General features: G+C 33.8%; 5 protein-coding genes, 1 long non-coding RNA gene and 1 other non-coding gene across 14 annotated transcripts; 4 read left to right on the top strand and 3 right to left on the bottom strand.

Moving 5' to 3' along the window:
* Positions 1-8,546: 8,546 nt before the first annotated feature.
* LOC132303958 (F-box/FBD/LRR-repeat protein At4g26340-like) lies at positions 8,547-13,040 on the bottom strand. 2 transcript variants are annotated; one of them, XM_059801412.1, is made up of 6 exons: positions 12,919-13,040; positions 12,694-12,819; positions 11,159-11,243; positions 10,035-10,929; positions 9,781-9,927; positions 8,547-9,033 (listed from the first exon to the last, which is right to left on the bottom strand). In XM_059801412.1, exons 3-6 carry the CDS (start codon positions 11,224-11,226, stop codon positions 8,734-8,736), a joined length of 1,410 nt encoding a protein of 469 aa, XP_059657395.1. In that variant the 5' UTR covers positions 11,227-11,243; positions 12,694-12,819; positions 12,919-13,040; the 3' UTR covers positions 8,547-8,733. The 2 variants fall into 2 exon arrangements, with proteins under 2 accessions (XP_059657395.1, XP_059657396.1); XM_059801413.1 differs by lacking the exons at positions 12,694-12,819; positions 12,919-13,040 and adding an exon at positions 11,911-12,028.
* Positions 13,041-14,755: 1,715 nt separating this feature from the next.
* Positions 14,756-21,721, bottom strand: LOC132303959 (probable inactive purple acid phosphatase 27). The gene is made up of 12 exons (XM_059801414.1): positions 21,379-21,721; positions 19,901-19,992; positions 19,595-19,664; positions 19,360-19,482; positions 19,077-19,169; positions 18,586-18,715; positions 18,407-18,488; positions 18,186-18,318; positions 16,865-17,070; positions 16,641-16,766; positions 15,568-15,877; positions 14,756-15,241 (listed from the first exon to the last, which is right to left on the bottom strand). The coding sequence occupies exons 1-12, from the start codon at positions 21,583-21,585 to the stop codon at positions 14,936-14,938; spliced, it is 1,878 nt and encodes a 625-aa protein (XP_059657397.1). The 5' UTR covers positions 21,586-21,721; the 3' UTR covers positions 14,756-14,935.
* Positions 21,722-23,283: 1,562 nt separating this feature from the next.
* On the top strand, positions 23,284-27,879 carry LOC132303960 (uncharacterized). The gene is made up of 2 exons (XR_009481458.1): positions 23,284-24,121; positions 27,311-27,879. It is a non-coding gene; the product is annotated as an uncharacterized LOC132303960 (long non-coding RNA).
* Positions 27,880-29,368: 1,489 nt separating this feature from the next.
* On the top strand, positions 29,369-41,597 carry LOC132303962 (uncharacterized). Of its 7 annotated transcripts, XM_059801418.1 has the most exons (15): positions 29,374-29,461; positions 29,905-29,974; positions 30,159-30,249; positions 32,215-32,510; positions 33,219-33,347; positions 33,925-34,017; positions 34,169-34,248; positions 35,501-35,614; positions 37,043-37,116; positions 37,541-37,617; positions 38,801-38,884; positions 38,961-39,053; positions 39,161-39,268; positions 39,371-39,445; positions 41,035-41,597. In XM_059801418.1, exons 4-15 carry the CDS (start codon positions 32,217-32,219, stop codon positions 41,491-41,493), a joined length of 1,680 nt encoding a protein of 559 aa, XP_059657401.1. In that variant the 5' UTR covers positions 29,374-29,461; positions 29,905-29,974; positions 30,159-30,249; positions 32,215-32,216; the 3' UTR covers positions 41,494-41,597. The 7 variants fall into 7 exon arrangements, with proteins under 7 accessions (XP_059657400.1, XP_059657401.1, XP_059657402.1 ...); XM_059801419.1 differs by lacking the exon at positions 29,905-29,974 and having other exon boundaries at positions 30,156-30,249; XM_059801416.1 differs by lacking the exon at positions 29,905-29,974.
* LOC132305994 (small nucleolar RNA snoR118) lies at positions 40,292-40,378 on the top strand. Its single transcript, XR_009481791.1, has one exon. It is a non-coding gene; the product is annotated as a small nucleolar RNA snoR118 (small nucleolar RNA).
* A 775-nt stretch (positions 41,598-42,372) lies between the features above and the next one.
* Positions 42,373-46,998, top strand: LOC132303963 (uncharacterized). The gene is made up of 5 exons (XM_059801423.1): positions 42,373-42,715; positions 44,407-44,655; positions 45,751-45,829; positions 46,239-46,317; positions 46,518-46,998. Exons 1-5 carry the CDS (start codon positions 42,440-42,442, stop codon positions 46,618-46,620), a joined length of 786 nt encoding a protein of 261 aa, XP_059657406.1. The 5' UTR covers positions 42,373-42,439; the 3' UTR covers positions 46,621-46,998.
* Positions 46,999-50,903: 3,905 nt separating this feature from the next.
* On the bottom strand, positions 50,904-52,564 carry LOC132303964 (F-box protein At1g67340-like). The gene is made up of 3 exons (XM_059801424.1): positions 52,205-52,564; positions 51,928-52,090; positions 50,904-51,836 (listed from the first exon to the last, which is right to left on the bottom strand). Exons 1-3 carry the CDS (start codon positions 52,348-52,350, stop codon positions 51,093-51,095), a joined length of 1,053 nt encoding a protein of 350 aa, XP_059657407.1. The 5' UTR covers positions 52,351-52,564; the 3' UTR covers positions 50,904-51,092.
* Positions 52,565-72,089: the final 19,525 nt, after the last annotated feature.

A 72,089-nucleotide genomic window follows, 5' to 3' on the forward strand; every position in this document is an offset into this window, starting at 1 on the left:
GTTAGTTACTTTAGGTCCATGGCAAAAACCCAAATGATGGTTTTACCGGTCACTTGGTAACTTGTATTCCTTATGATATTCTACAGGTTCACCTCTATGATATTTCTGCTCATAGAAGGCCAGTTATGTCATTTGATTTTCGCGAGACCCCAATTAAAGCAGTCACTGAAGATCTAGATGGTAACGATGGTTATACAATATTTCTAGGAAATGGATCAGGTGACCTTGCTTCTGTTGATGTACGAATAGGTATTAACAGTTTCGTGTACACATAATTTCAAGAACTTGATTTTCTATGTATTTTTTCTGTATGTACATGTGGGTCATAGTCTGCCATATTGAAATGGTTACCATTGATGTTTTTGCATTTCGGATTCATGTTTGTAATTGGTCCAAGTTAACCTTGTAATTATTGCTTAAGTGAGTAGTTGAATTTTTTGACATTAAGAATTTTGGTGGTGATTTAGCTCTTTATTCTTCAACTGGAACCAAACTTGCGCTGGACAGGCCAGGATTAGCCCATTTGGGCCAAAACCCGTGCAGTCTAGCCATTGCTCAATTTGTGTTCTATCTTGTCAAGGAGTTAAGTATCCATTAAATCATTAATATGTAGTTTTTAGTTTGTAGATGGTGGAGCAGGGGAGAGAAAAGTGAAGAAGAATAGAAGAAGAAATTTGGGAGAGAGCTCTTAATCAATGATCAATTATCTCAATCAGTCATGAAAATGTAATAATCCTATGTTTAAATCATATATATGGGTAACCAAGCTAAACCCTAATTGTACGCTACCAAAAAGATATAAGCCTCCTTATTGAGCGAACCTGGGCTTGGGGTTCTAGTCTGCAAAGCCCATCTTTCCAGTTCGTTTGTAGCCCCAAGTCCGACTGACTGTCGGTCCGACAGGCCTGGGTATTCAAAAAAGAAAAAGGGAAAAAAAGGAGACCACTGCCTTCGGGAGATTGAGTAAATTGGTCCAAATGAGACATGGTGGGAGACTTCTGCCTACTGCACCGGGTGAATGTTGTTCCCTTTAAAGGAATGAAATCTACAAAATCTTGCATGGCACTCACAATTTCTTTCCCCCTAAATTAGCACTAATGATATTTTAATACAATAGCCTTTAACAAGGATTCTTAATAATGTTGAAGTATCCCCATACATCGAGGCTTCTCCCATCACTTTTTTTACTTCCATAAGATCATCCCAAAGCTCTCCCATCCTCGACCGGTCCATATACAACCATGAAGGACCAAATGAACATCCTTTGAGTTTGTAATTTGTAATATGATTGGAAACAAATAGAACTTCTCCATTCATCAGTTTTCTGATCCACTCTATTGTCCCCACAAATAAAGAGTACCCAATGTTGATAACTTGATATTAATCAAGAGCAACCTGTTCAACATACCTTGATCCCAAATGATTTTCTCACCTCCATAGATATCACTTCCATCTTGATCTCCTGAATGCAAACAACATCTCTCTCTGTTCATTTAGTATTGAATTAATAAATACACCTTGCTTTTAGAATTTGAAATATTATTGCTTCATGGTAGAAGCAGGTTTCTCTTGGGTTTCCATAAATTTTATAAGCAAACTGTTTGAAGAAGCCTGCTGGAAAACAGGTTTGATATAAATTGCATAATGGTAAGCTTCGCCTTTGTTGTAAGTTACTAATTGAGAAATAAAGTTTCAGATGATGATTTCAAATCTCAAAAGTGATCGTACTGTTGGGCGTATATGATATTATTTCAATAACTGATATTGAAGTGTGATCTGGAATGAAACATATTGTTATTTCTATTATTATTTGGTTCAAAGTTTTTGATGATGAAGTGTTGCCATAGCTGTGGATTGTGCATAACAGAACCTCCCCATTGTTAACAGAAGTAGTTGGGTGGGTTGTGCTCCATCCATGTTTTTTCTGGTTATTTATAGTTGATTTGTCCCCAAATACTTCCAATACATCCTCAAATACCTTATCAATAAAGTAACTCATTCGTAGGTTTGTCAACTTGTCTGGGGTGATTAATATTGTCTTCACCATGTGAATTTGCACGTACACATATGCATTATGCCTAGAACCCAACCTGTAAGGTAGAACTTCTAAGCTGATCATATTGTGTCTATTATGATTTTTTTGCTTTTAAAGACTTTTTTGTGTTCTTTGCTGTATCTGCTCTTTTTTTTTTTTCTTTTTTTTTTTAAAATTCCCCCGTATATGAGAAACACTGTGTATCTCATCCATTCACTTTGTCCCAATTAGGATTGGGACCTGCGACTTCTTGAGAATTGGAAGTGGAGGAGATACCGCTGAAGCTATTGCTTGGAGGTTACATCTGCTTTACTTTTCAATAATATTTCTTTGTTTTTATTAATTTAAATATATTTTACTTCATGCATGATGTGTAAGGTATTATTGGATTGTATTAACTATGTTTTTTTAAAATCAACATACACTATTGCAATCAAATGCCCTTGCAGTTGTACTCAGTCGGTTATTTGTATTTCACTTGCTATTGCTGGGGTTGTGCTTACCGCTCTATGCAAACTTTCATTTTATGGTTTAGACTCCAATATTACACATCCATAGAGGTTCCTTCACATAGGTACTGACGATCACCATTAACACATGATAAATGCCATGACCTTTATGTTTTGGTTTCTTTTTGGAAGTAAAACTACTTTATCTTGAACCTTCTTGTTTAAACTTCTGAGCTTTACATAAGCAACTGCATTTGCAGTCACACTGTGATGGTGTGATACCCCCTAATTTTGGAACACGGATTGATCAACTCCGCGCACAAAATCAAGGGATATCAAAACAATTTAAGTATTTAACAAGCACAGAATACAAAGATGAATAATAAAGAATAAATAAACCGCTGAAGAAAACTAATAAATAAATATTACTTAATGATTCTCCAATAATTACAATTCGGAAATCCCATAACTCAAGGACCCCTTAAAACATTATCCAATAATTCAATACTATTTAAAAGTATACAAGATGAATAGACGAATGACAGTTTCCCAGCTGCGGATCCTCAACCTCGAGACTGGAACCTCTAATAACCTGAAAAATAAATCGTGGGTTAAACCCTACGAGCAAGTTCACTCTACCAGGCCTCTGAAAACCAATAAGCAGATCATCTCTGATCAAAACCAAACCTAATAAAGTTTTAACTTTAATAAAGCACGATATACATGTCTATATATAATTATATATACTATACTAATCACATCCATTATTAGGTTTATTAAATTTCCATACCTATTAAATAATTATTAAAATAATATTCATACCTAGACCAATCTACCATTTCATTTTATAAAAACTCCTTTGACCTTAATCCCATCCTAGTCAGTTGTTTAATCATTTAAACAACAAATTATAATAAAAGAAATACTCTATTTAATCCCAACCCGATAATGATTTTAATTGTTTAAATCACATATCCAAAATCCAAGTTTTGACAAATCATCCACGTCTTCCCCAATATTATTTTATTAATGTAAAATAATACACTAACCAGTAAGTACTAAACTATTCTCATTTAAGAATATCTAACCCTAATCCAATCCATACATACAACAACCATAGATGATATTTTAATCATCTAACACATAATAACGTAATTATGCTTTGGCAAATCAACCATGCCGTTACAAATATTTTTATTTATATATTGGCAATTCAACCATGCCTCCATAAGTATATTTATTTATACATTGGCAATTCAACCATGCCTCCGTGTATGTATATTTATACATTGGCAATTCAACCATGCCTCCACAGGTATATTTATTCATACATTTAATTAGCAATTCATCCATGCTTTCCATATATGTATTCTATTCATACAAATATTTAGGTAATATATTTAATCATTTGACAATTCATCCATGCTCACACTTTAACTATGAATTAACTTTAAAATTAACAATACGCTAAATCATACATAGCCATCACATGCATATTATACGCATATCATTAATTTAACAACCAGCCTATTAAGATATGCCAAATAAGAATGATAATATTAATCATCTTAAATGATTTATATATATATATACCTACACATATGTTATTTAATGTATATATGTGTTTAACACCTTCTTTAATAATCCTTGATTATTTAAAATCAATATACATACATACATATATATATATATATATATATATATATATATATATATATATTCATCCTTCCATACAACTCATAGACAAATTAAACTATATATACCCATATATAAATAATTATATATATATATATATATATATACACTTCCTTCCATAACAAATTATTAATTTATTATATTTACACAAATTAGTGCAACTAAATATGTCAGAAATAGTTTCCTTTAAATACTCCATATTGGTTTAAATAGTTTTCCGACACTTTCTCACTAAAACATAAATATCTCCTAGTAGGATGGGAATCTGATAATGAAATTGGTACCATTGGAAAGAAGACGAAAAATCATTGAATTTGAGCTCAAGAATGACCCAATTTCGATTTAAAATGATTAAGTTATGACCGTTTTAATTTCTAGTGTAGAATTAGGCCAACATAGTTTCCCACGCGCGCCCACGTGCTTACTATGCACTTGCACGCGCTGGATTCAAGCCTCCTTGTGTGCTGGTATTGGCTAAGCTCTTTCAGCTACCGTGAGCTCACCACACTGAATCCATCACTTCCTTTATGCCGCATCCAATGGTCATAAATGAGTGCGCAAATGAACACGCTCACACTAGATTATTTTCTATTAACTATAATAGATCTAAGGTCCAAATCAGCGAGTGCACCATCTTCTCATGGTCTGCAATACACAAAATAATCCCATAGTTGACCAGACCACTTCTATGGTCCAGATACACATGCGCACCAAAGTTTTATGCGCCGCGATGCACCATATCAATTCACATAAGTTTAATTAATCAAATGGCCCTAATTGGCGTATACACCCTATTATCCTACACCGCGCCGCACTGGATTAGTTACCTAGTATATATATATATATATATATATATATATATATAATTATTTTCCTAACAAATAATAGGAAAATAAATCCTAATAAATTCCTAAAAATATCAGAAAAATTCCAGAAAATTACAGAACAATTCTAGAAAATTAAGAAACCATAATTAACTCTCTTGGGTCACAAATCCACCTATAGATTGATTTTAAAATATACATAACACCTATATATATCAATTAAAATCCAATAATCTAAAAATCAAATATAATAGTTTATACTTTTCAATTATTCCGACCTAACCATAATTTTTAAACAAATAAATTTAATTAAAGCCTTGATACTCAAGGTGAAATCCTTATGAGTTCTAAGAGGAAAGTTAGAGAAAACTCGCCTGAAGGTTTCGAAACGAAACCGACGCTTTAAGCTTTAATTATCTCTTCCAATTCCGACGTCCTCCTTTTCAGATCCGACCTCCTCCTTATCAGCCCTTCTTCTTCCTCTCTCTCTGTCTGTTTTATTTTTCTAACGTGTAAAACCTTTAACCCTAAAGCCTTATGTGTATTTTTATACACCTTAAATTCCAAATCCTATTCCAACTAGTATTATGAATTAAAATAATAATCTTTAAATAATTTATATCTATAAACATATATATATATAAATATATATTCCTTCCATAATTAACTCATTAATTAATTAAATCATATATACTTATAAATATCAATAAATATATATCTATATATATATCTTTCCATAACAATTATTAATTAATTATATTTATATATAATTATATATATATATATATATATATATATGTATATATATATATAATTGATACAAAAGTGATCATTTAAATAATTAAATAACCACGGACCTTCATTAATTAACCCAATAAGGTTTCATACAAGCCTAAGACCACATCTTTTGGTCCAACTTTCCTTAAGCCCAATCCAATTAATTTAAATAAATAAGATAATTAATTAAATACAGAAATTAAAATAACTAATTACATGAAGCACAAAAACAAACAAGAATTTACAACTAAGTCATATAATACCAATAAAATCAACACACCAATAATTCAATCAATAATCAACCACACAAACAATCAATCATCATACATAATCACGAAATATAATTTAATTAAAATAAGATAATTAATCTAGCACTCAATAAAATAAAATAAATTATTAAAAAATAAAATAAAATAATTAATCCTAATTAATAAATCTTTTAAAATTATCGGGTATTACAGATGGCCAAAGTATTTGAAGACGTGCTTTCCAACTGCTAACGTTATATTGCAGTGTGCTTTTAATCGGGGAAATACAGCAATAAGGACCCTTCACTTGTAGGATCACGCGAATGGATCCGTGTCATTGCATTAAAAGCTTTGTTTTAGACAAACTGCTAGGTGTAAGTATACTATTCTCCTCTAAAACGTGTCATTCATAACTCTAATAGCCGATTGCATATGGATTAAAAGTGTGAGATTATATAGAATAAAGTGTTTTTAAAAAAAAAAAAAAAAATCTGCTATATAAAAAATATGCAAAAATACACTCACTTTTTATAAAGTATATATAAATCCATGTATTTTAAAATTTTATAGCAAATTACCTCCTCAATTTTGACCAAATGTTTTTATAAAAATACCAAAATAGCTTTTAAGGGAATTTTAGGTATTTCTTTTTTTCTAATAAATAAAAATTTTGGGTTTTTTTAATAATTATTTTTAAAATGCCCTTGTTTTATTATTTATTGTTATTATTTTTGTATTAGGGCATTTTAGGTATTTCAGTATTCAAATTGAAGAATTGTCCTTATTTGTTCAATTTGAAAAATGTAAGAATTTTTTTACACGATTGGAGTATTTGCACATTATGTTTGTTTGTTTTTTTTTTTTGATAGTTATAGAACCAACATTCAAATATAAAATGTTGCTAAAGCTAAATTTGATCAGCAAAAATGGCTATTGCAGTTTCAAATCGAACAATGGATGCTCTCGAATTCTTGAGGAAGTTGATGAAGAAACTTCAAAGTTGTTGGCGTTGTGAACAAGTGACCGAGGACAATAAATCCCGATTTGGAGTATAACAAATTGACAGACATCGTATGAAAAAAAAAAAAAAAAAAACTGTTTGCATTTTTCTTCTTATAACAACATAAATTAAAGTTTAATTTTGTTAGGCACTTTGTTTTTTATAAATAAAAAAAATAGAACAGGGTATAACATGACTTAAAAAATAAACCATTCACTTGTCGTCACTTTAAGAATCTTCTTTTTGATTTCTCCCGACCCTACAGGTTTTCGCCTAGCCCTGCCCCTAATGGAGCTGATTTTGGTAGCCCCTAAATGAGTTTGTGGCAAGTAAGGTAAAATAATTGAAAATCCAAAGCGGGATTGGGATTGGGGTTGGGCGGGAGCGAATTTAGTAATGAACTGACCCGATCTCGCTCTAATTATATATGTACTTTTAATATATATATATATATATATATATATATATATATATATATATATATATTACTTACTTTGCTCGAAGTGTCAGTTAATATAGTAATATTCCTTACTATTTAGTAATTTAAAATTTGGTCTGGCTTATTTATCAACCCAATTTGTGTACATTGAGTAGGGTTTTTTTTTTTTTTTTTTTTTTTTTGAAAATGACATAACCCGTTTCACAATTAAAAAGAGTATGCGGAGTGGAATCCGTACTTTGTCAATCGGAATAGAGACTAAGATAGTATACCAATTACAAACCCATTCCGGTTAGGAACATAATTGGTATGACGAATTTTCTAATGTGTGAAATAGAGTTTAACCAATTTCGCCCCTTTAAAATTTATATATATTTACTTTGCTCGAATTAATATATTAATATTTACTATCATTTAGTAATTTAAAAGTTACTAAACGCAATTAAACGAAGCATGCGGTGTGGAGTCGGTACTTTGTCTATCAGAATAAAAACGGAAACGGTTTAACGAATCCACCTCGGAGTAAGAACAAAGTTGGTATCACATATTTTCTAACCAACGGGTGAAGTATAGTATAACCAACCACACCCCTTTGCCATCCCTAACAAAGGATTTATTCGGCTTAGTGATGGACCATTTTGAGTTGACAATGTCCCCCCACTTTTTGAGCCAAAAATGTCCTTTGTTTATGTAATTTATATATATATATACACACAAACGTGTTTATTTTTTATTTAGTTTATATAATTTATACATATATATATATAATGATATACATGTGTTTATTTTTTAGTACGTCCTTATAAATATTAGTGTGAATAAACATTTATTGTACGATGCACTCGATAGTTTTGTCCTATAATGTAATGGAGAATGGATGTTTCTCATTTCCAGTCTCTTGTTTATGTTATTCAACATTATATTGGGTATTAAATTTAAGAGATTCAATGTCTTTTCTTACTCACACCCTATAAAGAAAAGACTCCGGGGTTATACAATTAACAAAGAAGCCACTAAACGAAAACTGAAAAAAGTAAAAAGTAAATTAATAAAATTCTGATATTGTAGTAAAAATAAAATAAATGAAAAATCTCTCAAATTATTTCCCACCCAAGGTTCAATTATCCAACATATAATACCAAATACACTTACCAAGGGAAGGATGTGCAAGCCATAGCTTATACAGGCAGGATGTAGGAGAAATAGCTTATACAAGCATACAATTAAAGAACTACCAAAGCTGCTCTAGCTTATACAAACATATAATTAAAGAATTACCAAAGTTGCTCCAGCGGGAAGTTTGGTGCCAAGCTTCTTGGCGCGTTTTCTTGCTACCCTTCTCTCCTTGGTCTCCATGAACTCCCATGGAGTTCCGATTAGAAGTGGTTGGCGAGAATCAAAAGTAATCTTCTCAAGATTGATAGCACTCTTAATCAAATACATTGCAAGTTCAACATCACTTGTAAGCCCAACAAAACCAATTATTTCTACCACCTTAAGGTACTGATGGGGCCGAGATGTAAACATGCTATGTTTTAATTTCCGACTGCTCTCGCACCATTCCAGCTGTAACAAGGAGGAATGAAGTCACATGGTGGGCAGATGATTATTAGCATACAAAACCAAATTACCAAGTATCAAATCATAATTGTTAAAAGTTAAAAACATGACATTGCTAGAATCAATGGAATAGCCACCACGAGCTCCAACAAGGCTATTATACATATGACTGAAGACCATTACCATAAAAAACCAAATTACTAAGTATCAAATCTTAACTGTAAGTTAGAATCACAAAATTGCCAGACTTAATGGAATAACCACCACTGGCGAAATCGACCGCGTTAGACATAAGAAAACATTGCGTTAGAACGGAATTCACACTATTCTTGAGAGCAATTAAGACCGAATCTAACCGAATAAGGTTATAGACCTCAAGAGGTCCTACTCCGGGAGGAGTTCTAGAACACCATCATGAAAATAAAGCAATCTAAGAACATGCAACATATTAAAAGACCATGTATAACTCCAAGGCAGTAAATATTAAACCAACACGGGAACAACAGAATGATAAACATTCAGTCATAAAATACTTGAACAAGAGAATAGAGTATGCTAAGCTAAACACTTGTAAGAGCATTTTTCCTATTATTGGTTGTAATTTTGCAATAGCTATAAAGAAGCAATTAATTGGAAAATTGAAATCTTTTAAGTTGAAGTCCAAATGAATCAAAATTTCCATTTTAAAATTCAATCACAAAAGCAATAAACCTCACAGATTAGAAATGTGGGTTGTGAAGTAGAAGTTATTACCTGGAACACAAATTTAGACAAGAAAGGACATGCCTCTATCAGGGGAGCAAAAGCAACAAGGTCTACACCATCAACAGTGCCCGTTATCAACTCCAGTCGCTTAAGTCTATTTAATACAGGAAATTTAGCATCTTCTTCAAGACCAAACTACATAAAGCAAAGAAAAAGTAAATTAGCACAGCTAAGCAAAAAGTAAAAAGAATAAAATAAAAACGAAGGGGAAGAGATCAAATGAATCAGTTAAACTTCCTAACCTCCATAAATCTTGGCATCTGCAACGTAAGGCTTTCTAGCCGCGAAAGATAGCTTGAAATCTCCAAAAACTTATTTATTAGAAAATCACAATAATAACCCCCGATAAACAAATCAATAGGTGGCTGGACATTCTTAAATGGCAGGCTTATTTTTGGCCCGTAGTACCTAAATGACATGAGATTCATAGCAAAAATCTCAATACTTTCCACATTGCAACATTTAATTATCTCCAAACGCTTCAAGTTGAGTGAGAGATCAGGAACTTTCAAATTTACAAGACTATAAGATTTTTTCACAAACAATTGTTCCAATAATGGACAGTTAGTTAAGAAGTACTCGAGAACTTGTCCATTTACATTGACGTCTGTCAGCAGAAGATTAGTCAAGAAGTTGCAGCTAGTAAACCCAAGAGACAATGAATGTAGGTGATTTGTAATACCATATGCGTCAGGAAAATTGTAATTCTTCTCATGATCTCTACTACCTGCGGCACCTTCTGACAGGTCTATCTCAAGCCTTCTAACTCTTTTTTCCATTGCAAAGTTAACCCAATTGTCAATATCAAGTCTACAAGTTTCATCAAGATCAAATTGAACCCTGAATTCATCTATAGTTGGCGCGTTGTGCGATTTCAAGACTTGATTAACCCAACTCAAATACAATGGCCTTTCTACTTCAACTTCCTTTTCTTCGAGTTTAAGTCCATATATTATATGTAAGGAATCAAAGTTCAAACCAGTAATGTAAGTCCACGTGTGCCTCCATCTCTTTGATAGCAGACTTGTTCTTCCAGCTTCTTTCATTGTCAATAGTGACAAGATTGAAACGAGTATAACATCGGGAAGTCCACTAATGCGATCATCCAAACACAACCCTCTTTTATCATCCTTCTCACTATTCCAATTAAAGATTAAAAATTAATATTAATAATAATAATATTAAAAAAAAAAAAAAAACTAAGAGAAAATATCATCCAAAAACAACCCTCCTTTATCATCCTTCTCACTATTCCAATTAAAGATTAAAATTTAATATTAATAATAATAATATTAAAAAAAAAAAACTATGAGAAAATATAAAAGAGGCACAGAAATTCATACATAAGTTAAAAAAACGATGGTACCTCGCGTTTTGAGCACAACATATTGAGGTGGTTTTCTCTATGGGATTTGAACTTACTGTTTTCTGCATAATTCAACAAATAAAATCTGCAGAATAGCCACAGGAGAAGATGAACTGATTAGAGATATAAAACCCAAACAAGAGAGCAATTTTTTTTTGTTGTGTATAAACAAACAAGACCAATTTTTGCAATGGAGAGGAAAAGAGAACAATTTTATATAGATTGTGCAAGAGAAGAGGGTTAAATTGGGTCTGCACCAACTTGGAAAGTAATGTTAAATTGGGTCTGCACCATCTTGGAAAGAAAGAATACTACGTTTCCTGTGTCTTATTAGGATTAAGGCAACTTGATACCGTTTAACCTTTTTCAAAGAATAGGTAATAACAATAATATTTGGCCCGGCCCGGTCCAATTTTATTGTACCAGTTTGGAAGTAATAATAATACGTTTCCGTGTCTTACTAGGAGTAAGGCAACTTGATACCTATTAACTTTTTCAAAAAAATAAAATAAAAATAATAATAATATTTGGCATGGCCGGTCCAATTTTTTTTGGAGTCCAAGTCGGACTCACCGGTTTTGCTTTTGCTGTAGGGCATATTTGAAAAAAAATAATAATAATATTTGAGTAATGCTTGGGTCCCGCCTTATCAGGACAAAAATTGTCCTCCAAGCTGACTTGGCCCAATAAGAATTTGCCACATCTCCATTCCATTAAAAAATATAAACATGGGTTATACCCATTTAACTGACCCGTTTTGTTTCTCTCTCCTTGTTTCTCTCTCCTCCCATGTGTGTGTTTCCTTTTCTTCGTCACAGATCAGTCTCGCCGCTGCCGGATCTGTCTCACAGCCGCCATCTCCAACTGCCGGATCTGTCTCGCCGGCTCTCTGCTATCATTATCTGTCATCCTTCTTGTCTCCGCCGGATCGTCGCCGCCGGATCTGGTCTCACCGGCTCTTCTTCGCTGTCCTCTCCACCGCGATCTCCCTTTTCTACCCCAAAACCTAAATCAACTGAATCGCCGTCGGCAACGAAATCATGGCCACCGCAGACAAGGGCCTCATCGCCCACCTCGTCCCGGCGATGAAATCTCTCCACTACGCCCTCAAACTCACCGGAATAACTGGAACCTTTTGAAAGGCAGAACGCGTTCTACAATTCCTGGAGCCCCGCGGAGAGAAACGTGATTTACTCATCGACACATACCACCGGTTTACCCAATTGCCCGGCGGAGAGGAACGTGATTTACCCAATTGCCGGAATCTGACACACACCGCCGGAATCTTCAATCACTCACTGTCACCGCCGGTTTGTATACTTCCCTATTGTCCCCAATTTCATCAATGTTTTTTTTTTTTTTTCAAAACCAATGTAAAAATAAATCAAACAATTTTACTTTCCTCAATTTTCTGGGCAACCAAACCGAAGGTATGGTATCAGAAAACAGTAAGAACAAAACAGAACAATTAATATATATATATATATATATATATATATATATATATATATAAACGTGACAGACTAGGAAAAGACCTTTTTAAGCGCTAATCTTTGCAATTTGGGAAGTTCCTCAAGCAAGCGAGCCTTGGTTCTACGTATCTCAGCATTAATGGCGACAACTGTTGCCCTGTTTTTCTCTGTTGCCACAGCGTCCGATCTCTACACACAGAAAGAAACACAGTTGCATATTATATATAGAGAGAGAAAAGAACTCTAGCTCTAGAGCATATGAGTCTGGAGAGAGAGAGGAGGGGGTACCTGGAGGGCTTGATTGAGGTCGGCCTCGACGGCGGCAAAAAGACGGGAAAAAGCATCGTCGCCGGAATGTTGAGGTTGTTGTGTTTATCGATGTCGTACTTGTCGTATTTGTTGCATATTGCGTCAACTGTAGTTACAAAACGGGTCAGTTAAATGGGTATAATCATGTTTTATATTTATTAATGGAATGAAGACGTGGCAAATTCTTATTGGGCCAAATCAGCTTGGAGGACAATTCTTGTCCTGATAAGGCAGGACCCAAGTATTACTCATAATATTCACCGGAAATTTCAAATGATCGTCGTGAGTCTTTTCATCCAGCCACCCGCTGGAACTCTTCGTCGGAACTGGAACGTTCATTCCACCGGCCAAAAGGTAAAATCATTCGTGCTCACTACGGCTAAGCGCACGTTTCGTCCTCGCCGTTCAGACCTTGTTATTTGCAATCATCTTCGCTTCTCGCCGGATCTCCTGCGAGTATATCTAACTCGCGCAGAACGCGCCCACGCGCTCCTTCTTCAGCAATGTATTTCCGGTGCTGTTAACCCCTCGCAGATCATCACCGCTGCTCCCCTGCCGCGACGCCATACCTTATTGGTCGTTGCACATCGTCAGCCTTTGTTGGGTCAGACAAACGCTGTGTGAAACCGGCTCTTGAGAGAGACGGGATTTTTTTTATTTTATGGGTCAGTTATCATTGTTTCACATCATTGACTAGATCTAAATCTAGCTTAGACGTTTTATTCTCTTTAGAGTTTCAAAAGTATTATTATGATGACATATTTGGTTCAAATTTTTAAAAGAATCTCCCCATAATTTGAAAAAAAATAATAATAATATTCACTAAGGGTCATGATAGTCAGGCAGAAACCTCTAACCTATTTGATAGAAAGGTAATATTAAATATTCACATGAGTTAATATAAAAGTGAAAAGAATAAAAATATTAATTCATTATTATTGCGGTGTCTTTGGTTACTGTATCAAACTTAAGGGGATGTCTTTGTTCCAAAATAGATTAAGTTTCATTTCTTTGTCCTTATCCCCAAACCTCTGGAGATATCTATATACTTTATCCTAAATTTTATAAAAATAAAAAATAACAAACATCTAGTTTTATCAGATTAATGATTTTATTCTATGGATAAAATGAGTAAAAATTATTATATATATATATATATATATAGATATATATATTTGACGTTTCCATGCTGTTCACAAGTGATGGACTTAGTCAAAATGGTTAGCCTTTTTCTGCAGGCCTGTTCTACCTCTCATGCTCAAAGCTGGTTTGCTAACATGAGGTATATAATGTATGTTGCTGTCACTTGTATTTTTTTTTGTCGAGATTTGTCGTATCATCATCTTTGTATTGTGTGGTAGCACGTCCATACTTTCTGATTTACCGCTACTAAAACGAGCGATTTTGGAGCTTTTTAACAGGACAGAGTGGAGGTAAAAACTAAGAGGGGAAAGGAATTCATGTTGATATTACATAATAATAATAATTATTATTAATTTTTTCGGAATATTGCATAATTATTTAGAAATTCTTATGTGCTAAGGTTGTGTGAACTTATGAGTTGTGATCGATTTGGAAAATCATATTAATATTGGCTTGGACAATTGTTTTGGATTGGGCTTTGATCCAAAGTTTCATGCCATACTCAACCAACCCAACCCTTCAAATTTTTATTTATTTATTTTATTATTATTACTTTAAATGCACATGGACCCACAGTAGCGTCCCTAGCAACACTACAACCCTCAACCTCCCACCTCTCATACATTACACTAAACTACATTACCTACACAGAACAAAATGAGGGAAAAAAAAATTGACAAAAATCATATGCTTTGTATTTAGGACAAAGACTACGTACATGTTGTGATAAAGACACCAACGATGAGATATTGATGTACACAACTATAAAGCAGCATAGTTCACATACATTGTATTGACCATAGACAATCATACTTTATAGAGGACAATCTTCAAAAGAATTGTAAGATTTAGATCACGTAGCCAAAGTGGTAGGTGAACAACCATCAGGTACACAGGCCAAGACATCTCTGTAGTCCCTTGAGATAGTGAAGGAGTCATAAACCTTCCCATCACTGCTCTTCTTGTACTCAAAGAGAAGAGATGAGTGATTGAATGCTGTCAATTTGACAAAACCATAGTCATAATCTCTATATAGACTCCACAGTGTCTGCACTGGGCTGAACTCTGATAAGTGACTTCCTCCTCCGCCGACAACGACGTGGATTGTCCCGTTGACAGTGCCAGAGTAATGAGATCTTTCTGTGTTCACACATTGATTCTGCACCACAACCCACAAAGAATCAGTGATCAGAATGAATGGCCAAGTAGTGTGATCTCACATACAAGCTTGTCCTAGGGTGGTTGAACTAGTGAAGTTTATGTTTAGTACTACAGTATTTGGTAGAGGGTTGGCCTTGTCACAATAATAATGTTGCTTTATTGTGACCTGGAGGTTATACGTTCTAAACCAAAAATAGTCTCTCCATACTAAGAAGACTGCGTATATCTGACCCTCCCTAGACCCCACAACGGGCCTTTTTTTTTTTATTTTTTATGTGATGAAGTAGAATTTAGTAGACTACAAATCTTCCAATTTTTTCTAACCTGGTAAATTGGGCATGTTCTTTCATAGTTGTGGACATGACCGAAAAATGCAATGTCCACCTTGTACTTCTGCCAGAGCTTTTGCAAACTCTCTCTTCCCATGGGCTCCTCAAACGAGCCTTGCAAGGCATAATAGAAATCCGAGGAATACCCGAGGACACGGTGAGCAGCAAAGATCAACCAAGGCTGTTTTTGTCTGTCCACTGATGCGAGGCAGCTTTCGATGAATCTGTACTGCTCGGAACCCTCTCTCCAGTCATGCTCAGTGTCGGCTATGCAGAAGTGGAACATCCCATAATCCGTCGAATACCTGTAGAGAGGACAGTAAACATGCCCTCAGAGGAAATTCTGGATATATAAAAAATAATAATGTAACATAATGTGGATATTAATTCCATGAATCGGCCAAAAGGAAACACTGGGCATGACATGATCTATACACCATATACCTCATGAAACTTGAAATTACTCACCTGAATATTAATAGAACTTTAATTGTATAATTCAAAAAACTTCAAACCAAGCTCAAAAAATATTAAATCAATCTCATCTCACATGGAAAACCATTCCCAGTACTTGGTCTGCCTACACGTACCGGGAAGGAAAGTAAGCACTAGCTGCTCTCAGGCTCAAAGTCGTATCCTCATATGCTTGTTAACCGTGCTTTTACCATTGCGCCAAACAATGGTCTTTCATATTCACACATGAGAATTAAATTTCAGTTGTATAATTCGGAAACTTCAAACCAAACTCAGTTTTTAAATGTGTATCTAATCATTGAAAAGGCCATTCCTAGTGTTGGTCCTGCCTAACATAGGGTACTAGGAGTTGGACAAGCTCGATCCCACACCGTCACACTTGGAGCTTTTACCATTGCACCAAGCAGCCTTTAGTCTTCACACTTCCATTTCAATGACCAGGAAACTCACTGGTTTTATTGCTCGTACCTTTCTTATTTCATTGAATCAAAAAGTCACATTAAATTCTATTGTACAATCTTCGACAGTAAATTCACCCTCTTGGTGACCAACATGCAATGATATAATAATTCCACAGAAATTAATCGTACTTACCAAAACTTGGCTCTGTTCTCAGCAGGGACATAAAACATGGTCTCAGCTAGCACACCACATTCACCACCTGCATCATTAGTGTTATAAAAAGACCCTGTCCCGGGAGTGTCACGTTCATGGTTCCCACTAAAGTAAGAAATTGAATCATGGAAGTTTTAGTAAGTTAGATGCATATATAACTGAATATATGTGGCAGCAAGCACATAGCATATTAGCATGGCAACCTTGCAATCATATATGGCACAGTTGATGCAATCGGCTCCACTTGTGATGTGAACTGGTCCCACTGTGAGAGGTATCCATTTGCATATGTGATATCTCCTATATGGAAAACTATGTCGATGTTATCCAAGTCCCGGATCAGTTGATCTGTGGTGTTTAGTGAGCCAGGTTGATAGTTATTGTATTCGTTTGAACCATCACGCTCTGCCTGAAACATGTGAAAAAGATCATGCAACTCGTAAGTAGTAAAAAGAAATACATATCTACTCCGCTATAGATGAAAAAAAAACCCGTGTTTCATGAACTCTTCTATATTGCCCAACACATATGTCAACCTGACATGGCATGAGTGATCGGTACAGAATATGAGTTTGAGACATTAACTCAAATCCGTGACCTTAATTCTCTACATGCGATGATGGAAGAAGAAAAGGCTCATTTTGATAACAAAAAAGGCTTTCCTATTCTTGAAATGTAATCCTCCTTTCAACCACATCCCTTTTTTAATTAAATTTTCATTTTGTGTGTGTGTGTGGAACAATAAAATCAGATGTTATATTATTATAGAAACATGTAATGTAGTTATATCTGCATGATGCATATATGAACTCATGCTTAACTTTGGGACATATTTGAAGCCAAGTAACCCCAAGTCCTAAAATTTGGGATTTAGGGAGGTCCGATGCCTAGACATACCCACGCAATACACTTATCCGAGTCCATATAATAACAAAAGGTGTTTATAGTAGTTTCAAGGGGAGTGAAATAGAGTGGATTGACACTTGACACTGTCCACTCAACATTTTTGAAAAAGCTGGTAACTAAAGATATCACTGAACATAAGAGAACAGACATTTCGATAACAAGGAAAACTATAAAAAAGAAGATAATCAAAGTACAACAGCTTTGATGATTAATTTAATAAAAAATGGTAATAGTCCAATCAGTAATGGTCACAATAAAAAAAAGATAAAAAGAAAAATGAAATCTACAGAGAACATTTAGGTAAACTTGAACCATTCTCACATAAATAAACTATAGTTCTTTCTAATAGACAACCGATTACCCACAAAAGTTTAATCTTTTACAGAAGGTGTAATTTAAATATTTGCATCAACATGGCCCCTCAAGAGTCAACGGACTCTCAGACCTGAATGGGCCAAGCATCTGCATGTCTTATAATTTCGAATCTAGGACCTTCTGGCTTTGATGCTATGTTAGGCATCCATTTTACCCAAATGAGAAGATTGTTAGAGAGGGTGTTTTTGAAATATTTATATCACCAACACTTGCTCTATATATATCTCCTTTTGGTGGTAATACCTTTCCCATGTCGCCAAATATCACAACACGCTGCAATGAGTCTTGCCCTGGATATGGTGATGATCTGAAAGAATATATCTTGCTCCAGATATAGGTTCCATTAAACAACTTATGACCAAGCTTGTATGTGTACCTGAACAAATAATCATTAACAGCCCTCAGAATATACATTGTTTCTCCTAACATTGTTATAATATGAAATTGATTCATATAATGCGTACACTGAATTTGGCCACAAATCTTTTAAGAAGCTTGTGTGTATAAAACCAGGATCTCGCCAACCAACTGTTCGTGCAGGCTCACCTGCACATTAATAGAACAACTTTGTCATAGTCATGAATAAAAGCTCACGAGAGAGAAAAATCGCAGTGATGTCATTAATGGAGGGGATTGACCATACCACACATGCTATTTCGATGAAATGTCAATGTTCCGGCAGGTGAGTAACTTTGGTACTCTCCCTTGAGGCCCCATTGAACAAGAGGAACCGCTTCAATAATGTTGTAGCCACTTGTCCATGTTATTGTCATCTGCGTAAATACAATACAATGTCAACAAAAAAAACTACATTGAAGTAAATAAGAAGATCAAATCATTTGGAAAGCGTTAAATTCATGGCAAATGCAGGAATAATATCATCAAAAGGAAACCATCGGCAGTATCTCAATCATACAGATGGATATCATATCCTTAGGTTTTTACTGAAATTCATGACACAAAAGGTAATAGTAAAAAAATTGAAACTTATGCCGATCTGACAGTAAACTGTCACCTAATTAAGCACTTCCTTGAACTTGAATTAATTTAGTAGTCCATTTCATGTAGATAGATGAATGTGACTAAAGTCAGGCTTCAAAAATCACAAGTTTAAGAAAATAAAAAGAAGCTTACTTCATTCCAAGACTTCCCTTGTGAAAGGCGCGGATAAAGGGGCGCCTTAGGATTTGCAAAGCTTATAATATTTGAAATGGCGACCAATTTTGGCTGCAATATACAGGAATGTTATAGATGAGGACTAAAATATGCTCATTAAAAAGAAGAAGTAGAAATAGAATATAAAAAAAAAAAAAAAAAAACATAACTGTACAATATCAACTGATAAAAATACTGAAAAACACATATAACATGTTGATGGAGCAAAATTGCAGTAGAAAGAGAATAGACATGACCACACATTTGATAACCCTCCTGCAAACAATGCGAATGAGATGTCTGCCCGCTGATTGATTAATAGGAACTTCAAAGATGCATTGCCGGTCTTTGTATAATCAGGATTGGAGTCATTGGCATACTTGTACTGAAAATAATGGAATTTGTTAGAGAAGTTAAACGAGTCTGATGGTTTTTTTATTTGGTTTTCATACCAGAAAATGGAATTAAATTTAGAATACAACAATGCATAGACACACCTTTATTGGGGCCGAGCATATATAGGGAGCTACTTGTCTTGGTTCGTCCTCAGGTGGACACGTTGATGAGCTGCCATAACAAAATGGTTCTTTTAAAATCTCTCTGCTATAAAATACGGAAAATCATAAATCCTTAAATGTGATCATCAAAAACAATGTGCGTGTTTTTGGTCATGGAATTACTACATTGAGAGAAAATTATATATTGCATGTGATGATGTGAATATCTAATTCTTAGTGCAGTCACACTCCAAGTAGAATTAGTTCAACAATCAATTTCGGAAGAGGCACTGAGGTGGACATTACTTGAATTTTCCAGGAGAAAAAACCCCAACCCAATCATCATCGGAACGATCAGTGTGTCTGAGCTCCACAGTTATCCACTGAGCATCTTCTCCCTACATATTGATTCAAACATAAGTCCTGAATTCAGTGTCTTCTCAGCCACTTAAGATTTGCAAGAGCAGATTCTTGGAGCAGTATACACATAGAACACTGTGGTATGGGATTTATATCCACGAATACACGAAACAGTGACTAAATTTGTCGAAAATCGAAATATCTGCTGCAATAAGTTCCAACTTTGTTTATGTATTATGCAAAATTGATTCCATTTCAATGCTCAAACTTTGGATCTTATTACATATCTGAAATCTGTTTCGAGCTCGTGAACAGAATGTTTGAAGATTGGTTATCAGCATTTCATTTGGGTCATAACCATTACATTTAATAATAATGCAAAATAATTAGACATCCATCAATTGGATGTTAAAGATCATTAGTGCTAAAAATCATGGCGCTGCTTTGATAAATAAATTTGAGGGGTGTGACTTTTTTTATAAGAATTGAAAACTTAACCCTAGATTTCAATAAACTGCATGAACATATATAAGAGCCACATGTGGACTTCAAATAATAAAGTGAAATCAGTCACTTAAGGCTTGTTTGGTTTAGTTTGCTAAAAACAATTAACAAGAAATCGACAATATCATAAAATTGTTCTCATAAAACTTAAATTATACAAGCCCTTAAAATCTACACAAAGAAGGGTTTCAATTAAATAATAGATTCTAAAATTGATACAGACATTACAAAACATCTAAAATTGAGTCATAAAATCAAGGGTTTCTTTCAAATTTTAGATTTATTATGTTTTTTTTTCTGACATCTTGATTCAAGGGATACAGCTGTAAAGTGTAATCTATATATAAAACATGATTGGGAGTCAGAGTCTTCCAAAAATTAAAAATAAAAACAAAAAATCAGCATTTGATTGATATATGTACAGAGTTACATGATTACATCATAACATTCTAAAGATGTAGATTAACTATTGTAAATAAATTGTTTATATATAATACACACACAAGATCAATAAACAACTCACATACAGAGAACTAATAAAAGGAAGGGACCGCTTGCACAGTTACAAAATACTAAGAAAAATAGGTGACAATGTCCCATCACTTTGTAAATGTACTTAGAAATTTAATGTGTTTGATTAATATATAGTCATCAGTCGAACAACTCCGACTGATTTTATGTGAGCGGGGCTGACATCATGATTTTTTCGTCATGTTCTAGTGATGTTAACTCTAATCTTCACCATGTCCTCGCGATGTTAACCCTCACTCGAATAAAACAGTCTATTGTGTGTGGGGGCTGACATCGTCATCTCTATCTCCATCAGTGATGTCCTCTTGATTTTAACCCTCACTCACAGCAATAGACTATATATCATTTTCCTGTGGAGAAACGATACAAAGTGAGTAACAAAGTGTTACCTTTATGCCAAGGAGGAGAGGATAGGCTGTGATAGAAGCCGAATCGCGGGGCGCGTAAACGGCCCTGTGAATTGCAATCTTGGACAGTGGTTGCTCGCCGCCACCTCCGCCGTGCCATTGAGCTGCGTTGGCGGTGACCCAATTCACGTGGTACTGCAACAACAGCGAGATGAGCAAGAATTTCAGGTATGGCAAGTTTTTGGCCATCTCTGAAATTCTAACAATGTCTGTGGCCAAACCCAATCCTTGAACACAAACAACACTATTCGACTTTGAACCATCGTGATTCGTGTGCGTGATTTGCTGCCGACCACGGCCGTCTTCTCTCTCTATCTACTCTCCTTCTCTCTCTAGACTTCGGTTATACTGAGACAATACTTGTCCTGGTTGATGTTAAAGCCGGGGCCCGGCCACTTAAAACAATTGGTTGATAGAAACGTATGGATTAGGACAGTCCTACATTCTTGATTTCTTACATTTGGACTGATTCTGATGTATGATGCTGGCAGTGTCATTTATATAATATGAAATACTTTTTTTTTTTTCGGAAGGTTATATAATATGAAATACTTGCATAAATACTATCTATCACCCATTGAACTTATAGAGTTGTGATAATCATATCATAAATTTGTAGTGAATTGTGTAACTAAATAGTTATTCATGCTAAAATACAATTAGGTGGGATGATCAAACTTTTTTATTTATTGTATGAAAAATTAAAAATAATAAATTTAGCAATTCATGCAAGTAGTCAATGCAAAAATTATTTTTCAAAAGAAGTTCTTTTCATTTATTAAAGTATGCTAATCTTATTAGCATTAGTGTATGAATAAATTTGGCAACCATTAAAAACATTTAAACAAAACTTTTTAAAATAAAAATATTTTTAAGTAGTAGAGTAACAATTTCAAACATCAACGCGCTCTAATTATCTAACAAAAAATTGCAGTTATTCACTTCGGATATGGCCCAACAGTTTAGTCATTAGACTTTAGAGCTTAGTAAGCCTAAGGTCTGGGGTTCGAATCCCGCTGGGTGTTTTTTATGGTTAGCCTCCGTTATCCCTGCAGTGACTTACCCCGGTCCGGGTGGGGAGGTGCCCTTCTGGGTCTTCGGGATTAGTCGTGTTGTTGAGGGGCCCTAAGGGTTCGTGCCATTACTGACACCCCGGGTTAACTAAAAAAAAAAAAATTGCAGTTAGTAAAACGCGTATTAGGTGTTTAGTGATACATTATAATGAATACTTTTCATATTTAAATTAATTTTTAATTTATTTTGTAATAATATTTTTTAAAACATTTTCATATTTGATAATTACAACTTTATTAATAGATGAGTGTAATTATCTTTTTAAAAAATAAAAAACACATAATTGATTAAAAAAAATTATCTAACATATTCAACATTTACCCAATTTCAAAAACTCAAAATTGTAACTACATTCAAACACTTTAAAAAATAAAAAACACTTCAAAATGGTAGAGAAACAATTTGGGACTCAAAATCTTAGGTGTATTATAAAAACCTTCATGCACCAAGCCCGAGACAAAGGTTACGAAGGTAAAAAGGGCACTTCATTCTACTGAAGAAAAAAGATGTTCTAGGGCTATTCATTTCAGATCTCCATAAACCCTATAATCACACTTTGTTGGCTAGGGGTGTACAAAAAAATCGAAACCATGGAATCGAAACCGGAACTGTTGGATCCAGAACCGTTTTTCACGATTCTCACTGTTCCGGCTCCGAGTTTAGGAACCGTATACATATGGTTCCCGTTCCAACTTGTGGAACCGGTAAGAACCGAACCTATGTGTGTATATATATATATTATAATATATAATTATATATATATTATATAAAATTAACCGTGTATATATATATAGCTAATTTTTTTTAGTTTTTTGCCCTAATTTGAGCCTCAGCCTCCCCAATCGCCTCCAATCTCCATCTCTATTCTCTCGACTCTGAACTTGCCCCCTCTCTCTCTCTCTACAACTGTAAGTCTGTAAACTACAAAATCTAGTGGTTTGAGAGATGATACTGATAGATCAGCTCTTGGGTGCGAGGCTCCTTCAGTTGATGAGGTGGAAGATTCAAGATTATGCAGCAGAGATGAAAAGCTGGGATTAGTAATTTAGTACAGATGTCCCAAGCTCATCTCTTTCCGATGTCGAAACCTAACCCGTCTGAAGCTCTGTGCTTGCCGAGAGTTAACCGACGCCGGCATGTTGGTCAATTGAGGACATCATTATCCGACGCTCCTGATCTCCCCGACTACATCTCCAACCTTCCCGACGAGTGCTTAGCTTGCATATTCCAGTCGCTTGGCTCCGGTAATCGGAAACGATGCTCTCTCGTCTGTTGCCGGTGGTTTCAGATCGAGGGACAGAGCCGTCACCGTCTCTCTCTCAACGCCCAAGCCGATCTGCTCTCGGTGGTTCCGTTTCTGTTTTCGAGGTTCGATGCGGTGACTAAACTCTCTCTGAAATGCGATCGCAGATCTGCGAGCATCGGCGACTAAGCTCTCAAGCTCATCTCTTTCCGATGCCGAAACGTAACGGTCCTAACCCGTCTGAAGCTCCGTGCTTGCCTGAGAGTTAACGGTTCCATGGGAACCGAACCGGAACCGTACCATTTCTCCGGTTCGGTTCCGGTTCGGTTCCATGCTATACGGTTCCGGTTCCAGTTCCAGCCGGAACCGTGTGCACCCCTATTGTTGGCGACTCCGCCATCAAACACAGTACGCCCTTCCCCTCGCCATTTTATTTCATACAAGTTCGTCTCTATATCTATTTTATATATTTACATGAGTTTTTATGTCTATCAGTATATCTATGTTTATATATGTGAGTGCGTGGAAAATTTTAAGCATGCTCTCTCCATTGATTGCCCGATGATGGAAAATCTCAACAATTTAATGGTTTCTGTCCATCAATAGCCTTTACCACCACTATCGCCGCCACCACCACCACCACTACCACCTCCGGGGATGTAAGTGTAATTTATTCTTTATTTATTTATTTATTTATTTTCATGGTGGTGTGTAAAGGCTTTTGATGAATGACGTTAGCTTCAAAGCTGTGAGATCTGAGGGCTCTTTCACCAGCTATTTCAATTTTAGATTGTTCGCAAAAATGGAAGATCTACATAGAATAAATGTTCTATTAGTTGAATAGATTATGTGCTATATTATTGATATGTAGTGTGAATGCAGCCTATAAAGCTCTATCTGACCCTTTTTAAACTATAATAATTCTTTATAATTCGGGTGTGAATGTGAATTTGTAGTGAAGTGTTGATTTTGTAACTTTCAAATATATGCATTCGAAAGGTGGACGGAAGACTTTTAAGTGTTTTTTCTGGAGACATATATGCATTTGAAATGCATTGGTGTTAGGAATCATTGGTTTTCTTTCATTTGTCATTTGACGTTTTTAATTGTCCTTAAAATTTAGCATTAGGTTTGAATTATTCAAAATTTCTCTCAAATTACAAGTTGTAATTTTTTTTAAGTATTAATGTTTATTAGACCCTTTTTGGCCTCATAGAAATTGTGTAGTATTGAGTGGTGGATGTATTTCATATTCGCCTTTGTATGTGTGACTTAGGATAGTTTTTTGTCAGTCTTGAATATTTTGTTCTTTTTTGCCTTTTGCTTGTCTGCAAATTCTTGCACATTCCTTCATTGTGTTTGAAGATTCTTCCTTCATCTTCATGTTCCAATTAGTTCAATATTGAGTACTATCTTTGTCCCATATTAGTAGTTGTAACAAGGGTCACTTGTTCCACATCGGATCCAGATGGCAGATGGGAAAGTGATTGGGTATAAATGGGTGCGTATGAAGCACCACCCAACGGCTTGAATTTTTGGGTAAATGGGCAAGCGCCCACCGGTTATAGTAGTCCACTATTCCATTTTTAGATGTCTCAAATTAGTTGTCCTCTTATAAAAGTCAAAGCAAATAAATGTCATATTTCCATTATTGCCCTTTATATTTTTAAAAAAATTCAAACTTGGTAATATATATATATATATAAACTGAGAAAGGACAAATTGGTAATTTTAAAAGGGAACTATGCCCTTAAAAAACTTCAAAAACTAAATATGGAGTGCATTTACATAAAGCTAGTTTTTCTCTCTGATATCCTCTTTATCAGTTCTTTTTTAGGTTTGTAAACTGTCAATACCCAATCTATGAGTTCATTTACATCAACACTTAATCTCAGTATTCTCTGTGGGAAAAAGATGTATAGCACATGCCATCTCTTGGTTGCCCAATGATGGAAAATCTTATAATATTGAATGGTTTCATGGTTTTCATTCATCACTAGCCTTACCACACTACCATCACCTCCTCCTCCCCCTTTTATGATGCACACATTCAGTGCGTGTTTTTGTGTAAATTACATTGACATCTATTTTTCCTAGTTGGTACTCACACACACACACACGTCTTTATTGAGACTTGAACCCCTAACTTTCCTTTGGAAAGTAAGAAGCTGAAACTGTTAGGCCACCGGCCCGTTGGGTACACTGACCTCCCTTTAATTTACATATTTATTAGTATATTTATTTATGTTGGTGGGCAAGGCTTTTGATGAATGCCATTAGATTTAAACCATTGATGATTTGAAGCTATGAGATCTGAGGGCTCTAAAATCATTTCATTTCTATTGTGATTCCAACATCTAGACTTAAAGCCCAAATGGTGGTGCTACTTTTTGTGCTAGGTGGAAAAAAAAAAAGATGAAGGAGGAATCAGCTAGTGTAGATGGATCTTGTAGTTATTGGGTCTCTGTGCTAATTACGGTACAACTTGGTCTGAGCTACCGAAACCCATTGTTTGACTGTGAATATGTTCATACTTTCCTGATTTTTAACATTTAACAATTTTTATTTTTTCTACTTGTCTTTATGTTTGTGGTAATTCATGTACCATTGAACTTACCTGGCAGTGTGGATGGGGTTTGTGCAATTGAACTGGTCTATCCTAATGGTACTTCTAAGGACTCGATAAGACTATAACTCTACATGTGTATATAATGAAACAAGACATGTATTTGAATATTTCCCTTCAATTCCACAATATTGTATTAGTTGTTAGATATGAATAGTTGAAGGAAATTCTCTGATGAGAAAATGAATAATGGGCGTGTGACTTTACGTATTGATTTATCTTCGCAAATTATGATTTGTCTTTGCAGATTATTCTGTGTCAAATTTGAGTCATAACAAAATATGTCTTTGTTCCAACCACCGCTGATGCTCCATGCTTTGCATATAAAATGAATGTGTGGTCTTTTCATGATGCATTGGCATGTTTGATTGTGTAAGGTTGTGTTTTTTGTTTTTGTTTTATTTTCTGTTTTTGCCTAGTTATGATCGTTATTGACGTGAAATTTTGCCCTTTGCTTTTTGGATGTTGTCCTTTCTTTGAGCAAGAGCTCTTGCTTTGTGTTGAGATTCATCTAATAATTGCTTTGCAATTTATGATTGAAAAGTTTAGTCTTCTTTGATGTGCCCTATGATGGAAAACTCATATTGTGGAGCGGTTGCTTTGATTTTCATTAGGAGCCTCTCCATCGTTATCATTGCCACAACCGTCGTCACCACCACCACCACCACCACCACCACCACCATTTTTATTATTATTATTATTATTTTATTTTATTTTATTTTGGCGGGGAGAGGCTTTTAATGAAAGCCATAAGACTTCAACTGTCAATGAATCGTAATAGCTATGAGATCTGAGGGCTTATGTGGTGTTATTCATTTACTATTTCTTTTTGTGGTTTTTAATTCCTCTTTCTGATTTCAATGGTCGTGGGTTTTCCTAACAATTCATGTTTGTCACAAGCCTTCAAGTATCACTGTCATCTCATTATCATCATAATTTACTTATAATGTATGTTTTGTTGATTTATGAAGGTTAATGGTATGTTTGGTTGGAGGGAAGGATGGATTAGAGGGTAGCACGAAGGGAAGGGAAGGGAAGGGAAGGGAAGGGAAGGATGGGTGGATAAAGAATGTTGACATTCGTGTTTGATTGAAGAGGAGGAGGAGGAAGGGAAGGATAGGATGGGTGGATAAAGAATGTTGACATTCGTGTTTGATTGAGGAGGAGGAGGAGGAGGAGGGAGGAGGAGGGATGTTTAATGGTATTGTCGCACTGTACAAACTTTGGCAGCTTCATATAAAGCTTTGTATAGTGGACAGTGTGTAGCTTTGTCGAACACTAATATAAGTTTTGACTTGATAATTTAGATTTTAAATTTAATAAAAAAAAAAACAAAAATGACGAGGACAAAGCTTTATAAATGCTGTTGAACCTGTAGCAGGATACTAAAAAATAAATAAAATTCTATTCTCTAGTTTTTTTGGAAGTCTTTTATTTAATTTGTGGATTTAGCACTTGGTTTGGTAAATTAAGAAGTGTAAATGAATATACATATATATATGAACACCCGACCACCCCATTAAATGGAGGGCTTATACAAGTTGGGCTATTGCCCATTTGGATTCTCATCAAGATATTATGGACCTAAGTAAATGTTGATTACCAAGGGCCTTTTTCAGGTTTGAGTCTCTAAAAAAGTTAATGCGAGTTTCTTGCTAATAATAAAAAAATAAATAAATTAGATGTTGATTTATTCTTGTGGAGTTGGCACTGTTAGAATGTGAAACCATGACGCAAGACATCGGACTGTGAAACCAGGAAATGTTCGAAGCCACGCAACAAAGAATGCCATGCAACATTTATATTATATAACATAAGGGTGCACAAAAGAACCGGAATTGTGGAACCGGAATCGTGAGAATCGGAATTGTTTTTTTTGGTTCTCAAGGTTTTGGTTCCGATCCCGGTTCTTAATTTCGGAACTGTGAGTATATGATTTCGGTTTCAGCCCATGAGAACTGGTAAGAACCGGAAACGTATATATATATATATATATATATATATATATATAATTAATTAATTAATTAATTAATTAAGCATTCTAAACTAAAGCCTACAAGCAGCCACATGAATACTGACTAATCAACAAATCTGAAACCAACACGCCCCCCCCCCCCCCCCCCCCAACCCCCTCTCTCTCCCTCTGCAACTGCAATTTACAAAATCTACAAGAATCAGTGTTCTCTCTCTTTGCAACTGCAATTTACAAAATCTACAAGAATCAACACGAATCAGTGTTCTCTCTCTCTCTCTCCAACTGCAATTTACAAAATCTACAAGAATCAGTGTTGATTTGGTGGCCCAATAAAGCCCGTGATTGGCTTCCTTCTTGATAATTGCTCACGTTGTTAATGAAAGAGTGCTTAAGGGTGATGAATTGATTGGGATGAATGTTGGTGCAGAACTCCCTGAATTATTGCTTTAAATTGTTGAACACTAATAACAAGTACTAGTAACATAAAACCACACGAATCTGATTGTTCAAAAAATCAAAACCCATACCATCGCTGATGTTCTTGTTCGTGTTCTCAAGCTTCAGCCGCATGGTCAACGGTTCTCATGGAACTGAACCGGAACCGAACCGTTCGGTTCCCGTTCGGTTTTAATCTATTCAGTTCCGGTTCCATTTCCGGCCGGAACCGTGAGAACCAGAACTGTGTGCACCCCTAATATAACATTGGTTCAGGAATGATTGTTCAAAAACTAAAAATAAAAGTACTTTAAAACTGTAACACTTTTCCTGGGTAAAACTGGTACCCTTTTCATATATGCTCCGAAAAAAAAAAAAAAAAAAGGTCCAAAGAGAACAAGAAATAATAGAGAGAGATGAGAAATAACCGAACACCACTAGAGAGATGCATACAAAGGAGAATCTTCAATCGTTTTCAAAATTTCTATGTGACTTAAATCCAGGGCCGGCCTTGGCCCAAGGCTACCAAGGCTACTTGGGCCTCCGATTTTAGAGGGCCTCAAAATTTTGAGGCCCATAGGGGATGGAGGAAAAAAAAAGGAAAAACAAATAGTTAGGGCAAGTCTCAAATTTTAGACGACACAATCTGCTTCGACACTCCGCAGGACGCAGCCTCCGCTATCGCCTCAGGTTCAGGTGACACCGTGACAAGGTATGTTCATCCTCTCTCTCTCCTCTCTCCTTTTGCATGAATCGATCTTTTTTTCTTTTTTTTTTTCCTCTCCCTAAGTCCACTCCAGTCCCACAACAGCAGCAACCATACCCCTTTTCCTCATAATTTTTTGCATTTTCACATTCAATCCTACGAAAATTAAGTATCCCTTCTAGTGGGTTGAGGATTAATTTTTTCGATCTCTAAATTATGCTCATACTTAAAAGTGCCAAATTAAGGGTTTTTTTATTTTTATTTTTATTTTTATATGAAGATACATACCACCATTATTGATGTTATTTGAAGTTGGCTCAGCTAGAATTTCAGTTAATAATACTGTCAAAGGCTCAAAGCACATGCCATCAGAATGTACACACACATGGAAATCAAGAGCAGGCTTTAACAAAACAAAAGTTAATGGGTTTTTCTATTAATTTGCACAGGTCTTCTGTAGCAATGATCAATCAATCACTGCTACTAAAGTTGATTCCTCATCCTGAAATCAAGAAAGGGGTAATTGGCTCCCAAAAAAAAACACACAAAACACACACAAAGCTCCACTGAAAACTCCAGCCAGGAGATCATTCGACCAAACTGCTTGATTTTACATTTTTTTTTATATTATATTTATTGTATGAACGGCTTTGATTCTCCATCTGTTTTATGTTAATTGTGATATTCTTTCACATGCTAGCAGGACACTCTTCTTAGGATCTCGTGAGGTTATTTGCTTTGAACTTGAATCAAATCATTGCATATTGAGGACACTCTTCTTAGGATCTCGTGAGGTTATTTGCCTAGAACATTTACTTTGATATAAAGTTGAATTTTGATTTTTGTGACTAAGTTGTGTTGAATATTTCCTTTTAATTTTTTTGACGTAAACTGGATCGTGCCCTTTTTAAAGCACCAAGACCGGATTTTCTTTTGCGTGTTTTCAACATTAATATATTTTATGTTCTTATCATCTCATATTAATGAAAATTCTGCATTCTTATACATTTTTTGTGCCGTTGATTTCTTGTTATTAATTACCTGTCTTATGCACACTGCACATGCGCATAATTATTTATTGATGGTGATAGATTTATAATTATTAGTTAGTTGTCTTATGCAAACTGCACAGGTGCACAATTATTTATTGGTGGTGATAAAATTTTTTAGTTTTTAGTTAGTTGTCTTAAGCACACTGCACAGACCCACAATTATTTATTGGTGGTGATAGAATTATAGTTTTTAGTTGGTTGTCTTATGCATATTGTACAGGCGCACAATTATTTGTTGGTGGTGATAAATTTGTAGTTATTAGTTAGTTGTCTTATGCACAATGCACAGACGCATAATTATATTAGCTATAAAATTTGAAGACATCGTGTGAAAATTCCGCACTTTTATAATTTTTTTGCGTGTGTGAAACTTTTTTTTTTATTTTTATAAGTAATAATTGAATAAAAAAGGCGTTCAAGACGGGAACACATCCCTTATACAAAAGTAGAACCGGGGTTTAAGGCCCCAAAGAAGCCAAAAAAATAATTAAATCATCGGGAGAGGAACAGGACTTCCTCTTCACATAACTGAAAAGAGAGCGGATGATGTGAAGTTTCAGAATCGCCGTGGACGATTCTTCCCCTTCGAACATTCTACTATTCTTCTCCTTTCATATGCACCACCAAAAACAATGTGGTACAACTCTCCAAGAATCGCGAACAACACTATTCACACGGCATCCTCTCGAAATACGAATCAAATCCTTAGGATAATGAGGCATAACCCAATGCATACCAAACAGACAAAAGATAAGATTCCAACAATCCCTTGCCATAGGACAATGCATGAGAATATGAGCAACTAACTCACCATCTTGTTTTGCGCGTGTGAAACTTTAGGGCCTCACATGAAAGTTCGCCTAGGGCCTTTCAAAATATTTGAAATCTCAGGGCCGACCCTGCATATGTGGCGAGGATAGCGTAAATCCTCACTAGTGAGGACCTAAGTACTGTCGTTATTTATTTATTTATTTTTTGATTTTCACACAACCCATATTTTTTTATAATGAATAAATTTCAATCAAGGTTTTAAGTTTTAATGCTTTGAAAAATAATACCTCACTCTCGCTCCTCTTTCGCCACCTAACATCCGCCGCGACCAGCTGTGGAGCTGCAGCTACCACCAAGTTCACTCTCTCTCTTCTAACTTCCCTTTCCGACCATACACCGTTGTACAGGAGCCGGATGCTCCCACAATCCGCTCACCGTCATGCATCACTTTCTCAACTCGAAATCCTAATCGTCAGATCAGGTAATTTTGCATAATTTTTCATTTGGCTTAGGGATTCGTTTAGTTTCTGTCGTAAATGATGTATTAATTTATTTTCCATTCTTAATCTCTAGTGTTTTTCTTTCTGTATGTCATTATTGTTTGTTTTCTTGTTCTCTCTGTTAGTCTGTGAAATACTGAAGCAGTGCATTGAGGTTTTATGCTATTTTTTAGGGTTTTGTGATGTTTGCTTTTTTAATTTAGTAAAATTTTCATGCTTTTGATTGGGACTTTGTTCTTTGCCATTTGTTTCCCTAATTTTGAATGGGAATATGGTAAAAAGTTTCCTAATTAAGTTTCTTTTGCTCTCTGTATATTAATTTTGTTTTACTAAAGCTAAATATATAAGCTTTATTGGCAAAATTTTCCATTGAAACAATGGAGGAATTAAATTTTGGGGAAAACATAATGGGAAGTTAGTTTTGTGGCAACAATAGGGATGTCAATTACTGTAGAAAAACCTGAGGAAGGAGATCGACTGGTAGAAGAAGAAGTTGAAGATGAAGAAGAAGAGGAGGAGCTTTCATGGTCGTCAGACTCTGAAGTCGGGGATGCTTTGGACTATTTAGATGCGAAGGACGACACTAATACTGTAGATGGAGCTTTTACGCTCCATGCAAGGCGTCCCAATGCTCATGGAGGGCTTCATTCTCGTCCTAATACGTCTTCACTCCAACCTCTCTCGAACAGGAATCAGAAGTACTCCAACCACATCAGAGCTTCTCCTTTAGAGGTATACTTATATTTGCTTTTACTTTATTTTAGTCTGCTCTCTGTTTTTGTTTGTTTGCTGTTGAAATTTAAGAGTAAACAAAATGGATCCAATATATTGAATCTTCAAGTTCTTATTACTTTTTACCTGATAAAATAGAAACATCCTTGTAGTTGGGCTTTGAGTGTCTGGCCTTGTGGTGGGTTTTAATGTTTTAGTAATGGTCTTGCTACTGGGAAAAAGAATGTTATTGAACCTTTTTTTCCCCTTCTCTTAGAAACCCAATGGTAGGTGTGAACACTGAATTTTCATAAACTTAATACCGAGCCTCTCTCCGAGTTCCTTGGTGAACTTTGTTTTTCAAGGTAGTTATGCTTATTTAGTCAGGCAATGTAAAATGCCATCGAGGATACATATTGGAAACATTGGATTCTGATATTTAGTTGAATATGTTATATCCTTTTTTTATTTTGGTGTAGAAAATGTATATGGAAATGGTAAATTTGGCTTTGTGAAATTTTAGTGAGACAAGAGTGTAGAGACATGCTTTAAAATGTCTATTATGATGTCTATTCTTCTATTACTTCCTGTGGTTATTTTAATTTTTGTTAGTTGATAATGTTGTTCCCAGGATGATGGACACAAGTATGAAATAGATTTGGGCGGTGTCATTAATGCATGCATGTTCTTCTATGTTTTATTTCTTCTTACAATTTGTTGATTGTGCAGGAATGGGAGGGAAGATTCAATGTTGGCATGTCAAACTCCGTGACAACTGCAATTCGTGGAAGTGTTCGAGAAATGGCCATTGGTAAAACTAAAACAACTGAAAAGGCAGATCGTGCTACTGTTGAGCAGGTGAATTGTAGTAAACATTAACTCCTTGTTTTTAATTTCATTATATCCTGTTATCTCAATATGCATTTTCTTAAAAAATTAATACCATTTTTTTATTTTATTTTATTTTATTTTATTTTATTTTTTGTGGATGTGTATATAATTATTAGTTGTATCTTGCTTACACTAATTTTGTTTATCAGTTTTATCCAATTTTTTTGTGACAAAAGTGATATTTTGTGATGCATCTATTGTAATTTCATTTTATAAATGTTTTATTTGTATTTTGGATTCATGATGAGTTACTCTTTATGTAATCCAGACTTCTAGGTAAAACTTTTGATTAACCTTTTCGTGTAAAGATTTGGCATATGGTTAAATTTCGGGATCAGATCCTTTGCATGCATTTGCGTGTCTTCGCACCTACATGGGTTGCACACATGCCTTTTATGTGGAGCACAGTTTATTGTTCACGCACATACTCTTAGGATCATCTAACTATTTGCTTTTGAAATCTCTATGAATCCTATGACATCACTGCATCCCACATCCAAGGACCTCTTGATTTTGCATTGAAAAATCTTGTCTTGATTTTCAGGCAATTGATCCTAGGACTCGCATGGTTTTATTCAAAATGCTGAATCGGGGTGTATTTCATGATATCAATGGCTGCATTTCAACTGGGAAAGAAGTATGTAACTACCTTCAAGCTGTTATTTTTCTTGAATCACCATATTTAATATTCAATACCTTGACAGTAATTTAGGGAATTTTTCATTCATGGGTGACCTTTCCTTTGGTTTTCATTAATATTATTATTATTATTATTATTTTTGGAACAGGCAAATGTTTATCATGCTACAAAGTCTGATGGGCAGGAACTGGCGATCAAAGTGTACAAAACTTCTGTACTTGTATTCAAGTATGTTGAGTGACCCTTTATCTTGTTGCAATGACTGGATGGAATCATAGTCTATGCATCATAATTTCTGGAGAAAATTATGTTGGTTGTGCCAATGTCTAATAGTCATCTTCATTTAGATTTAACTACTCACAATATATTGCTGTAATACCAAGAATGAGGTATGGATTAGATGTAAGTGTTAGCATATATGATACCACGATTTATGGTACCATAAATCGTGGTATCATATATGCTAACAGTAAGCATGTAATCTATATTAATGCATCCATACCTTTTGGAACTAAAATGCTTGTATTCCCAATAACAAATAATTATCTTCCCTTAAACATCTGATTGCTCACAATTAACTTGTTGTAATGCCAAGAACAAGTTAATACTGATTAACTTGTTTTCACTGGGGGTCTAAGGCGGCCACATTAACTTATTCAAAGGTCGAGCTGGCCCTCTAGTCATCTAGTCACAATATTCTAATTCTTACTTCTGTATATAACTAGGGTGGAAGCAATCAGAGTACAAAGACTACAAATTGACTTTGTATCAATGTATTTCCTGTCAGAAAACCCAACAATGTCAAATAATAGACCCGTGACTGGAGCTCTTTCAACGATATTTCACAATGCGACACATGACCTCCCAATGCTTTTATATAGGGTTGTGCATAAACTGACTAACAACTTCAATAGCAAAGCAGATGTCATTTTGTGACAGTAAAGAATTTAAGCTTTTCCACTATACCTCCTGTATCATCAAATTACTGACCTTTATCTATGTCAAAATTTTCATTTGAATATGTTGTGTCAACAGGCTTAATCCTCATGAGGCCTATCTCCCTTAAGAGATTAGCAGCATGGTTCATTTGAGAAAGAGAAATTCTTCCTTGGACCTTGCTACCTCGATACCCTAGAAATATATCAGTTTGCCAAGAGATTAGTGGCATGGTTCATTTGAGTTGATGTATAAGTTTTTTTGTCAGTTGTCTTCCAATCCCTTTTAGGGCGGGCTCCTTTAAAAGGAAAGTAGATGCATACTGATCGATTACAATGGTCATCACTGCTAAATATCATTGTCATGTGTATTTATATGTCTATCTTATGCACTGTTGTTTTCAAACTTATGCTTCTTAAATGCCATATCCTTTTGTATTATTATTGTTGTTCAAAACTCTAGTTTGCACCTGAGTTCCATTTTTAAGGAAGTATATAATACCAATGCCTGATGTTATTTATCTTTTGTTGCTAACAACTTTCAGGGATAGAGATCGGTATGTACAAGGTGATTACCGTTTCAGATATGGATACTGCAAGCACAATCCCAGGAAGATGGTTAAAACATGGGCTGAGAAAGAAATGAGGAATCTTATGAGGTAAGAAAACTTATGTTCATTTTTAAATTCATGTTTCCTTGTTACCTTTGATGACAAGAAAATTTTATTGGACCATGACTGCGCTGGTGAAAAATTAATCTTTTTTTTTTTTTTTTCTACGCGAATGGAATTTCAAAGTTTTTGTAAAATTTCCAATTGTGTCGATAAGGAACTTATTGTTTCTTAATCATATTGTAAACCATTTTCCTTCACCCCCACCCACACGTGGCAACAGGGTGGGTTTGGGATGGGTTTTCGAGAACCCTACCCGCCCCGTTTATCAATCCCGAATACCATCCCCGTTCTGAACCCTGGACGAGTTTTTCCTCTAAATCCCATCCCCGCACAAAATTGAAACTCAAACCGTGTCTCCGCCCTGTCCCGACCTGCCTCCTTTGTTCTAATTTGAAATTTTGGAAGAAATAGTGAGGGTAATGCATCAGGTTTGAAACAAACCCTAGAATATACTGATGTATATGTATGAACTATATGATCGTTGATTAAAGTAATAGCCTTGAAAAAAAATTTAGATGCAACATACAGTATGAGAGAAACTCATATCAGGATGCAACTGAAGGACGAGAAAGTGTGTGTTGTTTTGTGTGTGTGTGTGTGTGTGTGTGGGGGGGGGGGGGGGGGGGGGGGGGGTGGGGGGTAGTTCTGCTTATATATAAATTGGGCCTTCTCACTCTGTCTCTATGTGAAGGGCTGTTTCCTTCTTTTTTTCGTCACTTGATGCTTGCTTCTTCTTTTTTTCGCCACTTGATGCTTGCTATTAACTAACTATTTTGTAGACCTTTTGACTGTAATAACTAAAATCAAGAGGTTTATGTAATGGGCGGATTTTAATATTTTTGTTACGGTAAGTTCATGGAACTAATGTTAAAAGAATCCAGATTGTAGTGGCTACATGATGAATAATCAGACTTGTGGACTGTCATTCTAAGTTTTGTCAGACACTTAGTTGGTGAAGTGAGTATTTGAGATAACAAATTATATGATTTAATTTATAATTTGTGAACATGGCAGGTGTAATGCTCTAGCATCGAATGTGTTAGATATGGTAGATGCCATATGACATATGATGGTCTTTTCTTGGGCTTGTGTTTCATCTTGATTGCTTCTCCTAGTGGTGGTACTAAAGGAGCTCTTTTTATTTATTTTTTAAATAATAATAAAAAATAAACTGTAATTTAGTTATTTGTAGTGATTTGAGTCATTGTAGAGAAGAGAAATTACAGAGGTTTTAAACTTTTAGTAGATATTTCCCAATTATGAGAGGGTTGCAAATTTTGAAACTTTACTTATATTGAAGAATATCAATTTTATGTTCTTGCAAAAAAAAAAAAAAGAAAGTATATATATACATTTATATGAACTATGAAGATTTTGCTATAATTTGATTAATGATATGGTGGTGAACTGCAGGCTAAAGACTGCAGGAATCAGGTGCCCAACTCCTCTTATTTTGAGGCTTCACGTTTTGGTCATGGAGTTCATAGGTATTATATTTTCATACTCATATTGCCATTTAGATGTATAGGCTTTATGTTGTCATTTTGGAAAACATCAATGAGATATAGGCCCCAGTTATTATTCTATATAATGGTTGGGATTGGGATCCAATAGGAAGTTCTCAGTCAAGTTCAGGATGATTGAACCGTACCCATCTTTAGTCCATGAATTACATCTTTTGCTCAATTTTAAAGTGGATAGTGACCGAAAGGCCAGGTACGTAGCGATACCAGTCCCCTACTTCCCAAAGGGAGGTCAGGGGTTCGAGCCTCAGTGGAGGCATGTGTGTGAGTATCATCTGAGAAAAAAAAAAATTAAGCGGATAGTTACAACAGTATGTAGATTTGTTTCTTATGAAATAATTACACTTTTAAGTGGTTGAAGTTTCTTATTGGTTTTATGTAATTACAGGCACGTCAGGTTGGGCGGCACCTCGACTTAAGGATGCTGCTTTATCTCTTGACAAGCTACGAGAAGGTTATGTGGAGGTGTGTCTAGATACTATTACTAAATTTTGGTTACTTTAGCAACTTTACTTTTTAACCACTTGTGGTTCACTACATAAATCCTTCTTCACATGAAGGTTTTGTTAAGGTGTGTCTTGATCTATGTGCTTCTGTGATTTTATGGTGTGGATCAGCTGTGCAGATCCTTCTTTGCAGGTCAACTCTATTTTGGGGCTATATATATATATTACATTAAATCATACATCATACACTACCATGTCTATTCTAATTGCTTCACCCATGCTCTTTTGGCATTCCTTTTCTTTATCACTTCCGACTTGAATTAATTGGTCTTATTTATTGGTTCAATCATATATATTTGGTCTGTTGCCAGTGCTTTATCTTCTTAGACTACTTGTCATTAAATTGTTGCTACCTCTAGTTTATCGATGGATTAATTTTACGTCACATCTATCCTCATATTGCCACTCGGCTTAATGTTTGCCAACGTTTTTTGTGGTCATGGTTTCTCTTGAAGTCAAGCATGGTTTTGCTTTATAGTTAATGCTAGTATGACAATAACAATGTTTTTTTTTTTTTTTTTTTTTTTTCCTAAATGGAGTGGATTTTATTGATACAAATCAAAAAAATAAAGTACAATAGCAGAAAGATGATCTGAAACAAGATCAACTATACCAATGTTAGTTAAACATTACAATCATCATTACCATTATGAGCACATAGTTATGTTGATTATATAGGTGGACACATTCTTTAGATGATGAGGAAGGTAGAGCTGTGTTACATGACTTGTGTATGCATTTAGGTGTAAATAGGTTTTTGGTCCATCTAACATTCAAAGCATTTTGAGCACGTATCTTTGTTTCACTCATTATTCATTTAAGGGTCATATGAAGATGGTATCACGAGGTGTTTGGAAGTGTGGTCAACATGTATCATTTACCAATATCCATATTTCTCGTCTTTGATGTGGGTAATAACATTTGTTTTGAAGTGTCCATGCAACAAAGGATGGTCCTTCACAGTTATTTAATTATGAAATCACATCTCCAGTTCTTGCAGTAAAATGCTGGCCTGCTTAATTACAATGGATGCACCTTGTTGTCATGCCGTTCAGACTTGCAAAAAGGGCAAGTCTGTCAGATGGTTGTTTTATCCTGTTTACTTCAATGATGGTTTATTAACTGTTTGGTATCTCTGTCAGATGATTATGGCGATGAGAACATTGTATCAGAAGTGCAAGCTTGTGCATGGAGACCTCAGTGAATATAACATACTTTATTTTGAGGTGAGTATTTATAGTTTTCCAGAGTGACAGTTGCACTTCTCATTATATGTAAATCATAAATACTCCTATTTGGCAGGGGCACTTGTATATTATCGATGTCTCCCAATCAGTTGATCTTGACCATCCTCATGCACTTGATTTCCTTCGTGAAGATTGTGTTCATGTCTCTGTAAGTTGTTTCCGTGAGAAGTCATGATTATAATGTTGAATTGAATAAAGAAAAAGTTTCATGTAATCAAGGCTATGAGTTAATGTGTGTGTGTGTGGATCATGCAGGATTTTTTCAAAAGACATGGTGTAGCTGTTATGACAATTCGAGAATTGTTTGATTTCATAGTTGATCCTTCTATTACTGATGAATCAATAGACAATTATTTGGAGGAGGTATGATACTCTTTTTATGCTGCCTATTTTCCCTAAAGAACTTTCTCGTTATCTTCATTGGAAATTTGCAGTTTGTAACTCCTTTTTATCAATTCATTCCAGGTTCAGCAAAAAATTTTGGCCAGAGGAGACATGATTTCTGCAGAGGACGAAATTGCAGACTCTGTATTTGTACAGGTAACCAATACATTAGTGTTACGACAAACACAACAAACCAAGAACAAATCATGAAACACGACAGAAAAGTGAACACTCTACACACAAAGAACACAAATATTTAGGTGGTACGAAATAAGTTGTGCCTACATCCACAGTGAAGATCCATCAAAAGGTTTCATTATGCGAAAAATAGGAGATTAAAAGTTTCAGCCCCCAAACCCCTAGCTTTCACTCTCACTCTTTCCTGTGATCTTCAGTCTCTTGTTATCTCACTCCAAGCCCTAAATGCCCTTGTATGCCGGGCTATAAGAGAGTACCAAACAGGGTTCACGACCCGCGAGCGAATAAGCGGTTCCAAAAAATTTCTCTTTACAATTCTCTCTATCTCTCTCCTATATATTTACATGTCTTTGTTTGTGTGTGTATATATATATATATATATATATTTATTTATTTATATACATGTGAGTTGAAATTATTAAGCATGCTCTCTCCATTGATTGCCCTATGATGGAAAATCTCAACATTTAAATGGTTTCCATCCATCAGTAGCCTCCACTGCTGCCACCACCGCCACCGCCGCCACCTCTGGGGATGTCAATGGAATTTACCCTTTATTTGTTTATTATTATTATTATTATTTTTTCACGGTGGTGGGGTGAAGGCTTTTGATGAATGCCATTAGCTTCAAAAGCTGTGAGATCTGAGGGCTTTCTCATTGGCCATTTCAATTTTAGCATGTTTACATATTTCTAGACAAGCCCAAAGTTGGAATTACCCTTAACCCAGATCTACGTAGGTTAATGCTTTCTCATCTCCACATATATTGTTCTATTATTTGAGTTATACTATTATTGATATATAGTGAATGATGATATTCGCACTGGGCTCTGAGCAGTTTGTATTAGCAGTTATTGATGGAAATGCAGCCTAGCAAGCTATATCTGACCCCTTTTAAAACTATAATCAATGTTTCTAATTCAAGTGTTTGCATGTGAATTTGTGGTGAGGTGTTGATTTTGCAACTTTCAAATGTTTGAATTATGGATTATGGCACCGTATTTAGGGAAAAATACTACTGAATGCATTATATATATGGTGTTTATTATATTTGTTAAATCATGTAATGGTGGATGCAAGACTGAAGTGTAAATGCTGTTAGGAATGTTAGGTTATCTTTCATTTGTCATTTAGAATTTTTTTTCTTGTTCTTAAAACTTAGCACTGGGTTTGTCTTGGACAATCTTGAATGCTTGGGCCCACACAAAGCTCACTTTTCTGGTCAACCGGGTTGGAACCCAAAACAAAATTGGGGCCACAATATCAAAATTAGTGTTATCTTGTTAATTTTTTTTTTTCTTTTCCAAAATTTTCTAGACTAATATTCTATTTTGAATATTTAAAAAAGGGTTTTTTAGGGGAGTCTTATTTGCTGCCTACTGGGGGACTGGGGCTTTTTCTTTGGCCCGATTCTGGTTTGATTTGGTAAATTATTGGCCACAAAAATAAAAAATCGGATTACTAGTGACGTGTGTGTTTGAGATTTACCTTATAATTTACTCAAATGTGACATCGGTTAATATATTTTTGTCTTGTATTTTTTTTAGGCATTCATACCAAAGACACTAGTAAATGTGAAGAATGCTGAGGCGGATATAGATCGCATTACTAGTGGCCTGGATACCGGAGATATATACTATCAGACGATTACAGGGCTCAAACATGCTCTTTCCACTGCGCATCCTCCAGCAATAGAGGCGGCACATCTGAAGGAAGAGAACCTGAAACTAGAGTCCACTGCTCGGCCTGCTACGCATCCTAATCTGCATGATAGCGAATCAGAATCCGGAACAGATGAAGATGATGATGAAGAGAACTCCAGTGACTCGGAAGGGCGGGGGTCTGCATATGAGGAGGAGACAGAGTCTCCGATTGATAAGAAAGCCGTTAGGAAAGAGAACAAAAAGAAAGTCAAAGAAGAGAAGAGGGAAGCCCGGAAGACTAAAGTACCGAAGGCTGTGAAGAAAAAGAAGAAAAAGTTGGCCAAGGCCAAGAAGTATAGGTAGACAGCTTCTCATCATTTAGTTTGTGTGATGAGAAACAATTTTGCAGAAATATATTATGTATTCTAAGTTAAAAGTTCAATTTTTTTCTTTTCTTTTTCTTGCTATCTGAGCAATTTCTGTCTTCGTCCTCTCCCTTTTCTCCTCTGCTTGTTTAAGTTATTCAACTTTCATCTTTGTTTGGCAATCTGTGACAATATAAGGGGAAATGATAGTTTATAAGTTTATGAACGGATTCTCGCATAAAAAAACAAAAGTCATTTTGGACCTGATGATGGTTTGCAAATTTTGAATGCACGGAATTGACCGTAAACCATGTTTATCATTTAAGTTTAGGTTTCACATAGGTGGAATTTAAGTCACTTAAGTCACAGAGAGCGGGAGTGAGAGCGAATTCGAGAGGTGGAGTGCGAGAGTGACATAATTAAGTCATAAGTAATGAGAATTTGATCGAGAACGTGCACGGAGAGTGAGAACGTTCGGAATATAAGAGCGACACCTGTTGAGAAAGATGGTATGATTTAGGATTGAGAAGACTAAGATTTATTACACTAGAATAGGTGTTTATAAAAAATAAAAAAACAAAAGCCTTTATCATATTTATACTCCAAAATGCAAAAATAGATCCCTTTCTTTATGTTAGAAATTTTTTTCGAAATGGGATTAACTGCTCCCATGACATATTATTGAATGGAAACAGCAATTTTTTTTAATAGAATATTTTCATCCCAAATTATTCCATACATAGCTACAACAATAAACCTACCATAGTAGCTAGTCTATTCGATTATGGAGGAAAATTAAATAATATATATATATATATATATAGCCATATAAAATATATATAAGAAAAAACTTGAAGTACGACGTCGTATGTTAACTTAATTGGAGACTGAGACTGCTAAACAGACGCTGGAGAGTAACAGGCGAATTTCATCGAACGCCTTCAATGTCGAATTCAGAGAATCCCCTAAACCAAACCCTAGAACACCAATCCTTCGATCTGAGCCCTAATATTTACAGCCACGAATCCCAAGAATGGGAGGCGATTGCTCGTGCTTGGCTCTCTACAATGCCTGAGGGCAAGACTCTGACCATGAGCGAGGTCGAAGCTTGGCTCGACTCCAACCATGCCTTTTTACCTGACCATATCAAAACAATGGCTCCATCCGAGCTCTACGACCGCCTCACTTTGATTCTTAATAGCACTGAAACGCCTAATAAGGTACTCATTTTTTTTATTCTTTGTCGAATTCGTTTGATCAGTGTATTGCAGATTTCCACTGTCATGCATTATGTCTTAGGGTAAACCCAATGGTTTGATATATATGTGTGTGTGTGTGTGTGTGTGTGTTTCTATGTGTGATTTCCCACATTGCCTAAGAGGGAGAAGTTTATGGCACTTATGTGTATATCCCTCATAATTGTCTAGATGTTTTTTGAAAACTGCTAGCATGAAGAGTGTGCAAAGGGGATAATATCTACAAAGTGGGCATAAAGTTTGTAGGTTGCCGGCCAGGAGAAAGCAAGGATTTTGGGAGTTAATTATAAGTCTAGCTATGTATTTTTGGTACAAAATGTTGGTTAATTGATATATTAAATGTCCAAACTAAGACTTTGAAACCTTTAACGCTAACTAGAAATGAATTATTTGGTTGGAGGGTAAAAGTAGCATTACGTGGGATGAACCAATGAAGTAATTAAAAACTGACTTAAAAAACTTAAATTTAAGAGAAGACTGTATAATGGGAAAGAATGGAAAAAGTGAATTCATTTGGCCGACCCCATCCATATGGGATAAAGGCAAGGATGATGATAATGATGATGGTGGTGGTGGTAAAGGTAGCATTAGTCCTAAGAGTGATACTGGTTCTATTGAAGGTGCAACAAGGAAATCTGTATGCTGAAAATGTTGGTTGGAATATGAGCAAGTGTGACTGTGTGACGATGACCCATGATTTAATAGATAATATGGTTGACGTTAGAAATGTTTATTTTACATCATCAATTTTGGAAGTTGGGTACTGAATGATTCAAAATTGGTATATAAGTTATTGTGTTTTGAAATAAATATATTTGCGCATGTTTAATTGCAAAGGCCAAAAAGTGCAGCCAAAGCAGCATAAGCGGGCTTCTATTTGCTTTTCATATTGTTTGCTTTGCATTATATCAACTAATAATGAGTGGACCCTAATTCAAGAAGGAGAAATTTTATTTGCTTCACTGCCTTAAGTGGTAAATTGTGAAGCTGATTTTTGACATGCATTGGGGAAAATTTTAGCTTTCAGGAAATTCTTTAGTCATTAAACTCAAATGGTTTAGTGTAAAGTAGGGAGACAAATGAAATGGATCATGACGGTCTCCTCTAATTTTCATGATCTTTTATAAAAAATTGGTCACACTGGGAACATACATATTGCCATATTGTAGGAGTACGTTGGGTATGTTAGCTTTCAGAAACTGGGAAGCCAGTGTTAGTCACAAAGTCAGTGGTGTATATGGGAATTTGTTGGAAACGAGATGTTGGTTTTTAGATGTGTTGTTTCTGTGAGTAAAAAATATGGGGTCTGAAGGAAGTGCGAAACTCATTGGCTTAATCATGCATGACTCAGCCATTTTATGCATGTGAAACAGTTTAGGTTAATACATAAATAAGTTGGAGATCTTGAACAGGCTACATCATATCATAGATATGATTGCGAAAAATGTGCATCTTGGTTTTGTTTCTGGTCAACTTCTTTAGTAGTCTCTTTGCTTACTATTGTAATTTTATTCTATTTTGTGTATGGTGGTCCTCTTTTTGTTTCAACAGACTATTGTATAAATGCATTTTTTTTTATTGCCCTTACATTTTCAAGGGCCAACATTTCCCCCAAAACTACCACAATGGTATCGAAAGTTTTCTACTTATGGCAGGACAAAGATGTTAATCAGGTTGATCTTCATCAAGCTCGGTTTCAACGCACTGATCAATGGATGCCAGTTTATTCCTGGTTAGAATCATTAGATGCAGATGAGGTTATCAAGTCAAAAGATATCTTAGACTGGTTATCTGAGAACGCAGAGGTTAGGGAACAGCTGTACTCGAGACATTCCCGTTATCATCTGATGCACTACATTAAAAAGTGCCATGTAAAAATACTGAAGAGAAAGGAGAAGAAGAAGGTATTAATGACTTCTTATTTCATTTGTGTAGTATTAGGATGTGTTATTGCATATTTATGCTCACATGGTTGACACACACCAAAGCAATTTGTTTGGCTTTGCTTCTCTATGTGGAGGTTCATGATTGAATGGTCACCCACTTTTAAATATTACATGCTTTAGTTTGCATGTTTTAGTAGAATTCAGTAATTGCTAATGCATGGAGTCTTTGGAATATATTGGTTTTTTCCCTGTATAATCTGTAAGTTATGCTCCATTTATATGTTGAGGTTAATTATATATATATATATATAGATAAGCCGACATTTGTTACAGAAGTATTCATTAACACGGTCAATCCGAGCTCTCCTATTGAATAGCTCATTCAATGAGCATTCTCAATATGATGCCTTGAAGAGGACTCAAACCTCCACCCCTTTTACTATAAAGATGGAATGTAAAAATCATTCTCCCACCCTGGACGTAGCCATCGGTGACCGAGTGGTACTTTATCGTTTGCATGTGATCGCATGAGACCACTTCGATTGTGAGTTGGGGGATGCGGCTTATGGTTCTAGTGGCACAAAATATAGAAAGACGATGATGCTAGTTCACTCTAGAAGACCTAGTCTGACTATAGAAGTCTGTGATAATCAAGCAGCAACTCACATTGGTGCAGCAGGCAAGAGCCTTGGAGCCAAGGCAGGACCGCTATTCAAAATCTTAGCATGAATGCTTAGTCCTTATTTCAGCTAATCAAAATCTTGGGATATATATATTTTTCCCGGAATCTTTAATATCAAAAGCATTACTTTTTATGCTTTTGGAGGAATTATGTATAGCTGATCGATTGAAACCTTGTTACGGCCATGTATTCATTAATGAATCTATATCTTGTTTTGTTTTTATTTGTTGAATTATCTTGTCCAGCTTATTATTATGTTATTAGATCTTGTTGTTTCTCTTTTTAATGTTTTGATTTTTAACTGTTGATAGTAGCCTTTCAGATTTATGTCTACAATTCATTACTGGTTTTGTGATTACAAGTTCCACTTGAATGTTTTGTGTAGTATTGCATTTATAATAATTATGTAATCCTCATGCTTTCTTGAACAGGGCTTGCAGCCTACCAGCAAAGAAGATCCTGTAAAGGTTCACAAAAATGAGGGCATAAAGCTACCCGTTCCACTTCCAAGTATGGCTCATTTACAGTGTTATTATGTTTGTTTTATGGCATGTAAAATGAATAGCGTCCAATGTATCTGTTACACAGATGTGTTTACTTCTCTATCACACGGTTCCTTTTGTTTTCTGGGTTCGGTTAGAAAGTTTATAGACACGAGAGTAAGAGTTGTATTAACCTTCCCTCCTTCCCTCATTGTGCTATGAAATTGGCAATGGGCTACATCATGTGCGTAGAACGGGCCACCCTGCCCCAAAATTTTCCCAAGTCAACCCTAATGTGTACCGCATGTAATGCGACCACCAAGAGACTACCAAAAGGAGAGCTGGCATCTTCAAATCATTGTTTTGAGTTTGCCAGTATTTTACTGTGAATGTATCCTTTTATTTATGTGTTAACATTTCACCCATCAAATTTTCAGGCAATGCTTTGAACAATCTACCTAAAGATAGTGACATATACTTGACAAAGCGAAATGAAGCTTTCCGCAAGTATGAGATGTAAGTTGATTATTACAACATAATATCATTGCAAATTACATATCATTGTTTATTACATCATTGTTCATTTTGCCTTGTGATATAACCTAAAGAAGGTAACATATACTTGCCTGAAGATAGTTTCTTCAGTGCTTTTAACCTAAACGTCATTTCTCATTTTGCATTTCGCTTACTGATCCTTTTAATGTTTTTTTTATTAGTTTAATAGAGTTGGAGAAACAGCTTTATACCATCCTCCCAAAACGAGAAAATGCAAATAATTTGGAGTCTAAAAATCCTGTGTTGACAGAGCAGGCAGAGTAGCATGGACAGGATTAGTGCAGTTTTGCTGGTAATAAGCCCTTTGTAATTAGCTCTCTCTCTCTCTCATTAACGAGCCTAAAAGTGATTAAGTGTGCTCTCTTTGGTAGTTTCCTGGTATGACAAGGAAATATTTAATTTATGTTAGATTAGACAGCAGAAGTGGTGTATAAATGTAAAACTGAAACTGGTAGGGGTTTAGGTGAAAGCAATCTGAAATGATATTAATCTTCTGCCTTGTCACCCTGCTTTATAATCAGTATTAAAGCAAAAGTTACGAGTGACTCTATATGTTCATGTACTTCATTGTTTCAAGTACTATTAAATCAAAGTGAGACTAATATTTATGGATTAATTATTTGAGATTCGGATTTGCTGTGACATATGTTCAGATCAAAAGGTTAGAAACAGCCAAATTTTGGCGTAAGAAACTTGGATTTGATTCATTGCTCATACATGGTGTGTGGGAAGTATAAAAGGTTAAAAAGCACCCATCAGCATATCTTCAGATCTAACCTCTCATGGCTATGACTTATCCACTGGGTTTGATTTGAGATACAATTAGATGTGTAGGTTATATTACTGGGTCAGGGTTGTAGTTTACAAATCTGAATTAAAATGGGGTGTACATTGGTTTTCTTTTTAAAACCTCTCTAGGATTGGGGTTGGATTTGGAGATAGAATTCAAGTGCTATTTCATGGATCCGGATTTATTTGGATTATCCATGGATTATGTAGGTTGGTGTGGATTATATTCTTAATAAGACACAGTTGGATGCTTAATGTTTGCCTCTGTTGCTTTCTTCCAAAAGTCATCCATTTCTTAGCTGTTGAAAAGATAAGGTGTACATATATATATATTGATGCATTTGTGTATAACAAGATTGCATATGTGGGCATGGAAAGTTCTAAAGTTTGGTTGATGAAAAGTGCATGGTTGGAGGGTTGAAACTTCTACAGTTGAGGTGTGTGCCTTGCATGAGCTGCATATATTCATACATACATACATACATATACATATAATTATACATACATATATATATATATATATATATATATATATTGCTTAGTTGATGATGTGCAGTTGAAGAATGGTACACATTCATATCAATGGTATGCACGCTTTCACTTTCCTAGGGTAGCTACTGATATTCAAAGATTTGATAGGATCAGCTTGATTTCTGCCCACAGTAAGAGGTGGTGGAGGATACGTTATTAAGAAGGTTCTTTGTTTTCGTGTTGTTTCAGATATACAAAATTATGGCGTTGACTAGTCCTAGCCCTACCAATTTGGACACTCGAACCCAACTCTGTCTCTGTCTCTGTAGGAAAAAGTATGCCCCTCCTTGTACATCACCTCTTGTTCCTACCTTCTTTCTGTACTGTATATGATTTTCGCCTAATATATATATATATAGAGAGAGAGAGAGAGAGAGAAAGTTGTTCCAAGTTTTTAAACACAGGTAGGGCTGCAAGTTGGGCGGGTTAGCCCAGCCCAGCCCAGCCCCAACCCAAAAATTTCTAAATTTGGACACGCAATTTACAAATCGGGTTCATGCTCGGGTTGGATTTTTGCCGAATATCTGTGTTACACAGGTATTATTTCATCAAAACATAATAAAATGCATTAACTCATTAAGAATCCTGTGTAAACTCTAGATAAGCTTATGTATAATCTTTGATATTATTTGGACGAAGTGGCTGCTCTCAAGATTAGCTTAATAACGGCCGTATGTTTAAATATATATAGAGTCATCAGCAGGCCCATTGTTTGATATTTGATTATATGGAATGTTGGGATAAGATACATTATTTATGTATAAAATGATTCATCAATTGTGTTAGTGCGTCCTCTCACTAATAGCTTCTATTATTGCTCACATTATATTAGATATGTGTTTTGAGTCTTTGGTGGTTCACTTGTTCTTGGAATGTTATTGTGCACAGGATATTCCTCTCTTTTCTATTTTTTTTATTTTGCTTTCCATTTACTATTTTCTTGTGTAGGGTTAGTTTATATACTAATATTAGAGAACCATAAAAGTCTAGAAAGCTTTTTTTGAAAGTAGAAAGAATCAATGGAAATGATACACATTTTTTTAATTTTTTTTTTTTTTTTGGCTGGCAAACTAAGGGGAGCATACTCGAACACGAACCAACTCGCTCGGGGAGTTGGACGCTGTATCAATTAAGTGTAACATGGGGGAGTTTGTTTCACATCGGATTCGAATGGGAAAATGATTGGGGTATATATGGGTTGAATGTTTTGTCAAAAAGTTCCAATTTTACTTATCAAAAAATATATGGGCTAGGTGTTAGCCCTACCTAAGGGTATATATGGACTAGGTGTTAGCCTTACATAATAGTTTAGGTTTTTGGGTCGGATTACAAAGCATGAACTCGTTACAGTTGATATCAAAGTCAGACCTAGTCCTTAATTCAGTGTCACGCCAAGCATCCGGGTGTGCCATCCTGATAGGCAAGGTGGTCCGATCGCAATGAGGGAGTTTCGAATTTTGGTGGGGGAGAATGTAACAAGGGAGTTGCGAATTCAGGTGGGAGAGAATATAATAAGGAGGAGCTTGTCTCTCATCGGATCCAGATAAAAAAGTGATTGGGTATATATGGTCGGATCGCGAAATACCCAACTCGTTACACTAAGTCATATGTCATTGGTAATGCCTAATGAAAAAGATACTTAGCATGGGTTAATTCTTCATCCCTAACAAGAAATTTCCTTGATGATTCCTTCTTTGTCCTCATGGCCAACCAGCCTTATGCCTGTCTTAAATACAATTAAATACAACTTCATCACTGAGACCAGGAAATTTCCCAAGAAAATAGTGAGAAAGCGGAGAGGCACTCTACCCATGTCCTATCTTATGAAGTGTCTCTTTCAGTCTGCCTAAAAAGGCACGAAGATGGAATTTATACCCAAAGAAACAGTGTAGAAGGCATTGATATGATACCCCCATCTTTAAGAATCTTACCCCAAATAAGAAAACAAAATCAAAACATTTCCGGAAGGAATATATATTTTTAAAACTTAAAACAAGATTTATGAGAATTTATAGGGTGTCCCCTTGCCTTCATCATCATTTTCCCATCCCACGCCTTATGGAATAGAGTAGGGTCATAGGGATTGTTGCACGTTAGATATTTAACAACTTAAAATTTTGAGTTGGATGATAACACAAAACTCGTAATAATTGGTATCAGAGTAGATCAAAAGTCTCTTAGCTAAGAATCCATCCAAACGTGTCCGGCCCCCTTCCGATGGTTTGATAGGGTGGCACCACCTAAATTTTTTTACCCATTCACAAACCCATAGGTCCCCCAACACCACGTCTAGTGGCACATCACAACAACCTGCCTTTCTGCTAGGGCATCCTTGTGTTTAAATTGGGACAATATCCTCCAAAATGTAACCTTTGCCAACTCATAGCCAAGAAATATCCTTTTGTACTTTTAATCATAATCATAATAATGCTATACAAAACAAAAATAGTAAGCGAATGATAATGAAAGGTGGGGTTCACACAAATTTCTAGTTTCTTCTTCACATACCTCCCCCATTAACTACAAAATTTAAGAACCTCCAACAAAAAATTAAACATCTAGCTACCAAGTCAAATTCATCAATGAGAGAAACCTGTTTTTTTCTTCCTAAAACCAAAATCACAAGAAGATTTCGATGTTTGGATAATCAGATTTTAATATGAAACTATCCTATCTTCCCTACGGAGAGATGAACTTAGCCGGCGGACTGCATGTGTCGAGTGATGAATTATGAAATGCTCTAATGTCCCGACATCAACCCTTAACTGAAAAATGCAAACACAAATTTCGCCAAATAGTCTGAAAAGTTAAAACACAAATTTTATTCATTTATAATCTTAATGGTATAATCTCCTCATATTCAAATAGCCATATAGCCATATGTAAATGAACTGAGTTGTGTTTGTTGACAATAGAAATAAATAAATTTTTAACCCTTTTTGTCCTTGCTTTATTCAAGTGAATATTTTTTTTTTTATAATTAACCCGATGTATTTAGAAAGGCACGAGCCCGAGAATTCCTAAACAACCCGATTAATTCCAAAGATTCGATAAGGTGTCTCCTCGCTTGAACCGAATAAATTACAAGGGCAATAAAGACTAGCAGGAATTCGAGTCCGGACTTGAGCATGCAAAGTACCAAAGTCTAAGCCAGGGAATTCGAGTCCGGACCTGAACATGCGAAGTACCAAAATCTAAGCGAGTGAACCGCTGTTATCATATCCTGATTTAACGTGAAATGGTGGTTTTATCAAATCTATCCCATTTAAAATGATCGCACAGGTAATGAAAAGACCTAACAAAATCTCTGTTTCGCCATATACACATGATTTAAAAAAAGAGAGAAAAGATGTACAGAAAGATTTTCACGGAACAGTTTGCAAAATTCAAAAGAAACATTCGAATCTAACATCTTTTCAAATGGGCCCACCCACAGCATCTCCATCCTCCACCACTTGATCCCCATCATGATCATGACCATCAACGTCTTCCATCCACTGATCCAGCAGGAGGGGTGCGCACTCCGCCTTGTGGCGCAACTTCCAATCCAGCGCCTGACACCCACGTGAGCAGTAGTTCACTTTCCCACACACCGAGCACCTCCGGAACTCGTTCCGGCGCGTCTCGGGCCTACCACAACCCGAATGCGAGCACATCCGGAGATCCAAACCCGGTTCCCCACCCCTCGAACCGAACCACTCCGTCAAGAACATATTCACTGGGTGAACCTCACGTGAAGGCACGTGACACCCCAAATCACTCAGTAACCCCATACCCACACCCGAACAAAGTGCGGCCACGTTCGGTTGCGGTTCGTTACGCGAATGTGACGCCGCTACGACGGCGCGTATGATAGACGCGATCTCAAGAGCGTTGGCTTGGATGAGCAGTCGGCGTCCCTCGGAGACGTTTCGGCGCACACCGTAACCGTCTTGGAAGCAGTGCCCGAGCTCGCGAAGCGAGTCGATGTGACCTAGGTAGGCGGCTCGTGCGCAGAGCGCCACCCCCGCTCGGAGGTCCTTGGCGGTTTTGGAGCCACCACCGCTGCCGTTGAACTGAATGACGGCGAGCGAGTAGAGCGCCGGCGCGTGAGCCTTAATCGCCGCCTTGGCTATCAGAGACAGTCCACTCCCTCGGTTTTGTAAACAATAAAATCGGATCTGCGCCGGTTAAACAACAAATTTCAATACAAATATAGATACAAATACATATATACATATGTGTGTATATATGTGTGTGATATATACTGACCATTCCGAGAGTATAAGATGCTTCGGTGTTGCCGGCGCTAATGCACAGTTTCAAGAACCGGTGAGCGGACTCGGACCAGTTTTGGGCTCGGAAAGAGAACGTTTTGGGACCGGTTAGGGACAGAACCAGTGGGTTGAGGGCGAGCCGGTTCAGTCTTTTACATCTGTTTTTAGAGAGAGAGAGATTAGTTTCAATTACAAAAAGATACCCACGAACTATGTATGTATTTATAACTATATATATATATATATATATATACGTGTATGTGTATACGTACGTGACGAGAACATTGATGAAATCTGAAGGGCATCGAGCGGTGGAAGAGAGCTTGGAGAGGATGAAGATGAGAATATCGTCAGGTAAGACATCGAATAGATCAGATCTTTCAATGGAAGTTCTGGGTTTTTTTGTCTGAGACATCATTTCCTCCGTTGCTGTTGCTTCTTCTTCTTCTTCTTCTTCTTCTTCTTGTGGGTTATGTATGTGTGTGTGTGGGACGGGGATTACAGAAGAAACTGATAGTATTTGGGGTTGAGAGTTGTGCCTTTGGGGAACAGAACCGTTTCATGAGTCTCTTTTCGTTTGCCTCCTCTCTATCTCTCTCTTCTGTGTCTCAATTAAAGCGATATCAAGGAACGGCTTTATATATATATATATATATATATATATACACAAATATAGATAAAATGCATATAGACGATAAAGGGGTGATATGGTTGAGCCGCAAAACCCCACATGTGATGCCTTATATGTCGTGACAACTACGGAGCATTTTTCTATTTATTTTATTATTTTTTAGTAATGTGTTTTTTTTTTTTTTTTTTAACCTGAAAAACAAATTACTAAAAACAACAAAATTAATTTCACTCATAAGGCAAAAAAAAGAATTTATTTTCACCAATAGATATAATCGATATTGGCACTCCCATTTAATAAAATGCACTCCTATGGAATGTTGGAATTTGGTGGAATTTAGAATTCAAAATGGAAGTCCTAGTGTTTAAAATTAATGAAATTTAAAATGAAATAGGATTTGATGTGATTTGAAATCCCAAAGTATAATGTACGTTTTCAAGTTGAAAAATGGTGGAATTTGATGAAATTTGTAAATTAGGTTAGTTGTAGGTTTGTAACTTATCTAATTTGCCCTTCTTTTTAGTAAAATATAATTGAAATTTTAATTAATAAAAATTAAATGATTAAAAAATATTTTCTTTATAATTAAATTTCAACTTATTCAAACACACAAATGGAATTTCATTTGAAATCCAATTCCACTTCTATTTCTATATCAAAAAACTTTGGTTCCAAACAAAATGTGTCCCTAACTCGTAAAAAAAAAAAAAAAAAAAAAAAAAAAAAAAAAAAAAAAAAAAAAAAGTATTTGAGATATGTTTGTCATTTGTTTTTTTTAAAAAAAAAAACATAAAAAAAAAAAAAATGCATTTGTTTAAAGGGAGAGGACATTTATGATATCATCAACCTATTCATAAAATCTCTATAATGTCATATTTATTTTAGTTACTTTTGTTTACATTTAGCTACTAAACCTATTTTTAAAAAAATAATTTCATTTTCATTTAAATTCGTAACATTGGTTACACTTATGTGTTTGGAACAAATGGATTTCACGGGAAATTGGATTTTAAAAGAGATTTGAGTTGTTTTGAATGGATAAAATTTTAAAAGAAATGGGATTTCATCGGATTTTAAAGTGTTACGATTGATCTGGCACAATAAAAATTTTAACTTACCAAAAATAACCCTTTTTCTTTTTCACTTTATTCTCGTCCGCTACTGCACGTTGAAGACTACTGCACTATATATATTTATATATACACACGCGCTGTTGGCTACACACCTACATTTATAGGGTAAAATGGTACAAAATTATATTACCTTTTTAGAAATTCCATTTTATTTCAAACACATAAATAAAATTTCATTTTAAATCCAATCCAATTCATTTTCCCATTCTAAAACCAAATCTCAAAGAATTTGCCTCCAAACAAAGCTAATATCTATCTCTCCCTCCCACCTTTCAAAGTGATTGATCAATGTTTAAAACTTTTTAAAAATAAATGAGTACGTAAGTTTCTTGTTTATAAAACAAAAAAAATCAAAAAAAAAAAAAAAAAAACATTATTCCTAACGTCATTATTGGTTTATTTTTTTGGTTAGTCGTGTTTTTTTAATTTGAAATGCATTTTTAAAAAAAACTATAAATATTATAGCTAATTCATAGGAATGAAGAAAGATGATGGAGCATACTGCACGTGTTTGACAAAAAGGGAGGGAGAGGAAAATGGAGAAAGGATGGAAAGTCTTCTCCTCCCTTCACCAATTTATATTTCCATTCAAAACTGAGGGGAAAGGGTATAAGAAAAATAAATGACATTTCTTGTCTAAACTGAAAATGATGTTTTCATTCTCTTATTAAACCTCCTTAAATTACATTATGCAGTAATCTATTGAGTGAGGGTTTTACTGATAAAATAATATTTAAAATTCTTCTTCTCATCCTTCTTACCAAACACTAATTAAAGATCTCACAAATTTATTTTTTTATTTTGTTTGGTTCCTTACCACTCTAATCAAATAAAAAGAAGTGACTTCTTTTCCTATCTATTTCTATTCACTGTTTTTTAATCCCTTTTATGAAATGATGAGAAAGTAAGTTAGGTTTCATTAACGTCTTAAAACCCACATGAATGAAGGTAAGTTTTATATGGATCTCAAATATCTATTGACCAAAAATATCTTTACGCATGCAAATTTTTTTTTATGTAGTATTTAGTTCAATAAATATCACAATTATTCTCCCGAATTATGTTCAAGGGTTAGGTGAAGTAGGATATCATAATTATTCTCTTGAATTATGTTCACAGAAGCAGTATTGATTGCAGTCGCTATTTAGTTGATGTAAATTGGTCGAATTAGTTGGTTCATAGAGGTGTGTAATTGTATCGAACTGTTGAAAAAGGATTACGTAGAGATCACGTATTGATCGATACGACGAATTATGAATAGTGATTTTGATCAGTGATTGCTCAAAATTCTTCTTCTCATCCTTCTTACCAAGCACTAATTAAAGATCTCACAAATTTATTTATTTATTTATTTTTGGTTCCTTACCACTTTAATCCAATAAAAATAAAAATAAAAAGTGACTTCATTTCCTATCTATTCATTTATTTATTTCTATTCACTTTTTTAATGAAATGATGATGATTAGGTTTCATTGTGTCTTAATTCTAATATGAATGAAGGTATACGTGACTCAACTATCTATCGACTCAAAATATATTTACGCACTGATTTTTTTCTTTATGTAGTATTTAGTTCAATAAAATCTTTAATTTTTTTTATAATAATAAAGCATAATAATTTATCATTTATCGAATTACAAAACTACCTTCTATCAATTCAATATTAAATTTTTAAATTTGAAATATTCATATATTTTTCGTTGTTTCTTGGCAATGAAAACAAACTATTAAGATACTTATTTAAGAAAAATAGGTGTGATGATCCATCTCAGTCATACATGTATACCATGAATGCTTTTTACCAAATTATATATATATATATCATTACCTATATATATTAGAAACATAATTGCATCCAGATTGTCACTTTCAATACTAAATAAATTACTTAAAAAGTATAAGAAATTAGATCTAATTTTACATATTTATTTATTGTGGTTCCACAATAGAAGAATTAAAATAATGTAATTGTTTAAGAAAATAATTAAATATATATGAATTGAATGTTATTCTTGGATCGAATTGCAAATTAGATCCGGATCCTCTTCAATTATGTTTTTTATTAAAAATTTTATCTCTTAACATTAGATATCGATATCTTGTAGTAAGAGTGATACAATCGCCTATCTCTTTCTTTGAAAATCCTACAAAATTATTTATTTAAATTCTTATATTGCTTTAATTTTTTTGGAAAGGACCAAAATATTTATTTGATTATGTAGTCCAATTTTGTTGTTTAATAGAAATAATAAGAATAAATTATAATATTTCCTTCTAACTTTTATACTGTTTAAATAATTAAATAACATTTCCCCATGACTTTCTTGTAAATTTTTTTATGCAAACCACAGGCGTGCTAGAAATTTTTTTTTTCCTGACACAAAATAAATAATAAAATTATCACATGTTCTATGTGTTTTCTATTTAATGAGTTCATGTTAAAAATTTAAAAAAAAAAAAAAATGTATTTTAAACAAGGTTTGTAATATTGGTGTTCCAATAACATCTCACGTCATTGAATTTAAATATCAAAGAATATGCCTTACGATTTTTTTGAATTCTAATATAAATTTCTTTTAAATAATTTTAAAAAAATACACAGTGATAAAGACCCTTCCAAGTGGGCCCTTAGGCAAGCGTCGTACTTGATGGCCCTAGAGCCGACCTTGCTTCAATAAAAAAAAATTTAACACGTTGGGTGAAATTTATATATACATGTACATTGACAATATACACACACACACACACACACACACATGTATATTGTCATTTTTGGATGATGAAATTTAGTATATGCTCTAAAATGGCCTTAATAATTACTCTCCCTGAATTTTAACTAAGTCATGTTTTGATAATTATATTTCTTTTCAAGTAAAAATGGTCCGATGATTGTGGTGATTTTTTAAAGCACAAGCATACAAAAGAAATGTTAGTTAAGCTAGAAAATAAACATAGCATCTTTGTACTGAATAATTTTTTTAAAAAATAGAATATTATAATGAGCATCACTTGGTAGTTGGTACAAAATAACATCACTTTTTAAAAATCAAAATGTTATCGTCTGTTTTAATATTAGGCATAGATGAAATTTTATCTGATGCCCTGTTTCGAAAGGGCTAGGTGAAGTAGGATATTACAATCATTCTCTCGAATTATGGTTCGCAGACACAATATCGGTTACGGTCGCTACTCAATCGATGTAAACTGGTTGAATCAGTCGGATAATGGAAGTGTGTAATAGTATCGAATCCTTGAAAAAAGGTTACGAACAGGTTGTGTATTGAGTATCAAATTCTTGAAAAAAGGTTACGAACAGGTTGCGTATGATCATGAATAATTGATTGAACGGTTCTGTGGTCGAAGGGACTGTTTGGCAGCTTAAGCCCATAAATTTTGCAATTTACACACTAGATTCTCTTGGCCCTTCACATCAAAATTATTTGATTGTTTCATATAGATGTCCTCTTCCACATGGATGTTAAGACGGGTCGCATACTCTTTGTATTCACGATTTTTAAAACCTGCCTCTAAAATTAAGAGATATCGATACATACAAGTGCCACCAATCTCTCTTGAAACTCTTCCCTCAGATAATGTGAGACGTCAATAAATGTTACAGTGGTAGTGTGTTTAACCTAAAATGAAAAGAAATAATTATGCTCTGTTTGGTTGGAGGGATGAAAGAGACAAAGGGAGGGATGGATGAGGAATCACTTAGAAAAGGAATGTATCTCCTTCATTTTTTATTTGATTGAATGGAATGGATATTAGAAATGGTGGTTTTTTTTTTTTGTTTGATTGGAAAGAAGTGAAAGAGAGTTTATATATATTTTCACTTTATAAAATAATAAAAGGTAGGTATTCATTTAAATTTTTTTGAAAAGGTTAAAATTATAAATTTTATATTTGTAGGTAGTTTATTCACTTTTTCTCTCTTCCCTTGTTTTTCAAATTGAGCGGATAGAAAAATATTAAGAACTTACTTCCTCTCCTCTCCTCCCTCTAAGTACGAAAAAAATTCACCTATTCCCTTAATTCTTTCCTCCAACTAAACACAGCATTAACTTAAGACTCCGATGTTGCCCATTGGAGAAGTGTGAATTTTTTAAGGTCGGTATCATAATTCCATATGAATGAGAGCACTTACATGGTGTGAGACAGTTAAATATGAAATTATTTCCAAGGCCGGACTCGAAAATGGCATGATTAATGTGTCACTTTGACCATAATTTTCTACGCCGTCCCGTGACATTCGGGCAAAGTTAAAAAGCCTTACCTCACAAGAAAATGAATTGATTTGTCTGTAAAAAAACACTCTTCTATGTTTTCGCAGCAAGTCACGTGTCACTGACCCGCAGCCTGACTTGACCGCGCAGGTTAGCATATGCTATCGTGCACCCGGTCTTCCTTTACTAAATGAAAAATGTTACCAAAGTACTCAGGTAATCATAATGGTGGTGGGACGTCACTATCGTTTTTACTAAATGCCTTGTTTGTCTAAACCAATCATGGTGCAATTTGAGAGAACCTGATCACACTTAAAACGTTCCCAAGATACGAGATTAATTTATGATCAGGTAATAATCATAAATCTTGTTTGTAGACATGTAAACTGATAGGATTTGGATCGAATCGAATCAGGCCTAATTCGATCTAAATTCGATAAGTATTTTGGTTGATTCGATCCGATTCGATAATTCGATAGATATTTTGTAAGTTAATTCGAATCCAATTTATTAATAAATAGATATTCGATCCGATTTGTTAAAATGTTAGTTTTTTATATTTAAAAAAAGAAAAAGAAAAAAATGTAAATTAATGTCGAAAGAGAATAAAAAACAATTATTATAAAAAAATATATAAAACAAAAGATAAGTAAAATATGAAAGGAAAAGAAAAAATATATATTTACTCTAATATGAAAGGAAATAGGTGTATTGATATATATATATATATCCTCTAATACAATTTTAATAGGTGTATTGATATATATATATATATATATATATATATATATAATTATATATATATATAAATTATTATTTATTTATATATATAATTTTAATTGGAACAGATTATTATCGAATCGGACCAATATAATCTATATCCGATTTGTTAAGTTAACGGATTATTAGATTTGGGTTGTAATCGAGTTATCGAATTTTTTGTTCAATTTATATCTGACTAATCGAATTCGGATCTACTCCATTGATATCTACTTATTTATTTAAATTCAAATATGACAGTGTTATTCGAGTGGTAAAGGACCAGCCTTTAAATATCTCCACCCTATATTTCTAGTTTCAAATCTCTTTTCCCAATTTCCTATTTCTCTCAAATTGCACTATGAATTTATATATATATTTGTCTAAATCCATAGTGCAATTTGAGCTGGCACGTTTTGAGAGTTAGGCTTGACCGTACAGGATAGCAGATGCTAACGTGCACCTGGTCACACTTAAAATGAAAGTTAGTACGGAGAGAAGAGATTAATTTATCAAGTAGTTACGTAATCATAATGGTGGTGGGACATCAGTATCTTTTACTACTAAATAAATGTCTTTTTGTCTAGACCAAATGGTACAATTTGAGAGATTTTTAAATTTTTAACTCACTGTGCAATTTGAGCGACATCCCCAAGTTGACAAGCTTGAGAGTTTTGCAAAACAAGTTATGTGATACAGATATTTGTGAGAACACAAGAAGATATTTGTGAGTGGGGGTCATAAAATATGAGATATCCCCGCAATATATATATATATATATATATATAGATAGATATAGATATTTATGTAGTATCTAATTGGATGAAAATTTAGGTTTGGATAAGGTTTGAAGATGTGGAGTTGGTGGAGCACAAATCTTTTCATTCCCTGAATGTAAGGGATAAGTTTAGATGGATAGGTGTTGTAGAACATGAAGTTTTTGATTGCTTCTACATGTAACTTTCATTTCGCAACCAATTTATTAGATGAAGTCAAGAAAAATAAAGTTACCTTTAGAAAAAGAAACAAAAATATAATTTTAAATATATATATATATATATCAAACGATATATATGTGTCTACCAACGCATGCATAAGAATTATGTATGTGTTGAAGTATATGGAAGTAAATTGTAAGACACTACAAATATAACACATTAAATTTTATTAAAATAAGAATTCATTTAAAGACATAAACATATATAGAATCATGAATTCAATACCTTTGATAATACAATGAAAAATATATCACTTTATACTACTTTCAACAAAATGAATGATATATCAATATGAACAAGAGTTACAGGAGCATAATAAAAAATATTAGTCTTGTGTTTCGGGCCTAAATAATAAGAGACAGATATTGTTTTAAAATCGTACTATCTCCTTATGTGCAGATTAACAATCTTATACGAGTAATGCAAGTGGTAAAATTCATATTTGCAGCAAGTGGTAAAATTCGTATTTGTCAGCAATCTTCTTCGAGCACGTTCAAAGAGGGAAAAAGTATATATGTTAGTCTTGTTTTTAAAGTTCTGCTAAACACAATATAAAATATTCTTGTATATATGTATAATAGTATCTCAAAAATTAAGGAACAAAGAGATATAGAAAAACAGTTTTTTTTTTTTTTTTTAATTTTTTATTATCTAAAAATAGACTCACATAGCCTCTTTTTATAGACTTTAGACTTAGAATTCGTAAATGTTTTGCCCTTAGAATGGGGAATTGACATAAAAATTAAAATTATATTAATTGTGAGTCACAATTGTTTGAAAGAGATATTTATTTTAAAACAAAGGGAATAATAAACTTCCATCATATTATATAATTATTAATTTTATTAAAAGATCGTTAACAATATGGGAGTAAATGAAATACTAAAATATAAAATGTATACATAAACTCATATATTTATTTATGTAATGTTCATTCTTAGTCGAGCATTTGAATCAACCGTGTATATTAATTTGAAAAATAACTTATGAAGATTTTCCAGGTTTTTAAATTTTTAAATTTTTTCTGAAAAATTTTAGTGTCATATACAAATAATCAAACACTTGAAAATAGTGAAATTAAATTTTAAAATATTTTGTGTCAAAACAGACAGTGAAATGCATTAACTTTTATGGTGGTGTTATCAATTATCATCCACCATGCTTTGGAATAATAATATCAGGTATTATTCGAAATATTTAATTGTGCTGTCGCAATTTGCAATGCACCAAAATATCTCTGACAGTACTATCTCAATTCTATACTTAGTTAATGTTTGTAAAAGGGAAAATTACAAAAAATGGTACACAAAAATTATATATTCACACTATATATTTTGAAATAGGCAAAAGTGCAAAAAAATTTCTGAACTATTACCAAAATTGAAAATACTGGAATTGCAAATCAAATCCTCAACTATAAAAAGGTTGCAAAAAGGACCCTCCCGATCACCAAACCACATTTTTCGACGACCAGAGTGTCAAAATTATCAAAATACCCCCATTTATTAATTTATAATTTTTTTTTTTGTAAAATATCATAAATGTACAATACTCATAATAAACAATATCAATACTACTACTGCAACTAACCAATAATAAACAATATCAATACTACTACTGCAACTAACCAATAATAAACAATATCAATACTACTACTACTACTACTACTACACTAATTTAATGGATCCATATACCTATAAATAATTTTTGCAAGCTCATAAATTATCAAAAATAAATAAATAAATTAAAAAAAAAAATGATGTGCTAGTTGAGTTGACTGTGTAATAGTAATATATGTATTTTGTGGGGTTAAATAAGAGTAACATCTTCAACGGACTAACAGTGCGCCAAAAACAAAAAATACAGCAGAAACATTTAATTTCATTAATTATATATATGTGCACGAGTAAATACCAAACTAACCGACGCAAAAAGAAAGTGACCAATAAATAAATTATGAATTTACGTGAAATTCACGCGTTACATTAGCTCATTAATATTCTCTTTCTTTACCACTGCTTTGGGCTTCATTTGTTTGGATTAAAAATATTTGTATTTTTTTATTTTTTGGTATTTGGTTGTCCAAAATTTAAGTAAAATATTTACTGAGTAAAATAATTTACAAAAACTTAACAAAAAATAACATATGTTTTTGTTCTGGAAGATATTTTTAAAACAAATGAAAATTCGCCTAATTTTTCATATATTTTAAAACAAATGAAAATTTGCCTAATTTTTCACTTTAAAAAGTATTTTCATATATACGTGTGTATGTGCATATATATGTTTACTATCATTATTTTTTTAATTAATTAATTTATTTATTTTGTATATAATTTATGAGCTTGCAAAAATTATTTATAGGTATATGGGTCCATCAAGCAACTAATCAAGCAATTTATTTTTGTTATTATTTAATTTTTTATTATTATTAATTATTACTACCACTACTAGTACTATTATTATTAGTTATTATTATTCTTATTGTTATTATTATTATCTTTATTTTCAATTCACAGGGATTAAAAGTGCTTCACATATCTTGCAACTAAGCAATTTATTTTTGTTATTTTACTACTACTACTACTACTACTATTAATAATAATAATAATAATAATAATAATACTACTAATACCATTATTATTATTAATACTACTACTACTAATATTATTAGTTAATAATAATAATAATATATTATTATTATTATTATTATTATTGATATTGTTTATTATATTATTAGGCAAAATAATAAATAAAAAAAATAAAAAATAAAAAAAATAAACCCTGAATTATTGGCTAGTTGCAGTATGGTCCCTAGAGGGTATTAAAGGCATTGTACATTTATGATATTTTATAATTTTTATGTAAATTACTGAGTGAGGGTATTTATGGTATTGTACATTTATGTGGTCCGGTGACTAGGAGAGTCCTTTTTGCAACCTTTTTGTAGTACGTTGAGGGTTCAATTTGCAACTCCAAATCGTTCATAGGGATATTTGCAATTTTGGTAATAATTCAGGGATTTCTTTACACTTTCGCCTTTGAAATATCATGAAGTGTAGATATGAATTCTTCATTGCAGATGGAATTTGTTGTCTGTGGTGTGAAACGCGAATTACACAAAGTTTAAATACAAAACTTAAGTTGAATTATTTGTTTGTGCATCAAAATCACATCGTTTCAATGCATGGGTACATAAATTTCTTGCAAAGGCCGCATATGTGAGAGAGAAAAAAAAGTTCTTTCTCATTTTGACCTAAATGCATAGGACAAAAAATAAATCTATTCACTTTGGAAGGTGAAATACTATACTATAACCTTTGATAGTTATAATTAGAGCCCCTTTGGTAATTGTTTTTGTCCTGTATTTTTTGTTTTTATTAGTATATTAAAATGAAGCAAAAATACGAAACATGTATGGTAATGTTTGTTGTCATTTGAATAGTATCAACGCTTCCGAATAAGAGGCCAAAATTAAAATCATAAAAATGATATTTTTATTTGCTTTCGCACGGTAACAAAAAACTTTTTAATAAATAAATAAATAAAATAACTTTTTTTAACTACCCATTCAATTTTTCAAACTCATAACACTTTTTACCAAACATGATTTAATATTTTTACTTTCAAAAATCATGTAACAAATTTATATTATCAAACAAACTTCAAAATTTGAACACACTTTAAAACATAAACATTACTTTTGTTTCGAATCAAAATAAAAATAGTTGCCCGGCCAAATAGGTCGTTAGTGTATTGAAATAAAAGAACTTCATCTCGTAAAGTACATCCTCCTCAATTAATTCATTTCTAATTTCGATCTAAATGCTTAGAATAAATGAAAAAGAACGAAATGAGTTTGAATCTCTACGCGATGAAGTTCGACCGTTGGAGTAGCCATCAAGAAATATACATATATATATATATATAAAGACCACACACACACACACAGAGACGGTGAAACATGGTTTTCTTTTTCATTATGACAAGTTGAAATACATATGGTTTTCACACATGTCAATTGTAAAATAAGTGCGTATCCGATTTGCAATTTGCATAGGCCACATCAAATTAAGTTGTGTCGTGCCAACCATAAGAATAAGCCAACAAGAAATTGATCAACCCCATTTAATATATATTATCATTTTCTTCTTTAATTTATTTTCCTCACGTAATAGGACCTCTATTTTCTTCTCAAATCAATCAACTACAAAACACAATCACCTTCCAAAGTATTTAAGTGCCAACAAGGATTCACACACATACCACAATTAAATAAAATAATGCTAAATAAAAACTTATTGCTAAATAAAAACTTATTACTTAGAAGGGACAATTGGAATATATATACTTAAAGTTTTTACGTAAGGATAGTGCTACGTGTAATGACACCTGACTAATTATAAGTCCTATTATACTAACTCTGTGAGATATCTGACTTTTGATTGTAAATCGATTTTATTTTTCACATTATTGTATAAAGTGATTATTGGAAGTTAATTCAACTCCAGTGACTAATTTATAAAAATAAAAAAAGTTGAATATATATATATATATATATATATATATATATATATATAAAATTTAGAGAGAGTTCAATCAATGAGGTCCACTTCATATTTAGAAGGGACAATTGGAATATACATACTTAAAATTTTTACATAAGGATAGTGTCACGTGTAATGACACTTGACTAATTGTAAGTCTTATTATACTAACTCTGCGAGATATCTGACTTTTGATTGTGAATCGATTTTATTTTTCACATTATTGTATAAAGTGATTATGGAAGTTAATTCAACTCCGGTGACTAATTTATAAAAATAAAAAAAGTTGAATATATATATATATAAAATTAAGAGAGAGTTCAATCAATGAGGTCCATTTCATAGCAACACCACTTTAGGCGGATATAGTTTATTAGATTACTTTTGATGGGGCTGGGGCAACGCAAGCAGTTGTTGCATGCTAAGCACGTAACGATACATCATTGTAGCGTGCTACCTCTATTATTATTATTTTACTTTTTTGACATTTTCATTATGCTAACATAACCTATGACTACCGCAATTTTAAATTACTACGGAGTATAATAACTTATATAATGTAGATGATCTGTCTACATAATATATATATATATATATAGAGAGAGAGAGAGAGAGAGAGAAATATGCCAACTTTCTAAAACAACTTGTACGCGTACATTCATCTGAGCAATCAAATTGATGAGCTTCTTGAGACTTATCCAACTTTCCAAGAACAAGTACTACTGTACATTTGTGTGACTAATCATTTGATGACCATCTAGAGCTATAATTACAAGCAATGACAGTTTTCACATTCTTAGATATGATAGCCTTAAAAGAAGAGGACAAAAAAAAAGGTTTGAAAAGCAATCCCTAGCGAAAACAAGTTTGGGCTTTGACCGTTATTAAGTTTTAAGTCTCAAATTCGATTTTCGTATGGATAATTTTTTCAGAGTTATGATTGCGCATATAATTTGAGTTTTACCTTATTTGTGTGAGAAATCTCTTTGCATGAAGTCCGGAATTAGTCGGGACGAAATTTCAAACACTTCGATTATTGAAAAAAAACAAAAAAAAGTGTGAAAGCTCCTAAATTCTACTATCTATTTATGAAAAAGAAGAAGAAGGGGTAATCGGAGAGAATTTTGATCTGAAAGTATTATTGTCTTAATACAATTGGTGACTTATAACGGAATTTTTAGTGTTCTCACTTTTAATTAATTTCTAACAAAATTATAAGATCTCATAAACTTTGAAAAATTCAAGTAATGAGTGTTGATTTTTTATTTTTTTTTACTAGTTTAAGCTAAGTTTCAATTAATTTGGTTTAAAGAAGGGTGTTGATGCCATGGTAAAGTTATAATATTGTATTTGACCATTGCTATTTATTTTGAGGCAACTTTTTTTCTGGTTTGTCTGTTTAATTATTTTGATTTTTTTTTTTAAAAAAATATAAACTATTGTGAAGAGTATGATTTGAAGATTGAGCAATCACACTTATAGTAATTAATAAGAAGTTTTTTAAAAATAAAATAAAATAATAACAAGTTAGTAGATTTTTATAACAAAAGAAAGTTATTAGAAAAGTGATGTAATGAAGTAGAAGTTTTATTAATTTAAGAATTGAAAATAATTTATTTTTCAGATTTGAATTTCTCTGTCAGTCCACATCAAAGATTTAACAAAATTAAATTACAAAAATTAAAAAAATAAAATAAAATTACAATATATAATATAATTGGACCTTTTTTCAGGAGGGCCTAAACAATTGCCTAAGTTGCTTAAGCCGCCCCTACTTAAAAAGAAAGAAAACGTGTTGGTCGGAAGAATGTTTGTTCCCATATTATGAATATCATAAATAGACTATCAATTACTCTGTCCAATGTGTCTTTTCCAAAGAAGAATTAGATAATAGTACTATTTACTCTGTGACTTGTGTGTGCACGCACATACATACACACAATGTATGTATATATGTATACGTATACGCCTTGTTGGTAGGGCAAACTAGCTAATAACATGCGGTGAACAGTTTGATGAGCTTTGTAAAACAACTGCTACTACTATGCGTCTGAGTAATCACTTGATGACATTCTTAAGGCATTATCCAACTTTCTATGCTCTACTGTTCCCCGGTGAGTCACGACTTTTAAAACATGACACTTATTATAGAAGGAATAAAATACAATACATATATACACACACACTTGTGGAATCAAGAGTTTTGTTTTAACTAATTCCCGAACACTAGTCGGTAAAGCTTGAGGGTCTCGTTGTTGAATTTTAGACTTGATACTTTATGTATCACCATTTTAAAAATGATCGATCAGTTTGATACAACACGAAGTGTAAGATGAAATTTTTAGTGTTCTTACTTTCGACCAATTTCTAACTAAACTCTAAGATTTCATTAATTTTTGAGTAAAACCAATTCCTATAAACTTAAAAAAAACCCAAGCTACCAACGTGGGATTATTTTATTTTATTTTATTATTTTGTTTTGTTTATATTAGTTTAAGTTATTCTCAAAAATTATTGATTTAAAAAGGATGTTGATGCGACGGTAAAAAAATATAACTAGTAATTAGTAGAAATTTTAGAACAAAAGAACCTTATTAGAAAAGTGATGTTACAAAAGTAGAAGTTTAGTTAATTGTAGAATTGAAAATAATTTATTTTTTGAAATTTAAATCTTTTTGTCGGTCCACATCAAATATTTTAGCAAATATTAAATTATTAAAAAAATTACAATATGTAATTTAATTGGAACCATTTTAAGGTGGTCCTAAACAATTGACTAATAAGTTGCTTGAGCCACCCCCACTTGAAGAATGCGTGTTGTTAGGAAGAATATTTGTTCCCATGTTATGAAAATCAAAATCATGAATAGACTCTCACTTTGATGTAAATTCAGAATGATGTTGACTTATTGTAATAAATGGGAAAATATATAAACGTTTTGTGTAATCTTTGATATCTATGATTGTAGAATGTTGTGCACTATTGTTATATAGTGTTTGTCGTGAATTCGGGATTTGTTTGCGTATCAGGTTTGGTTCAGGCCAACTCACAATGGGCTTAGCTTATTTGATGTCTCAGCTGCAGATAGCAGCATTTCAGGGCTTGTCAGTTGGCTGACAAGGACAATCAGCCGACAGGCAGTGCAATTTTTGGCATTCCAGGTCGATTCAGTGTAAATATTGTTTTGGTCGGCTGATAAACATCGTCAACCGACCGAACCTCCCTTGTCAGTCGGGCAACGTTGGATGATCGGTCGGCCGACAGTCTTCTTTTCCAAAGTCCTGAGAGTAGATGATTTGGAGAATCGTTTCAGCCGGCCTACCTTATGAATTAGCCAGCTGATTTTGCACTTTCAGTTGGCTGACAAACGGCCATCGCCGGCTGACCTTTTTATTGACCCGGCTGACCTTTCCATTAACTTAGCTGACCATGCCTCTTTGACCTGTACCTTGACCTTCTACTTTTAAACTGTATTTTGAAGTCTCTTAAGTCTTGAAATGGATTGAGTACTACCTATGAGCATAGGAAATGACGATTGTACCCTTCGTTAACCTCGGGTTTGGGTAAGGACCCGGTTAACGATTCGGATCAACGAGTTCGGGTCGTTACAAACTAGGCCACTCTTTCCAACAAAGTGGTATCAGAGCCAGGTTCTAACATATTAGAGCCAGGTTCCAACATATCAGAGCCAGGTTTCATGTTCAAAGCCTAGACGATCCTGAAGGCCTGATGAAGTTGATCCTAGAAGGTTCATTTTTTTAAAAAAAAAACATGTTTCTCCTTAATGACGATGAAGAGGGGAAAATGCATTTTCGTAGTGAGAAGATGATGTTCTCTAATTACAAGAAATGAAAATCATCATGACTTCATAACTTAAAGTATGTGATTTGTGGGATGTTGTTGGAGAAGAGTCAACGAATGGCATGTCCAACAAGCTTTGTGAAAAGAAAGAAAAGAAAGCATTGGTAGTGTTGCAAAAGGTAATACATCAAGATGTTTGGGAGTATTTTGGAGAGTCCAGAACTCCAAGTTATGTTTGGAAGATGCTTGAGACCATCGTTTCCAATTACAGAGGTGAATCACTACCCATTGAGCATTGGGTACAATGCTTTAAGGATGATGAGTTTACGAAGGCTGATATTTATAAAAGTGTAGAGGACAAAATTGTGGAGAATGAAGAGGTGTATAACACAAATGAAGTTGAAGAATTTGAAGATTCAAAAGTTGAAGGCCAAAGTGAAATGTTGAATGAGGAAGAGGTAAAGAAATATGTTGAAGAAGGGATTAAAAAAGTGGAGGAGAATGAAGTTAAAAGAGAAGATAAAGGAGAAGAAAGTGCTAAAGAAGATGCACAAGTTAATGAATTTGGCCGGTGCATTAACATCTTCAAGTATGGTTACAAATTCCACCTTGAAAGAAGTTAGATTTGACTTATTTGATAAAATTATGATTTCTTCATATGTATATGTATAAGCCATGTTGGTAGGGTAAACTAGCTAATTACATGCAGTGAACAGTTTGATGAGCTTTGTAAAACAACAACTACTACTATGCATCTGAATAATCATTTGATGACATTCTTAAGGCATTATCCAACTTTCTATGCTCTATTACTCTCTGGTGAGTCACGGCTTTCAAAATATGACACTTATTATGGAATGAATAGAGTACAATATATATACACACACACACACACTTGTTTAGTCAGGGCTTTGTTTTAACTAATTCCCGAACAATAGTCGGTAAAGCTTGAGGGTTTCGTCGTTGAACTTTAGACTTGATACTTTATGTATCACCGTTTAAAATGATTGATCAGTTTGATACAACACAAAGTTTAAGATGAAATTTTTAGTGTTCTTACTTTCAACCAATTTCTAACTAAACTCTAAGATTTCATTAATTTTTGAGTAAAACCAATCCCTATAAACTTTAAAAAAACCCAAGCAACCAACGTGAGATTATTTTATTTTATTTTATTGTTTTGTTTTGTTTATATTAGTTTAAGTTATTTTCAAAAATTATTGATTTAAAAAGGATGTTGATGCGACGGTCAAAAAAATATAACTAGTAATTAGTAGAAATTTTAGAACAAAAGAACCTTATTAGAAAAGTGATGTTACTGAAGTAGAAGTTTAGTTAATTGTAGAATTGAAAATAATTTGTTTTTTGAAATTTAAATCTTTTTGTCGGCTGGCATCAAATATTTTAGCAAATATTAAATTATAAAAAAAAATTATAATATGTAATTTAATTGGAACCATTTTAAGGTGGTCCTAAACAATTGACTAATAAGTTGCTTGAGCCACCCCCACTTGAAGAATGCGTGTTGCTAGGAAGAATATTTGCTCCCATGTTGTGAAAATCAAAATCATGAATAGACTTTCACTTTGTGCAAATTATATATCTTTTTCAGAGAGAAAGAATTAGACAATCTTACTTTGTGTGACTTGAGTGTGCACGCACACATACACATTTATGTATTTATATGTGGACTAGTTAATGAATAACAAAATATTCTATTAAGTACGTAGTTGAGTGCATGTCGATCTAGAAAGTACGATCAGATACGAGTACAATATGATACGGATACGCTAATATAATAAAAATTTCAAACAATAAGATAATAATATAGCTAGATACGTCCATTGTGTCATGAAAGTGTCTAAAACATGTTCTTACCGTGTCCTAGCCGTGTTCTATTAGTGTCCAACCAAAAAATAAAAATATTCAATTCAAGACACTTCTAATCGACACCGCCACCCACGAGATCCCTAAATGAACTATTCGTTGCTTCTTATTATCTTGTTAAAGAAATTATTGAAGACCGATAATTTACTATTTTGGTCTAATGAACACTCACCATTACCTTATAAATCAGCTAACGCTAAGAATTATGGGGGAGAGATTTTCTTGCACCTTTAATACTTGGTTATTTGATCCATTAATTATTTGATCCATTAACTAATTGTATCAAATCACATAAGTAAAAATACTTTATTTTAGTGAATCTTATCACTACGCGTCAATATTTTATAAGCTAGTGATGATACTAATCTATTCTTAGTATTTAAAGAGTACTTAATAATTTCTCATCCTAAAGACAGTTCTGACTACTTAGGCAAAAGTAGTGCCTCAGTCCATTACATTGAAAGAACTTCTGGTGAGTCTCACGAGCCCAGTGCATGTGAGGCCCTTTAGAGATATAGATAAAATGGCCCACAATGGGTCAATATTTAAGAAAATTTGAAGGGTAATCTGGGCTTTATTGTTCTACATCAAAAGAAAAGGCCCAGATCCATAGGTATTAATTTTCAGCCCATTTAAAGTTTGAAAAAAAAAAAATAATTTTGAAAAAACATTTAAGAGTAGTGTTCACAAGAAGAAACCTTTTCGTCTTTTTTGGACATTTTCGTGAGTGTATAAATACGCTACAATAGGAAAAATCAAGAGATTGAGGGTTATTGTGATAGCGATTTGATCTTCGTATTTTTTATGAAACTACATGCATTCATCAAATCATGATACTCTACAATAGGAAAAATCAAGAAATTTGAGGCTTATGTGAAGTACATACGTTTATCAAATCACGTAAATTATGTGTTACTCGCGTTTAAATTTCTGCCCTTCCAACTCTTTTGACTTTACATCACTCCCATTCTAATATTTCTCAATAAATTAATTATATATAACTATATATATAGCTGTAACTAGTTCTTTGTAGGACAAATAACAACTATTTCCTTTTTGGCATGTACATATGAGCTTAGCACAACTCCAATAGTACAAACATTTTGGGACCAAAAAAAAAAAAAAGTAGTAATTTGACTTTTTTTTTTTAAATAAATAAATAAATAAATATATATATATATATATATATATATATATATATATATATTTGATATTATTTGTATAAAGTAAGAAGAAGTAATTGGATACATATATAACACATTTGATATTATTTGTATAAGGTGAAAGAAATCTCAAAATTTGAACCTTGTAGTGAATTTATTTGGAAAAACAAAAGCCATGGAGATCAATAATGTGAAAAATAAAAAGAACATCTCATTCCATTCTCCAATAAAGATGTCCGAGTCCAACGAACTAAAATCATAAGGTCTAGTAGGTTCAAAAAGATTAAAAAAAAAAGAAGCTTTACAGGTTGGTTTTTTGGATTGCAAAACAGGCTCAACTATTATAAAAACCTCTTTCTCTCAATCAACATTTTTTATTTAGATTGAATAGAACTTTTATTTATTTATTATTATTTGGGAAAGACTAATTCAAGTATAGTTAATGTCAAGTGGGTAAGAATTAGGGATGGATCAATGTTTGAAAATCTCATGATTAGGTGAGAATCATAAGATTTAGATTTTTGAGAGTTTTATTGTATTAAATCAGCCATCATAACTTAGATGAACATTGTTACTCCACACGTAATATATATATATATATTAATGTTTTTGAAATATCAATGACATTGTATTTCTGTCTTATTAAATATTGTTACAACGAATTAAACTTATTGAATAAATGCATTTTTATTTATACAACAAGATATAACTGATTTGTCTAAGCCCTTATAGCTTGTTTGTTCGGTCAGGGGGTGAAAGGGGCATGTTTGACAAATTTTTTGGGTTGATCCCGAAATGTCCATTTTTGACCCAACTGGAGAGAGTTTTTTTTTTGGAAATGATCCAATGAGCAAGACTCACGGCTACGTGCTGAGGTAAGCCGGAAAAATATCATTATTTGTTCGTTGTATAACAAACTTGGATTGTGTTCAAATTTTATATTTAGTAGTTTTATTTGATCATGTTTCTTTTTCTTTATTTTTCATAATTTTTTAGAAAAACTATATTTTTA

Source organism: Cornus florida, unplaced genomic scaffold, assembly GCF_030987335.1.
Source record: "Cornus florida cultivar Cherokee Brave unplaced genomic scaffold, ASM3098733v1 CherokeeBrave_3.0.0_Hap2_Chr04, whole genome shotgun sequence".
NCBI lineage: Eukaryota > Viridiplantae > Streptophyta > Magnoliopsida > Cornales > Cornaceae > Cornus > Cornus florida.

Excerpts from the sequence above, each read along its gene's own strand:
- LOC132303963 (XM_059801423.1), top strand. The coding sequence starts at position 42,440 with ATGTCGAATTCAGAGAATCCCCTAAACCAAACCCTAGAACACCAATCC. Across the intron at positions 44,656-45,750 it reads AGAGAAAGGAGAAGAAGAAG|GGCTTGCAGCCTACCAGCAA; the intron begins GTATTAATGACT and ends TTTCTTGAACAG. Across the intron at positions 46,318-46,517 it reads GCTTTCCGCAAGTATGAGAT|TTTAATAGAGTTGGAGAAAC; the intron begins GTAAGTTGATTA and ends TTTTTTTATTAG.
- LOC132303958 (XM_059801412.1), bottom strand. The coding sequence starts at position 11,226 with ATGCAGAAAACAGTAAGTTCAAATCCCATAGAGAAAACCACCTCAATA. Across the intron at positions 10,930-11,158 it reads TGTTGTGCTCAAAACGCGAG|TGAGAAGGATGATAAAAGAG; the intron begins GTACCATCGTTT and ends TAATTGGAATAG. Across the intron at positions 9,928-10,034 it reads AGATGCCAAGATTTATGGAG|TTTGGTCTTGAAGAAGATGC; the intron begins GTTAGGAAGTTT and ends TGCTTTATGTAG.
- LOC132303959 (XM_059801414.1), bottom strand. The coding sequence starts at position 21,585 with ATGGCCAAAAACTTGCCATACCTGAAATTCTTGCTCATCTCGCTGTTG. Across the intron at positions 19,993-21,378 it reads CTCTCCTCCTTGGCATAAAG|GGAGAAGATGCTCAGTGGAT; the intron begins GTAACACTTTGT and ends ATCAATATGTAG. Across the intron at positions 19,170-19,359 it reads TTGCAGGAGGGTTATCAAAT|CCAAAATTGGTCGCCATTTC; the intron begins GTGTGGTCATGT and ends TGTATATTGCAG.
- LOC132303962 (XM_059801415.1), top strand. The coding sequence starts at position 31,693 with ATGCTCCCACAATCCGCTCACCGTCATGCATCACTTTCTCAACTCGAA. Across the intron at positions 35,615-37,042 it reads GAAATGAGGAATCTTATGAG|GCTAAAGACTGCAGGAATCA; the intron begins GTAAGAAAACTT and ends GGTGAACTGCAG. Across the intron at positions 38,885-38,960 it reads ATAACATACTTTATTTTGAG|GGGCACTTGTATATTATCGA; the intron begins GTGAGTATTTAT and ends CCTATTTGGCAG.
- LOC132303964 (XM_059801424.1), bottom strand. The coding sequence starts at position 52,350 with ATGATGTCTCAGACAAAAAAACCCAGAACTTCCATTGAAAGATCTGAT. Across the intron at positions 52,091-52,204 it reads TTCATCAATGTTCTCGTCAC|ATGTAAAAGACTGAACCGGC; the intron begins GTACGTATACAC and ends CTCTAAAAACAG. Across the intron at positions 51,837-51,927 it reads CATCTTATACTCTCGGAATG|ATCCGATTTTATTGTTTACA; the intron begins GTCAGTATATAT and ends TAACCGGCGCAG.